Consider the following 60,088-nt stretch of genomic DNA (forward strand, 5'->3'; position numbering starts at 1 on the left):
TTTTCTTACGGGTAACAATGTCAACAAGAAAATCGTCAAATAAATAAATTTGGATACAAACTGAGTACAATGGATAGATAAATCTGACAGCCGAAGTCCATACGTGTTAAATAAATGAATCCTTTCCTATTATTTCTCCTTTTATTTTTTCCATTGTGTTACTAAAAATGAAGCTAAATTACATTTAGTCATTAAAAATGTATGTTATCTAATGTAAAGTAAGCGTACTTAAAGAGTTTAGAAAACAAAATTACGAAGCACCCATAAAATAGAGGTAGTGAGACAGGCATAGGAAACAAAACTAAAACCTTTATTTACGCAAATAAAAAAAGGTTACAGATGATCAGTAATTCGGTAGTTGAACTTTGATATAACCTAACAACTTCAGAACATAAACATTAAACAATTGTCAGGTTATGTTATTGTTGTTTTTGAATTTGAATTTTTTAGTGTTCATAAATGGAGTTTGGTTGCAGTTGAGCAGGATTTTCATATAAACATGCAACTTAAAGGATAATACCAATTTTAATTCGTATTTTGACAGTTTTGTTTGAAAGAGAATAGGAACAACTTGGAATTTTGTGTTTTGTAGTTTATACAATGACTCTCCAGGTAAATTTAATATAATTTCTAGTGTTTATTAGTCTTACTAATATTGTTTAACCCTCAAATTATTAATTAAATCTTTCTACCCAGGATTATTTCCCAGGTCCTACTCATATGCTACTGGGGTAGAGTACGATAAGCGGACCCGGTTTTTTATATCGAAGAATGTAATCATCGATACCTAATATTCGCATCTCAAATCCTAGACTATCAATCGATATAAAAGTATCTATAGTCCTCAATAAAAATCACATGTTTTAAATTAAAATATGAATTTAATATTTACAGTGATCAAACAAATTATTATAACCAAAATTAGGAAAACTGAAGACGACCATATTTGTTCCTCTCACAGTTACAGTTGTTTCTTTCCCACAAATTTCACATACGTTTTTCAGTACGATTATGTGTATTATCTGAAAGTGTTTACAGCTGTTGATATAGATTAAGTTAATTTTTCAAAATAATTAATCAGTAACGATTGGTTATATCGATGGTTACGATTCAGTAATATCATTTGCCAATTTCAATAGAAAAAAACCGGGTCCGCTTATCGTACCCTACCCTGCTACTAACCCAGTTTAGCAGTTTTTGTAAAACTGTAGTGTTTTCATTTAGTTTAATGATTGACATAATTAATGTTAAAATGTATTTTTTAAAGTTTGATCCATCACATAAATTGTACTACATTTTCTAATCATACACCATGCAGTTTTATAACAATCTGATTATTTTACCTGATTAATTTTATTTTTATACAAGGCATTTACCCAAGTAGCCTTAAAATGAACAAGATTGTGTCTATTAGCAACAAAAGTGGGACTGATGAGTTGTTATCCCAGTTTAGGCCTATTTCTGTACCTGTGTTCTCTAAATTGATTGAAATGTGTATGAAAGAACAGCTGTATTTATATTTTGTAAATAATAACTTAATTAGCAATGCTCAATATGGTTTCTTATGTGGTAAATCTACGATTAATGTTGTTGAAAATGCTGTCTATTTATTTTAGCTTCAACCATGATAGACCTTAGTAAAGCTTTTTATATGATTTGCCATAAAGTACTTTTAGATAAGTTGTTTGTGTATGGTAATAGAGGTAGAGCTAGGTATTTTGAAATCTAATTTGTTTATGATCTGTCTTTTAATATCTCACATCATGTTATTCTCTATGTTGATAACAAATCTTTGCTTGTTGAAGGTATCAATTGAACATATCACAAATGGAAGTGTTTTAGCAGTCGAAAAAGCAGCTTCCTGGTTCTTATCAAACTTTTAAAACTTAATAATAAAACTGAAAATATTATAGTTACTTTAGAAAAATTAATTATTGAAGAAAATTCTTTCAGAGTGTTGGGCTTTTATTTGGGTAAACTTAGTTGGAAATCCCAAACATATCAGGTTGTTACCAATTTCAGTAGGGTCTACTTTCTTTTATCTAAGCTTAGTCTTAGATTGGATTCTCTGTTGATGGCATATTTTGCTTTTTTTCATTCTCACCTAACGTACAGTGTTATTTTTAGGGGTAATAGCAGTGGTGCACATGAATTTTTCCTTCATTGCAAAAGAACTGTTAGGTTGATAGTTGGTTTAAAACTTTTTTCAGCGTCTATATAGTACAAAATGTTGTAATTCATAAATATGCCGGCATCAACCAGTCGATTTTTCTCATATATACATATAATTCATTTTTGTTTTGACAAATAACTTATTTAGAAAAGTTTCGAACTATGACAATTGTGATTGATTTTTATTGTTCACCGGAAAGCAGTTATTTGTCATCAGAAAAAAAAACAGATGACGCAATAGTTGGTCAGCTGCTACTTGTTGCCATTAACTACACAGTTTCGTTCATTGTGTGTTTACATTGTGCTAGTTTCGTGTGTTTATGCTGAAAACTGTTGTTCAAATTCTGCAATTGTGTTCAGTAAAACTTACAATGCATTTAACTTCTTTTTCCGTGTTTAGTGACATATATTTTATTGTTGGATTGGTGATGAACTAAAACACAAGTTCCAATCAAACTATTGATTTTAGGTGAAGTAAGGTTATAAAAGTAAGGTTATATTATAAATGTGTATATTTTTATATACTTTTTATATAATTAGTATTTTACAGTCGTCTTACAAAATCTCCATTGAGTGAAAAATCTGGTAGTTATAATATTGTTTCTAAACTTTTGGACAAACGAACAAAAATTGCTTTTTGTATGTATTTTGTATATCTTCATTCGTATCTGGTTAAATATTACTGTAACACACCATATTATGCATGATTTTTGTTCAGTTTTTCATGCTTTCATTTTAGCTAAAAAAAATTAAAAAAAATATTGTATAAATAAAATTTTAGTTCAAACTTGAAATTTATTTTTTTCATTTTTTAGTTTTTTGTTATAACCTATATTCTTTTTGCTGTAAATAAAAATAAAATTATAATATTATATGGAAAAAATACCTTGTTTTATAACACACAAACCAATTCAAATCGGTATTGGAATAGTTTATTTTAATATAGTTTTTTCCCCACACGCTTTGGAAAACAGAAGGCAATGCATTTCCGGCAATTGATGCTGACTTGGAACATTATGCTGTGGCACTCAAAAAAACAATTTGAAACCATATATTGCTTAGAATTACCCAAAATTCCTAGTCCTAATGCTTCTTAGTCTATTTTTATTTTTTGTAATGTTGTGTCTGCCAAGTCACATCTTAACTTATTTACATTCAAACACATAAACCAATATTTAAAACTTTAATTTTTTGAGGCCTTTCGATACCAAGGCTATCTTCGTTAGACACATCATAAAAGTTTGTAATGTGTCTGATGAAGATAGTCTTGCTATCGAAAGGCCTCACAAAAATAAAAGTTTTAAATATTGGTTTATGTGTTTGAATGTAAATAAGTTAACAAGTAGCCAATACAAGCTCCATCTTCAAGATTTCAACAAGTCACATCATAAAAACTGATCGAAATTGTTACTATAACAAAAAGACTAGATATTGTAATTACTTGGACATTCCTTCTGTAAGACTCAGCAATTTATAGAATAGTCATAAACTGCTTCAGATATAACTTTGTATTAAATAAATTACCTCAAAATATTAAGAATTTAAACTTACAAGGTTTTAAAAATGTAATTAGGAACTTTCTTTTACTGACTGCACCCTACACATTAGAAGTGTTTTTGGACATGTTAAACAGCTGTAATTAAGCATAATTTTCTGTATTTTGACGTAGCCTACTGCTTTTACTAGCATAATGGCAATAAATGATTTAAAGTCATAAAAAGTCCTTGTTGACTATAGCCCAAAGGCCTTGCAATGGGGGATACTATCACCCAATCAATTAAAAAATGTGTCCAATTTCATAAACTTATTTTCAACGTGTGTTTTTACTTCCTTTCCTAAAAATGCCACAGAAAATTTGTTATTCCTCCTATTTACTTTAGGGGACCGGAAAATCTTCTTCCGGTTGTTATTCTAGACAATAGACTAACACGGAATCCATACATAGAATATATTGTATTCAAAGCAACATAAGCTCTTGGTGCCCTCATAAAAGGTTCTTAGTGTAATGTATCATTTTTATCTCTATTTATAGCCAAATTTATCCCCCATACGATATATATATATATCGTATGGGGGACAAAGGCAGCTATCCATAAATAAATAAATTAAAAATTACAATTATTAAAAAGTACGTAAGAACAAAGTTCTTGAGTCATAAATTAAAAATAATATTAAGATCCCCCATCACAAAGCTAAATCCAAATTACTGAGCCAGTTTAGAGACCCATCCTCTAAACCACTCAGACCAGCCAGACCACCAGAAAACAATCGCAAAGGGCAGTCGTTTACAATGTGCTCCATTGTCTGAGAGTTTGCACCACAATCACACGTCTGGTCGTCAGTAATACCCCACTTAAATTTCCAGTGATTGCTACTCCCAACCCCAGTTCGAAAACGATTCAATAAAACCCATTCCTTTCGAGGAATTTCCAAGCCACCCGCTGCTTTCGTAGGATCGGATATCAAGAACTTGTTCCGTCCATCGAATGATTCCCAGGGGGGTGAAGTTGTTCGCGTCCGTAGCTTGCTACACGTGCTCCCTGGGTAACGCTAAACGAACAGCAATTTTTGGTAGCTGGACCGTCACTCTTGTGATCTCCCAGTTATGGCAGCTATCGAAGCCATAATAAAATCAATGGTCATGTATGCAGAGCTCTTGTGTGGTTGCCGAAAGTAGAACAAAAAAAGCAGCCAAGATGCTACAGGCTATATTGGGATACATTCTTCTGGGAGAGGAGAAGAAAAAAGGTAGTCTCGTTAATTGCAATAATTATTAATGTTATTGCAGTAATTGCAATAAAGCTCCTTAGCACAAAGGTGGTAGAGCCCATTCCTCACAATAACTAATAGCAATAATAAACAAATTTCCTAATGCTGAAATGATAATATTATAAAATGAAAACATCTTTATTCTTTCGAAAACAGTACACTACATGCATAATATAAAGTGGTAGGAATATACTCGACCATCCTGCACCGGCAGTCAAACAAAATACACTATTATCAATCACTAATTTCATGACACTAAGAATTAGTGTTAGGCCTCTGTAGTGTTATCACTTGAAATGAAATGAAATATTTCTTTATTTGAGGCGAAATTAGGGCCTCATGGCCCTTTCTTACATTTAACCTCATATACAAACTAGAACAAAATATTTTTATTTTTAAATAATAATAAAACTAAATATTGTATTGTAAACATTTTCAATATGAACAAAAAGTACAACTTTATTTAAGAATATAAAATAAAAAATGTACGTATAACGATAAAAAGGTATATAAACATATTTATAATCACATACTCACACGCAAAATAATAACATGTACTTGTATATAATGAATATAAGAGACACAACTCACACACTCACACATCTTACACTCTCTACTCGAATGCCAGTGCAACCGCAGCGAAGAGACCTATGCCGACCCCGCCCCAACCATCAAATCAAATCAAATATCCCTTTATTTCCATCAGACATGTAACATGCATTGGATTGCGTCATAAATATTAAAAAAAAAACACATGTACAGTTTGTATCTATAAAATTATTATTAATCAATTATTAATATTTATATATTATAATTAATCAATTATTAAAACTAATTAATTTTACATCATACAGACTATTTATTTCCAATAAATTCACTGAGGGTGTAGAAACATTTTTCTATTAAAAAAGCCTTTCAGTGTTCTCTTAAAGACCATTATATCATTTACATTCTTTAGGTCCACAGGAAGAGAATTATAAAAAATTACGGCATTATAAAAACAGTGATGTTTGAAAAAAGAGGTTGCATGGGGGGGAATATTTAATTTGTTGCTATTCCTGAGACAGTGTCCGGACTGCGGAATTAGTGACTCGAAAATGCCCTGGTTTTGCTTAAAAAAGACCAATGTGTGGTAAATATATATACTTGGAAAAGTAAGCAGATTGAAGTTCTTAAAGTGTGATTTGCAGGATTCTGATTGACGGATGCCAGCAATAGCTCTCACCGCTTTCTTCTGCAAAAGAAAGACATGGTTTGTTCTGCAATTTTCAAAACCCCAAATTTCAACAGCGTAAGAAAGGTAGGATAAACTAATGCAAAATATGAAGTTAGAAGCACATCGGTGCCCGTGAAAGATGAAAGTCTAACGAAGAACAAAAATACCAGCACAGACTTTTACGTGCGACATGATTTACATGAAAGGAGAAGCTAAGATTCCTATCGACAATTAGGCCTAAAAACTTGACCATTTGCTCAGAACAAACCTCTGTATCGCCAACCCAAACACTCAAAGAGTCATTGCGTCTTGATGAAATTGAAAAATCTAGCAATGTAGTTTTATCAGTATTCACGGCCAAACCATTACTCTGAAACCCACTGGACTATTGAATTACACTGAACAAACGTTATTTATCTCCATATTGAAACGACAAGACTCATCAATTACAAGTGATGTGTCGTCAGCAAACAAACACAACAAGCCCCTCGAAACACAACTGCTGAGGTCATTCACATACAAAATAAAGAGGAAGGGTCCAAGTATGGAGCCCTGTGGCACACCCGTCTTGACAATCTGCTCGTCAGAAAAAGCATCTTTTCCTAGTATTTACGTCAACGTATGGAATTTCCACAACTTGTCTACGCTGACTCAAGAAAGATGACAGCCATTGATTTGCCAAGCCACGCACACCCACTCTGTCAAGCTTTTGCAAAAGAAGTTCAATGCGAAACCATGTCAAATGCTTTTTTCTCAAATCAAAAAAGATACCAGTAGAAAACTGTCCTTCATCAAGAGCTTTAACAACTTTATCCAAGAGAGCAAACATTGCCTTCACAGTTGAGCCTCCCTTGACAAAGCCAAACTGTTTGTCAAACATAACTTTATTACTCTCCAGGAAAGCCGTTAACCTTATCAAAACTGCCTTCTCAAACACCTTAGAAAATGTCGAATCCAATCGAAATAGGCCTGAAATTATCAAGTTCCTCAACCAGGTCCCCCTTTTATGTAACGGCTTCACTATAGACAACTTTAAAATGTCAGGAAACAGGCCATTTTCAAACGAAAAATTTATCAAATGAGCAAGTGGCCTAACAAAATACTCCCTACATGATTTAAGAAGCTTCGATGATATATTGTCGAAGCCAGAAGAAGCCTTTGCTTTTAAAGATCTGATGATGTCAGATACTTCCACTTCAGAAACAGGTGAAAAGAAAAATGAAGAACCACCCCTGCACATGATTGTTGTTGAAGAAGAGACAACGATATGGAAGATGAACTTGCATTCGACACATTAATGAAGAAATCATTGAACAAGTTAGAAACGTCCTTCGGATCCCTAATAATGACTCCTTTACTATCCTTGATGGTTCGAGGGATATCTGCCAAAACTCTTGCCTTACCTCTATGCTCGTTCACTATGTCCCCACACAGTCTTAACTTTATTTGAGGAAGTCTGCAGTAAATGTTTAACTTTAGATGACTTAGCTTCCCTCACACTAGCCCTATATTGCCTCTTCAAAGAAAGGTATTGTTTTCTTCTCTCATCAGAAGAACTCAGGTCTTTAGTTTTATAATACCAATTGCGCAACCAAATCACGTAGCTCAATTTGCTCCTGGGTTAAAGACACTTTGGCATTTGGAGAACGCCCACGAATCCGAACCCTTTTCTCAGGAAAAGCCTGAATGAAATAAAACTCTATAGAGGACATAAACAAGCTCATCTTATCATCCATTGTTCAAGCTGCGTAAACATCATGCCATGTTTCCCCACCCAGAAGATGTCTAAAAATACGAACATTATCTTCTACAAATGATCGCTTAAGCATAAACTTAGGGCCAATCAGGACTAGATAAATACCTGACATGTGAGATTTGTGCATGGTGATCGGACAGTGCATTTATCACGACAGAGCAACTGAAAATGTCTTCAGAAAGATCAGTATATACGTGATCAATTAGGGGACCGGGAGTTTTTAAATTCCCTCGTAAATGAATTTTACTTTATTGCTTAAATCGTGAGATGCCATCATGGATAGAAGACTACTACTTTCATGTCAGCAACAGAGAGATTAACATTGAAATCACCCACAACAACAGTTCTAACTTCTGGATTTATAATTTTTTGGAGGCAATCGGATAAACATTCATAAAACATCTCATGTTCTTGCACTGACGCTGAAAAAGGTTTCGGCTTATAAGCGGTAACAACAAGAAGAGGAAACTGTCTGAATTGAAAAAATCGCTGCCGCAAGCTCACACCTACCCTCCTGACAAAAATCGGGAGACATCTAAAACATTGTGTTTTATTGAAGGTTTACTAAAAATGCAAACACCTCCCTTTTGATAAATTTTCCTACAGAAAGCTGTAACACCAGTGTAACCATGCAGTGACAAAACCTCAAACTCAAAATCTCTCAGGTGGTGTTCAGATAAACAAATTATATCTACATTTTCGGCGTCAATAAAAAGTTGAAAAATATCAATCTTGTTATTTATACCCTGAACATTTTGATGAAGAATCTTTACAGTATCAGGTGGGCTATCCAGGTGTCCAAGATCTGCCACTGCAGAGTCCCCGGGGGGACCACTCATAAAAAAATCTGTGCAAGGGGTCAACACCTTTTCAAACCCTCAGACCGCTGCAATGCCGCAATGAAAACAGACTCAAAAAGCGTAGCTAGATGAGTTATACCTCTCCTATTGAGGTGTCGTCCGTCTCGGGCCAGGTCACGCCTCCCTACAGAGCAGTTAGCCTCCACATAAGTGACTCCAAAAGTTACCACAACATCAGCTCAATTTGTTCATTAAAGTGAAAAAGGGCCTTGTATGAAATGTCAGTTCTAGTCAGTACACTGTTTTACAAAAACTTTGGAATTTGGAAACTGAGTCCTTACAGTGTACAGCAAATCCGCCATGCTGTGAAGTGCTTGACGTTTACCATGGCCCGCCATTGTAGCCAGGCCCCCCCCTTGTAGCCTCGTATAAGATTGTTTGTGCCTACATGTAAATAAATAACAGAGAACTGCCTGTTAACTAGCTTCAACAAGTTCTGCTTGATATAATTAATTTTAGCCCCAGGACAACACTCGACATGACCCCCTTTTTGTTGAGTACTTTTTACCTGCATGTCGTATGATTGAATCTCCAATCAATAAAACATTCTTAAAATTCAGGCTGTCGCCACTTGAAAGCTCTAAACAAGCAGAACCTGTTGAGGTTTGACCAGAAACAGAGGGGACGGGCAGTAAGGCATCCATCCATCTCCCCCCCATCCATAGACTCAGACAGTTTCAGCCATAAGAATCGGGAGAACCAACATACCACGCCCCCGACAGCACCTCCCCCTCCAGTCTTACAATTTCACTATTTAAATATTTAATGTTAGCTTCCAACACCTGTACGGTGGTCAGAAATCTGCCACGTTCTGCCTCCATGTCAGAAATCTTGACCTCCAGTTCCGAAATTACAGTGTTTGTGTTGTGAGTGACTACAGACCCAGAACACTCCTTTGACTTAGTACCACAAATACAGCCAGTTTTCTACACTATTCACTTGGTCCTCGTAAAATAACATTTTCTTGCTTACAAAGACTTAGTTTTATTTTGGAGACTTTTTATTTCAAGATCACAGTCATCTTCTATAGCATCACACTCGTTACATTTATTCCTATAACTAGAGTTGAGATCTGTAAACTGATAAATGATAAATGAATTTATTCCATCATAATAGTACATTGTACAAAACATAAGACTGACTTGGAATTAACTGACCACTTCTACAAGTAATGTGGTCAGTGGACAACAATACAAAACATGATTGTTATCTTGAGTCCAGAAAGAACAGTACAAGTTGTTATCAGCCTGGCTGCTCTCCGTGGCGTCTAAACACTAATCACCTAGATATGGTTTTCAACAGAAACTTTATCTAGTCTCTACAGTTTGTAATTAATAACAAAGACCTTCATTTTCAATTTTTAGATCCCTACAGAGCTTTTCTGTAGAGTCTAGTTTGGCCATAATGGCAGATATGTGAGGTACAAGCTTTTCAACAATGTCATTACCAAAATTGCTCCCTACTTTTTTTAAGTTCAGAGCAGAAATTAGAAGCCAGTTCAATTACTTCATCATTTAAATGGTACAAACCATCCGTGCAATTAAGCATACCACTACCTCTAGTTACTGGTGGCATGTTGTAAGTAATTAATAAAATATACGTGGTCACTAGTTAATTATACAATAATTATACATCCGCCCCAGATAGTGCTCTCTCAGCGACGCCACGAACCGAGGACGACTCTCCAAGGATGTTATACTACGAGGAAGGGAATTCCACAGACGACATGCCGTTACTACAAAAGACTTGTCATATACAGCAGTTCTGTGCAACGGCATGCGGAGCACAGACGAACCAGAACGAGTTCTATCCACACCACTTTGAGAGACAAATTGGAAATCGTTTAAGCAATAATTTGGAAAGCCAAAATTTAAAATTGAATGGACCAATGTTAAGATTTTTATTGATCTGAGTTCATTCAACTTCAAAATCTTTGAATTAATATAATAGGGTCTTATATGCTCATCTCTCCTGAGATCAAATACATATCTCATATAATAATTTTGGGTTCTCTGGAGTTTTTCACCCAAAGCCACAGTTATGTTGTTCATCACACTGTTACAGTAAGAAAAATGAGGCAGTATGAGTACTTTAACCAACAACAGTTTTATGTGAAGTGGCAAAAACCTCTGCAGTTTTTTCAGTGAATGCATTGATGCAAAAACTTTCTTACAGGTCTCTGTCACTGCATCAGTCCAGCTAAGAGTACAGTTTATTGTCAGCCCTAAGTTTCTAACTTTATCGTAATAAGGTAGTACAGTTCCATTCACAGTAACGTTACGTATAGATGTAAAATCGATCAAAGATCGAGAGCGGTAATGAGATATCACAATTGGTTTAGTTTTGTCGTGGTTTAGTTTAAGGCCGTGTTTACTAGTTCAGTCCAGTACATTTTTTATGTCAGAGTTGATCATGGTAATGCCATCATCGATTTGGTGTATGTTAACATGGAGATATATCTGGATCAGCATACATGTGGGACTTGCAGTGTACCAGTACCGTGCTCAAGTCATTAACGTACAACACAAACAAGAGAGGACCAAGTATGGAACCCTGAGGAACACCACACTCAACACTCAGCTAGTCGGATGTTATGTCACCTACTTGTACACACTGCCTTCTGCCAGACAGATAAGACCTCAGCCAATTGCAGGACATTTTCTGAAAAACCAATTATTCTCAATTTAGCCAATAGTAGTCTGTAGTTTACACAATCAAAAGCCTTTGAGAAATCAAAGAGTGTGAGTATTGTGCTTAGTTTTTGGTCCATTGCAAATTGTATATCGTCAGTGACTTTCAGTAAAGCAGTTTCAGTACTATGTCCTGTTCGAAATCCGGATTGTAAATGATTTAGAACGTTATTTCGTGTTAAATAATCAGTAATCTGGCAGTGCACAATTTTTTCAAGGCCTTTGGATAGAGCAGGCAGAATACTAATTGGTCTGAAGTCTTGGCAAGATGTTGGAACTGAGGTCTTGTTCAATTGGCGGACAATTGCAGACTTCCAAAGTGAAGGGAAAATACCCTGTCTCAGTGACATGTTGAAAATGTATGTGATTATTGGGAGGGTTGCAAAAAGAATGTTTTTTATTAATTGAATTTTTATGCCGTCAGACCCTTCAGCATTACTGCCAATACGGCGAATGGCTTTCAAAATGTCTGATTGTATTACAGGTTTGAAAGTAAATTTTTCATATTCGTGCCGATTGATAGGCATATTTAGAAGTTCTTTAGCATAATCCGTAACTTGGTTTGTATTGACAGTCTGACAACATGAAACAAAATAGTCATTAAGATCATTTAAGGGTAATTGGATCGGAGGAGAAGCACGGTCTTTGCCCAAACCAAGTTTCCTAACATTGCACCACAAATCGCTAGATGACTGTTTCTTTTCAAACAGTTTACGCGTGGTTTGTTAACAAACTACTGTGGACAATCCTAAGTGTCTGAGTGTTTGTACTGTGGAGTAATTAGTGTCTGAGTGTTTGATAAAGAAATACTCCTTTCATACACCATGTCTCCATAGTATGTAGAGATAAATGAAATACAAATAAAACTTTTCCTGTGAATATTATAATTAAAAAATTTTTAGTTTGTGTTTAATGTTGTTTACGTATGTATGTATGTATATATATATATATATATATATATATATATATATATATATATATATAAAGTACATAAAATATATTTAATGTAATATAAATATAATGTATATAATGTAATACGTTTTAACTCTTACTTTTAGTGAATTTACTCTTTAATAGCTCTTAAGAATATATATAATATGTGTTTTATTTAACTCAAATTTACATACTTTTTTGCTCAACAAGTAAGCGTTACACTGTATTTGAGTAATTTTTAACATTTATATTGTCACAAAAAAAGATTTATAATAAATAAAAATTTTTCAATTTATAAAGCTGGGTTAGACTATTTATATTTTATTTGTTACAGATTGAAGGAACAAATGATTCTAGTTGCTTGTCAAAGCTTTCAGCAGTGTCAACAGGATATTTTAATGATGAGTTTCTATGTCATTTTGTGCAAAAATGTCCACGCCGAGCTCCTTTGATACATCTGGGATATTCAGTGCGAGCAGCAATCGTCAATGCTTTAGTGGACAAATTTGTGTCTCAGTGTACAAGTCTAAAACAGGTACCTAATATTAAAATCCACTATTGTACACATATGTTTATATCAACATACTGTATATGTTCAGTTTATAGTAAATATATCCGTTAAATGAGAACAACTTTATGTATGCTATTAGACAGGTGTCTCTTGTACTCACCCTCTTCAATATTTAGTGGTTCGGATGGCTGATTCCAGCTAATGATTCCAAGAAAATGTCCTTGTATACATTATCTTTGGTCATTATGCTTTAGTGTTGAAGTAATGAACAATTCAAAGATTGAAATTAAAATGTGGCCGAGTGTACAACGTTGGTTGAGTACAAGGTACAACAATGGTACAAGGGTTGTTCAGAAAGTAATTTCTTTTCTGACTTATTGTGTCAGAAATCAGAATTCATATATTGTCATGTCTTAAAATGAAACATTGATATTTGTCACTTAAAACAATTTTTTAAATCCTAAATTGTTAACTAAATATTGAAACTGAATAAACAAATTCTTTATTATTGCAAGGTGTGATAAAGATAAAAATTGAGGATGAAAAAATTCCACAATATAGTTAGAGCTGTGGTTGTTGGATGTGAGGGAGGGATAAATACATAGTCATGTTGGCACTGTTCAGTAAATTACTGATAGTGGTGTAGTGAATGTTTATGCTCCAAATTAAGAGTTCAAAATGGGGACTGCAATAAACTCTCACAATGATTGTGAAGCTCATGTTCTTTTTGGATTTCTTTAAATGTAACATGTTGAGGTTTTATGTTAATTGTTTCCTTTATGTATAGATTTTGTTATGAATATTTTCTTATAAGAGTACTTTATTACTCTTATGTTATTTCGAGAACAGTGGCAGCTACTAGAATTAGTGACTGCTTAGAATTATGTTCTCAGGATCAACCTGTGTACTCCCCCATTGGTTCAGGTGTCATTATAAAGCTGTTGGCTACAAAACTGAGCTGCGACTGGAACCCACAGCTCGCTTAGTTTTGGGTTAACTAAAAGTCGTGACGATATAATTTTGTTTGAATAACAATGCACAAGACATAACAAAGTTGCCGTCTTACATGTAATAATCATGCTACATTGACTTTTGCACTTAAAGAATTTTCTTATAATAAAAATGAATAGCATAAATAATATATGTTTTTTACTTTTTTCAGATTGTATCCTTAGGTGCTGGTTTTGACACGTTATATTTCAAACTTAGAAAGAAAAATCCAAACATCAATATTGTCTATTTTGAATTGGATCTTCCTCGAGTAGTAAAAAAAAAGATTCTGTGTATTCAACAGTCCAAAGTGCTAAGCGATCATGTTGAGGAGTTTGTTGGTAAGATATCTTTTGGTCATAATTTAACTTTTGCTGTTGTATACAGCATTAGTTTTTCACTCCGTAGGATATAGTTTAATTTATTGATGTTGTGTCATTATACAAGTATTTGTCTATGCTTTTGGTTCTGTTGCAGAGGTTGAGCCTGCCGTAAATTAAAAATTTTAGTTTCTAGTCATAAATATGAGGTGAATTATACAGTTAGTGTTTTCAGTTTGCTGTGTTTATCATTATTTATTTATATGATGATCATAAAAAATAACAAGTAACTTTATCTATTATCTTTACATTGTTTATGTTGTTTCTTTAAAATGTCTCTCCATGTAATATTAGTTTTCTGTATTTGTGAAAGAACATTATTTTTCCAAAATAATCCCAACATGTTAATGATAGCAAAGTGAAATACATTTTGTCAACTGTATTTATGAACCTTGTACAATTTTCATAGTATTAGCTGGATACAACCAATTTAGAACTTCACCATACAGTTTGAGTATCTAATTAACAATAGTTTGTAAAATAGATATCTTGCCCCAGATATATGTTCAAATCTTTTCAGAATCTGATGATGGTTTGGTCAGTAAGCAGTATAGACTACTCGCTACGGATTTAAGAGATACTGAGGCTGTGAGAAAGCTACTGTATAAACATGATTTGGATTGGAATTTACCTACGCTATTTTTATCAGAATGTGCAATAACGTATTTGGAAGAAGAAAGGTGAATACAAGTGGTATTAATTTCATTTAATCTTAGGCCTCTTATGAGTACATATATTTGCTAGTAAATAGAATTGACATTCCAGAACATAATATTTTAAATAATACTATAAACAAGGTTTTTTTATAATTTTATTTTAATTTAGTTTAGTTCCAGTATATGATTAAATCCTGGAAAACAAAGCTCTATGCATCTGTATATGAAATGAATTAGAAGAGAGTAAACAGGTTTGTAAAATGTTGTTTCTGTTAGTGCTAATGTTTCTACTTTGTACAGCTGAGAAGCAGTAACCTAGCCAGGTGCCTCTAACCTTAAATGACTGAGGAGCTTCTTCCCCTACAGAAAATGGCTTGAAAAGATTTTTACAGTCTAAATAACATTATTATAATAACTTCACATAAAATTATGACATTTTTTTATTATTTTGGTTTGTATCCTTATTCATAAGAATACATAATGAAGTTCCCATTGAACGCCAGTACTTCCTTCCTCATATCTGAAAATTAATATTATAGAGTAATTGGTTGCTGTTGATATTGGATTCTGACCATATATTGAAATATATAATAGCATGGTCTGGACAATTTAAAGATTTTTTGACTTTTTCAACAGAACTAATAAATATTGGCTTCAAAATGTTATATCTATTTGAAGCCTTATACTTTCCTCTTTAAAGTGATATATAACACTTAATTCCTAGTATTGCTAAATGTAAAAAGGTTTTCTCTTACACATATATATTTGTTATTTTATCCATATAAAACTATCATTATAACCAATAAATCTCGATTTCAATACATTTTTATAATATTATTTAATTATTGAAATATTTACTTAAATTTGCAATACAGTTCACTCAACTTTATGTAAAAAAAGTTTTCTTGGTTTGGTATAGATAAAAACAGTCCAATAACATACAACACTAAACAATTCAGTAAAAGATTTTGTTCAATATCTTGAATGAAATAAACGATAGATAAATCACTTTCAATGTAATCAATAGTGAACTTGAGATCTTTATCATAATCTAGAACTATATCAGTGTTCAAATCTAATTCTAAAACAGCTATAATATTACTATCTTCCATATGAATAATGCTCCATCTTTGTTACTATAAGCAACCAGAAGGCAAAGAATAGCCCCAAAACATCTAAAGCTCACAGTAGATTTATTTGAAGATAACTGACACATCTCCTTTATGTGAATATTGAGTTTAGCTTCAGTTCACCTTTTGCATAGTGTAACATCTGCAATTTGACTCTGTCAAAGACTTTACTTCTGGAATCTGGAGTTGTATCTGTCTGAAGACATCCAACAAAAACTGTGATGTTGAAACAGTGCACAGAGTTCTTTTTGAGTTTCTTCTTCACCAACTATTGATTTTTGGGATAGAATTTTTAGAACTATTCATTCAATTAAGTTGATGTTTAGAGAGGGTGACTATGTTAACTAATGCCATTAAGATCTGAATATATGCTTCTCCCAGTTCCTGATGGGGCATGGCTACTTTAGGAAGTACCTTTACTGGATGGGGAAGATCGGGTCCCCTTGTATACTGTGTATACTGCCCGGGGGACTATAATGCTCATCATTTGTTCTTTGAGTGTGGGCGTTTCACTGAGCACAAAAGAACGCTAGTCTCCACTATTGGTGATGTCTCTGCAGAAACCGTAGTGGGAATAATGCTGTGAAGCGAGAACACGTGGAATGCCATTTCTGCGTTCGCCCACGTGAAACGAGAAGACGGTTGCTTTACTAACCCTTATGCTCCTGAAAAAGTAGTACTGCTCTGTAAGGGCACAAGACACATGCCCAGGCGTGAAGTAATCCTAAAAAAGGTTCCCGGCCTGGATCCCACAGCCCGAAGGAGCTTTAGTGGGTATTCCATGTGTTGGCCGAGCGAGTCCCACACTGTAGGCGTATTCCCGCTACAGAAAAAAAAGATCTGAATAAAGAAAGACTATAATTTGACATGGAATATGAATATGTTTTCCAATGTTTGTTTGTAGATAGATGTGTGATAGTAGTATTATATTATAATTATTTGACAAATTGACATTATTTAAGATGTTTTTAAAACATTGTTAATTGACTCTTTTTATTAAACTTTAAATAACGTGTTATGTCAAAAACTCTTATAATTGGGAAAAAAATACTTAGTGCTGGAGGATTTTAGTATGTAACTAATGAGGGCGCTCACTGTGAATTCATAAATGTGGCGGTTAAAGCTGAAATTGAAATGTAGTACTGATATCCTTTAAATTATTTGGTTCACATTGTATTGAATAGTAACCAGTGCCCGTTTTATCCAATAAAGGTCAACAAGACTGATCAAGCTTGCAAGTGAGTTTGAAAACGCAACATTTGTCACATACGAGCAGATCCATCCTGATGATGGATTTGGCCTGGTGATGGTTCGACACTTCGCTGCTCTCCAGAGTCCACTGATGTCAGTGAGGCTCCATCCCTCCTTGGACCACCAAAAGCAACGGTACATCGACCAAGTTAGTGATGTGACTACTGGTCACTATGTTCCATGTGCTTTCCTTTTTCCTTAGCTATCATATTTCTATTTAAAATACTTTTTATCTGTCAAAATTTGTCTTTTAAGATTTGGTACCAATACAATACAAGATCAGTTTATGAACAAAAAAGTTTGGTACATGAGATAAAATCAGTGGTAACAAATATAACCCAATTTTCACCAAATTTCGTTCTGAGAACACTAGCTTACCAAAGTATCAAAAATAAGATTTTTGCTGTAACATTTTAATAAGAAAATTAAAATGCAGGTACATAATAATATAAATTTGCTACAACTCTGCTTTAGGGATAGTAAGTATTGTTTCTAAATATTCATAATTGATTTGGTAAGTATTATTTCTAAATATTCATAATTGATTTGCTGGGGCGTCCGGAGCATTCATCATCTTCAATATCTTCACGGAAAATTTTTGAAATGTTTATACCACTTTTAAACCTTTGTTTTACTCATGATGAACTCACCATAGGCCTTTGTTAACATTTTCCAGACTTTGTTACACTTTATTTAATTTCTCACACAAATTTGATATAAATTCTTTGTTCCATTTTTTTAACAAACAAAAATTGCTTAGTTCATAAAACACGTCCAACATTAGCAACTGCCACTGAAGAAGTAAACAGCAAGTAAACACAGCTAGAAATTTTATTATACGTTGAGACCATGAGTAAAAACATAATAAAAAAAATCTTGACAACCAAACTCTCCAAACTTGTGAAACTTTAAATTCCTGTACATTTTGAACACCAAACCTTGTATACCAAACACATTTTAGTAATGCAGTTAAAGGAATGTATAATCCTCCAATAATTTTTAATTTAAACACATTCACTGCTGCCAGAAAATACGTAAAATACAAGCCCATGCTGAAAATATTTTTTTTAGGTTTTACTTACCATTATTATGTGGAGACTTCATATGCACCATCAATGATGTGTATATGTCCATATATACATATATACAGCAACAATATAGTAGCGGCACCGGAAGGTGCCGGCCGCACTCGGCAGGTCAGATGCCATTGGACACCCGACGGTGTCAGTCGCGTCCGTCACTTTCCACGCACAACACTTTTCACTGTTCAAATTGTTTACAGTATTCATTCATTTGTAACCGTCATACACACAATTATATACAATATTTACAATATTTCCACTTTTTTCCTGCCTCATTTTCTTTCCTACTCATGATACTTGTCGAAGCATCTCAGTGCACATAGGCCAGGTTCGCCAGGGCACTGGGCACAAAAGAAAAGGGTCATGGTTCTTTTCTTTGTCTTTGAGCATTCTCTGCATCGTTTTCTCTTCATCCTTTCTCCTGTGTTGTCAGGTGTGTCCATTTTTGACAATACGTGTCTGACAGTTGTTTGTTGTCTAGGCCGGAGTGGAGGTGTGATTGCGTTTGCTGCAGGCAAAAGCATGTTGATGATGGACAATCTAAAGTGGTACAGCGATCTTTTCCTTGGGTTGGTTTGTAAATAAAGTTTGAAGGAGTTCACCAACAACGTCTGAAGGAAATGGACGAAGATCTTTTTGTACCAGCGAATTGATTTGTGTTCGAAGGCATAATAGCTCATAAGCTGATCATTTCGGTCCACACCCTTCATATGGGCGTTGTACTGTATTATGGGCAGAGGCTTTTGGCGAGGTTGGTTATACCTATTCATTGAGATTGCCCAATCATTCTCAAACTCTGTGGATAGGTACAACACCTGACGCTTGTCGCACCATTTTGCTATCAAAACACCATTGGCGTACCGTTCTGCCTTTTCTCCTCTGGCAAGACGAGCTGTCTTGAGATCTAGCGGAACATGCTTTCGGTCTGAGCGCATTGTGCCGGTGCAGTAGGTTTTCTCACTCAGTAACTCGGTTGCAAGGGGGTAACTGATATAATAATTATCCATATACAATGAATGGCCCACCCCAAGCATTCCCCTCATCAAATACTTGACTACTTTGCTAGCATGACCTTTTCCTCCAAGTTCACCTCCCTTCCCAGAATACACAGTGAAAACTTACACAAAGTCCATCCGGTTCACATAACGAGTAAATCTTGATACCATATTTATGGCGCTTTCCTTGAATGTATTGTCGAAAGTGCAGACGTCCTCTCCATAGCACCATTCCTTCATCAATCGACAACTCTCGACTTGGGTAGTAGATGGTTTTCATCTTTTGATTGAAATAGTCAATCAAAAGCCTGACTTTGTAGAGGCGATCATCAGGTACAGTCTCTTCGTCACTTTCATAAAAATTTAAACATCTTAGGATCAGGAGAAATCTGTCTCTGCTCATTTGGGATCTCACGAATCCAAAATTAAACATACGATCAGTTTTCCAGTAATCGTTTAGACGATTGATTTTTACAGTTCCCATGTGAAAAGATTAGCCCGAAAAATTTTTTCAGTTCAGCCACTGTCAGTTCCTGCCAATTATTTATTCTTGATTTTATTTTGAGGTTAGGGGAAAATAATATTTCCCAGGCATTTTTGTTAGTGGCAGACACAATTTTTTCCAACAAGGTATCATCAAGTAGTAAAAAAAAACCAATCGATAGGATCGTTTGTTCCGGGGGCAGGTACAAGCAATTTGTTTTCTTTTGTGAAGGGAATTCTTCGCATACCTGCAGTACGAAGTGACCATATTGGGTCAGAAATCACTTGATCAGCTTCCTGGTCATCCGTGTCCTCATCCTCGATGTCCACAGGCGCCACCACATTGACAATAGGCGGCGCGTCAAGCTGGGCTTGGTCAATGTCACTCTCCGGGCCGGCAGACGCCACAGAATCGTCAGAACTACTTTCCACATCACTCTCACTCAAATAGTGTCTTATTTGGCTAGAACTAGGACCATCCATTGTTCACAACGAAGTTCACAGCCCCTACAACTATAACAATACACCAAACACACAGATTAGCCGATGAACTCAACCCGAACCACGTGGAACAACAAACAAGGGTACTCTACACGCGGCGCGAAATATACCTTCCTCACGCAGAAGCTGAAACAGCACTGACGTTGTGAAATCTAGAAGGTGGCGTGACACCGTCCGGTGCCGCACGCACCCGAGGACACCCGAAGCGCGGGCACCGTGCGGTGCCAGCCGCATTCAATGTGTTAATGACCAAGGCCTTTCAATATCAAAGATGCCATCATTAGATGTCAGTTCAAAGCAGCATCAAAGATGCCATTTTAAGATGTGATTTCAAACTTAAGTGGCATCTGACAATGGCACTTCTATGATTTCAAACTTAATTGACATCTGACAATGGCACTTCTATGTTGAAAAGCCTTGTACATTACATTTAAAATTATTTGATGGTTTAATATTTCTTTCACTTTAATAATTTTTTCCAAAAAAGAAGAGCTTTTCCTTCAATGAAACATTTTAGCATGTTTATATCAGACATAGGGCTGAATATCGGACTGAATTAGTAAGTTTATTATATGGCTACAAGTTATTTTTACATTATCTACAATAACCTTTCAAACATTAAACAATCTCATTATGATTTTTATAGAATTGGAAACACTGCTCAAGCACTTCAGCCTTGGAGGCTTACAAGGATTTAGTGCCGGAAGCAGAGCGTTATCGTGTGTTGTGCTTAGAACCTTTTGACGAGTGGGAGGAATTTCACCTGAAATGTGTACACTACGCAGTCACCATTGCTTCCCAAGGCTCTCTCTCCAACTGGTCACCACTGTGTCAAAAATACAACATTCCAAAAGGTAATGCTCTTAATTTAAATATTTTTTTTTATTAATCTATTAATCTTCAGTTAGTAAAAATGTACAAAATTAGCATAAGCTAGAATTATTCATGTTAGAATTCCTGGATATTACAGATACATAATTTATCATTCACAATCAAAATATTCATCTCATCATTATTGAGTTAAAAAATTGTGAGTTACATTATAACATTTTTATACTCATAAAAATACAAATTAATATTTTGAAGCTTTCTTTAAAAAAGAGTTTATTAATATTATTTACACTTATTATATTATAATTATACAATGTTTGTCTTTTTACTATTTACTTAAGTTAAACTTATGAATTATATAAAACACACACATACATACGTGTGAGTATATAAATACATCCAATAGTCATTAGTAAAATCACTCTATTCCGTAAGTGTACAAGTATAAAGAATAACACCATCTCAATAAAACTAAGTACTAATATTAATATAAACATATAATTTAAAATAGTACCATTATTTTAGTTAAATGTACTATAATAGCTTGCATCTTAACAATTTATCTTCAGTTCTTCTTTAAATTAATTAATTGGTTTTTGTATTAAAAAACTTCTTAAAGGAATACAGAGACAACTTAGTTATTTACTTCTTTTTTTAAATTTTAATAGATCAATTTCCATTGTAAATTGTGTTAATAGATTATGTATCACACCTCTGTAATATCTTTTTTTAATACAATTTGCGATAGTGTTGATCGATATGTCTATTAAAACGAGTATTATATATGTGTTTATTAGTTTTTAGTATAGAATCAAAAAATGATTTTACATAAAATATTGATTCAAATGTATGTGACTTATATACTGCCAAAATGGCAAGTTCAGAAAAAGTAAGTTTAGCAGAATCTGTATATACTCTCTAAGATTATTTCAGAACCAATAACCTATCTAAATTGCTTATGCTTGTTGCTCCATATATAACCTAAATGTGAGTGGATCAATGAGAAATATCTTAATTTTAATGTATTTAAATTACTAATTTTTGCCATTTGTTGCAATGTGTAAAGATCAGTAGAGATTTTGTTAGTATTGTGATCTACATGTTTATCTCAAGCTAAATTCATATCAATACACCCTAGAAAATTTGTGTGGTCTGTCTGTCATTTTCTAGAAAAATGTCTCAGTCCAAATTTGACCTTGATTGGTTTGTAGAAAAAGATTTATAATTAGATTTCTTTGAATTTAATAAAGATTCCATTTGTCAAAAAGCCATTAATCCTACTTAGACCAATATGTAATAAAAATTCAATACTTTCATGCCTATACATCAATACTGTGATGGTACAGATACACAGTACCATCCAACCCCTGTATCACCCCTGGCAGACATTCTATGTACATAAGAACAACAGAGGTCCCAGGATAGACTCCTGCAGATACACGTTCCGCAGTGTCTGTAGCTATGATCTATGAGCACTCATATAACGTTGTAAAGTTGTATTCATTGTAAGTCAAATTGCTTTCTCATAGTAATAAATTATAATTTGATTCCCAATTCCACAAAAGAATTCGTATTAATTCACATAGAGAGAGTAGTATACGAGGCATATCCAGAAAGTAAGTGTACTGAGAATCTCACGGCCAGAGGGATTTTTTTTTCTGACATGTTGTCTACACTGCCATATAGCATGTCCTCCCAAACCAGTTCAAGGTCAGTATGTTGAACTGTTGATGTGACTATTCGTTTCATGAAAAATGTCAATCTATTCTCATGCTAAGAGCGAAATGTGTGGCATCATCCGTTATCTCGTTTATCTCCGTTATCTCGGAAAGGGAAAACTCCGGTTGAAGTTTATAATTATGTAAAAACTGCATATGGTGATAAAGTTATGAATCATACAAGTGTGTTCAAGAGGTGTTGTGTTAGTTTAAAACCGGTTGTACGTCTGTCCATGATGATCAGAGGAGCGGAAGACCAAAAATTGAAAGTGTGCACCATTGCCAAAAAAATTGTAATGATCGCAGATCGACTGTGGATGAACTTTCTGTGGTATTTCTGTGAATCTCCAGATCTGCTAATACAAAACCATCACAGAAACCCTCAGATATTGGAAACTGTCCTCGAGGTGGGTCCCAAAACAGCTGACAGACTAACACACGTTGAATCGAGAAGAGATACATTTCTCCACTACATTGTTTAGAATTATGCAGATTTTACCTTATTATTATAAACCTATAATAAGGTAAAAAAGTAAGGGATATTGGATTGACATTTTTCACTAAACGTATTGTTGTATCAACAGGTTTGAACGTACTGACCTTGAATCTGTCTTATTGCGGAGAGAAAGAGGCTACACAGCAGGTAGCCAACATGTTGAAAAAAGAATCCCTCCGACTGTGAGAGCCTCAGTACACTTAATTTCTGGATATGCTTCGTAAACAAAAAGTAACAAATTAAAAGGTTCATTTTAATTTCAAAGACTGTACAATTTTGGAAGTGCACTAATATTTACAAATTTATCATTCAAAGTTACTATGGAGTCATGTCTAGGTGAAAATTTTATTTATTTTTGAGGTGGTGAATTGAACAATATAAGTAGTAGCTATCACTTATATAATCTTTTAAATTATTATGAGCGCTTTGATTTTTACTCATAATAGAAACATTTTTTAAGTTTTAAAAATTTATCGTAAAATTCTCCTTCCAGACTTGCCACAGAAACCAGAACTAAGATGGGAATTGGTTGAGGCAGAAAACACATCACGTTACGGACACTGTACTGTGTTGCTGAAAGATCATTTGATGCTTGTTGGTGGATTTGGAGTAAGAAGAAAAGGGGGTCATGGAAGAATGCAAGATATTGTGTGGCTCAAGTGGAATGGATCTAAGTGGGAAGTGACTCATCAAGTTGAATCGTCTGAAGTTGCATCAATGTATTCCACATGGACGCCAATGTCTGAATGTAGTTACATAGTCTATGGAGGACGAAAGTCCCCCACACTTGGCGTTAATGAGTGCCCGAAGATAGTCACCGTGCAGTCAGATTGGAAGATGAATTTTGAACCAGTCGTGGAGAAGTGTGACAGAACAGCCAGATGGCGGCACTCTTCAGTCGTCGCGAAGAAAGGGAATGTTGAGACGTTTGTTGTATTTGGAGGGAGGACTTGTAATCTAGAGGTAAGATTGTGTTTTATTGATTTCTGGAAGCACATTTTGGAATTCTATATTAGTACACTAATGTTTTATGAGGTAAACCTCATAGGTCCTAGTCTTGGCAACCCAGAGATGTAAGAAAGAGAACATTTTTTAAGCTTTGTGAATTTACTACTTTTAGCATTTTTGAATCATGTTTAGTGATTGTTCTCGGAATGTCATTCAGATTCTAGGTGACACTTGGATGGTTCAACTTCACTCGGATGTGAAGGAAAGGAGAGTATCAATCCTACCAACTGAGCAAGAACAACCATGTGCCAGGTTTTCACACAGTGCTGCAGTCCTCAGTAAGGGTTCAGGGTAAGAGATAAATAAATTTCACTATAAAGAGTTATGCATGATCTAAATTTATATTATACTAAGAATTACAAGGATATATTGTTCTAATATTGTATTTGTAGACTACACAGCATTTAAAATACTGGGGACATTGATTAAAAATTAAGTAAATATCAATTTCCATTTAAAAATATCGGCATTTATGAGTTTTCAACATTCAATATCTTGAAATCCATTAATCCTTTAACAAATTTGCAAAAATTGTGTTTTTTTGGAAATATAATGACAAAACCAAGGGTATCCTTTTTGTGTAAATTGATTAAACATGAAAGTGTTACAGCTGTATTAGTTGTTAGGTGTGTATAAAAATAATATTGTGTGTAAGTTTATTCCATTATTGTATTGTTTGGTGTTAAATTGAAGGATTATTATTTATTTCTATTTAATTAGATTTGAAATATCAATATTAATTAATATTTTACTCCTCATACTTAGAAATACAAAAAGGCTGACAGTTCTGAGAAAAATTAATGATATGTTAAGCAAAGAATGCTAAAATTCTTACCAGTACAATGAAAAAAGCTGACAGAACCATATTTTACCAAACCAAGAAATAAAAGCCTCAATATATTGTACAGGGTATAATTTTATGTGTTAAAATTTTGTGATCTCCCTATGAATGTAGTTTTACTTTTAAAAAAATCATGAATTGGTCAGGAAACGTTGAGAGAATTTTAGCCTACAGATCTAGCCAGTAGTTCATTTCATAAGCACAAGTAAACCATCATAAAGATATTAGTTGATATTGAGTTAGTTAGTGGAATGAGAATAAGTGCTTGAGATCATGTGTAATCAGTTTTTTAAAATGAAACAAACATGCTTTTATAAGATTAACATTTGAACTTGGAAAGCCCGTGGGGCAGAGCCCTAAAGCTGGATGTATTTTAAATCTACAGAAGACATCTTTCGAGTGTAAAAGCTTTTGATTGATACCAAATATGTATATAAAATATCAGTTTTAAATATAATAAATCACTGTGCAAAAATCATTAAAGTTTTTAAATAATATAGATTATTGATCAGTATGTTTCAAACAATATTTTTAAGCCCTTAGACATAACTATAGTAAAATTTAGTTCCTTTAATATATTGAATGCTGCGGGTGCAGGTTACTAGTACTCTGACTGTCCTGAAGTTGGTACATATCTTGTGTTTGCAGTGATTTTATTACTGATCACAATGGCCTGATATAGTGTAGATTATCATTACTGAAGTAGATAACATCAAATGTAAGAACAGTAATCCTCAGAGGTGCTTGACATTGCCAGTGATGTTGTATCTGTACAGGTCTGACGAGATGTGGATATCTGGAGGGCTGGGAGCCAAGGGTCCTCTGGGAGACGTCTGGTGCCTGGACCTGACTACAGAACAGTGGAAGCAGCTGGCTCCAGCCGGCACCGGTATTACACCAAGGTTTGGACACTCGTCGTCTATCGTCAGTCATTCTCTTGTCATGGTAGGGGGAGTCAACCACCAGGACAGTTGTCAACCAGGAGTTGCGGTTCTCAATCTGCAGACAGGTTGCTGTGTGGAGTATCAGCTGCCGGTAACTGCTTAGACTGTAACCTGATGTTTTACTAGAAATATTGTATTAAAAATTATAACAACCTTTGTAGTAAGAGAAAATATTGCATTCACTGTTTTACTCTAATTTATGTTTATTGAAATACCAATGTGTTACAAAATGAAACCATGAATTATGAATAACAGAAATACGTGAGAAATTGGCGGGTGAATGAAGATTATTATCCTGAAATAAGGACATAGAAAGGAGAGAAGATGTGCTGACTCCTTTTTGGTTACTTGCTGACCAATAGCTTGGTATTAATTTTTCTAAATAATACTGTGTTATTAGAAAAACATCTATTTTGCTTGTTTTTTTATATCACTGTTCTTGTTTGGTGCATAATGAAAAACTCTTGAGATGGTATAAGGATTTACTGTAAGTAGTGTTGAAGTAGGTGAAGACAAATCCGTCATCTATGTTAGTGAAATTTCCGAGAAACAAAAGCTTCACATTAGATCAGTTTAGTTGTAAGCCTATTGCTTTAACTAACCTTGTATAGATTAATTGTAACCCATTCACAACACTTTTGTTATAAATTAATTCTTCTTTAAAAATGATTCTGTTAAAATTATAGCATAATCAAGTTGGTCTTGGAAGATTTAAAATGTTTAAGTTATACATTTTGTCAGATGGGACAGTTGATGAAACTCTTTCACAAATTAAACAAATGTTTTAAATTCCATTAAACGGTTGGATAAGGCCACTTTTATTTTTATTCTATCAAACATGTAGGACTGTAACTGCACAAATGATAGTGGTGCGATAACTTTTGTACATTAGTTACTAGATATTTTCTGTATGTCTTGAAATCTAGAGAAATGAGGTAGACTCATTGGTGTTAAAATTTATTGAATTATCAGTCAGTAAAATTGTTTTATTCTTTTTTATTTAGATTTTAATTTCTTACCAAATTTAAAAGAGTTTTAAATTAATGTGAGGTAAATACATTTTTACAATGTAATAAGCAATTATGGTTCGCAAATTTTGGACAGATAACGAATAATATTTTAAAAAATGTATATAGTTGTTTTATATAACGTACAGGATTCCAATATATTCCAAACATATAGAAGAAAATAAGAATACTTTTTTTTAGAATTACAAGGAATTTTCCACCTGTGTAGGAAAATCCTCACAAGAATATTAGTTTCATTGCTACAGACGACTCAGCCTACAATTGGCTGGATAATTTCAAGATACAAATGGTCACAGGAAAAACAATGGAAAAGAGAACAGGAACGACGGATAGGCCGGTATATGATTTATTTTATGCTTTTAGATTGTGACTCTGATAAACATAACAAGAACACAGTTCACCACCACATGGGGTATAATCACAATCATAACGTAAATAAGAATAGGCTAAGCGCTCTGACATCGCAGCTGTCCGATCAGCCCTTGGCGATCTTAGCATCAACAATCCCCTTAAGTTCTCCACTCTGTAGCAAGTTGGTAGGGCTAATGTATGAAGAGTCAATTAAGTTTGCAGGACTGATGACCAATCTGCATCTGTAGTCTGAACCTAGCCTAAATGGTATTTCTAGGCTTTCAATGTTTGCACCTAACAACAATTTTCCTTTCGCCTCACTTGACTTTCTATATGCTTTGCGGATTTCTTGGTGACACCAATTTGGATGTTAATTCCAGAGAACATTGAAAAAACAAAGTAAAATAATTTTGTTTGTGCAAAATTGCAATACCTACATATATTTCTTGTTATATATAGACGTTTAACGTAAAAAAAAATTACGATGATTTGCCATTATTATTGAAAACTTTGACAGCAAATATAAAAGTCCGGAAATAAGCTGTTGGTGTGCACGTGTTAGTAAACTCTACACATTTTGATGCAATACATCTTTATACACACATCTGTGGAGTTTTGAAGTATTTGTTCAAATCCGTGGACAGTAAGTAATATGAAAAGTGCATTTCTACATTGTATTTTACAAATATTATCAACAGTTGAGTACAATATAATAGGGATATTTGCTTAACTCTTTTGTACACTACTAAAACATTTTCTGAAAACCCATGCTTATATTTTATCCTGTGAAATATACTACAATATAAATATAAAAGCAATTCTTTGAGTTTTCTTTAATTTAAAAACTTGGTATCCATAAAAGTAACTATAAACAATAGGTAGTAAGCAATGCAGTTAAAGCAATAATAGAATCTTTAATACTGTGGTTGACTTACTCTGTCCACTATCATGATAGCTCTTCACAGACTATCGCCATTTTGATTAGCACAGCAGATTAACTCAGCTTAGACTACTGTATACTGTCTCTAATTATTTATTTGCATGCTAGGTTATGCTTGGTCAAAAAGTGTAACATTGTTTTGAATTTATTAATTATTAGTAAATACCTTCTCTCTCAGTAACCGAAATAGTTTAAGGAATGCAGGACTTTATTTTTAAATGTACCATTATATAAACTTAAGAAATTATGTTAAATACCATCTCAGAATAATTGATGTATTGCTACTTTGCAGGGAATGAGTCCAGGCAAGTCCATGCTTCTGATAAACCACAGTCATATTTTATCTTCAAACAAGAAAGATATTTGGATCATTGGTGGCGGTGGAAACTGTTTCTCTTTTGGCACTTTCTTCAACTCGCACAGTGCTCTCATAAAACTAGAAGACTTGTGTTAAAGGTAATAAAGTAAATATTGGCAGAAATCAATGAAATTTATTCATATAATCCACTCTACATTCCCAAAACAGAATGTGATTTTTTATGTTTTGATATTTTTATACAAGCACAAAAATTAACCATTAAAAAAAATAGGTTATGGAATTCTTATAAATTGACTGTAAAATAATTAGAATTTTTCAGTGTCTGATTTATATTGAAGTTATTGGATTCTCAAGACTTGTAGTGTATCATGACTTACAATGTATGCCATACATTGAGGAAACCTTCAGTATTCATTCTAAAGTATAATCCTCTATCTTTGTGCGGCATCTCAGAAAATTGGTCTCTACAGTACATGGAGGATCTGAAACGAAAATAATATAATCAGTACCTAGGTAAATATATTATAATTCATGTCGTATAGCCCAAGAATTGGTTATTAAGATATTAATTAAGTAATTACCTCCGTCACACAATGTAATAGTTGATTATATTTTTGTTATGCTGACATGTTCCAAAAGTTGTTTCCTTCTTATCCTCAATCTTGAGACCAGCAACTTCCGTGGAGAAATAACAGTATTGTCAAAGAATTAAAATATAAGTATATTTAACAAAAGAAACATGAATATGCTCAATAATACTTTTACATTGATGTCATGTGGACAACTGGAGTAATGTAAACCTTATCACTGATTCTGCCTAGTTTAATTTTTATCATTGCGATCAGCTGTTCTGACTGGAGAAATGTACCAGTGTTCGAATTTACGTTTTAAATTTTAGTTTAATAAATTACATGCCCAAGATAATGCTAAAAGCTCCATGATGTGACTAATACTGAATTTTTTATTCAAAAGCTAAATGGTAATTTAATAACAACGTTTTTCATATAATTATAAAATTACATACTCAAAAATAGTGCACTTGTAACCATCTTGTATGAAGGTTGGTGTTAATAGATTTTGTGTGGTGTTTCCGATTTATGAATAATCAAAGTTGCAGTTTGGTAAGCGTCAAAAACCAGTTTTTATTTTACCAATATAAAAACTTTGAAGTTATAGTTTGTAAACAAATTGTAGAAAAAATAGCTAAATTTTAATGTAAATACTGTATTTTTAGTTATACTAGTTAGTTTGTGGTTGTCCAGACTCGGGTATGTATACTTTTTGATCCAAGAATAGAACACATCTTTATCTACAACATTTAAAATTGTATTAAGGTTTATGAAAGAACAAAACAAAACAAAAATCACATTACAAAAGTATGAGAAAAGTAGTATACAAATAAACTGCCGTATGTACAGTATGTGTAAGGGTACGGATACATAAACAGCAACGTGACAGGATGCGATGCGACACGAAATTATCAAAAATGGTTAATATATGGAATAAAATACACAAGTTGCTTGGTGTCACTTGTCTTTTATTCTAAATGTTAGTTAACATCTGTTTGATAGTCTCGTGTCGCTGTCTGTGTATTCATACCCTAACATTAATAGAATTTGTAACTACTTTTACCATTACAATGTGGTAAACGGGTTTTTGTAAACTGTTGTTATTTTTAGTGGATACAAACTGTTGAAAACAGGTTGAATGAATTTTTTCTTATATTTATCTTGGCTTTCCTAGTAATACATTGAGTGAACAGGCCCAAAACTGATTTCGTACACGTTCATGATGACGGCTAATTTCTAGACTTTTTTACATGCCATCAAAGTTGGAATGACCAGAAACGTAATCTTTTATTTTATGTTAAATATTCAAGTATAACAAGAAAATTATGTGAGCTTTGCAATTTAGCAGAAAAAAGTGATTTAAATATATGTTTTCAACGTTTATACATGTACCCCAAGGCGTGCCTAAAAAATTGATTTACCTAAAAAATGAAGCAATTGTGCACCCGATCTGGTATACGATTGTCTGTGGTATTTCTTTAAGCATGGGATTATATTTTACTAACCACAAAGATAGGCAAACAATAAAAACAAACACTCATAAGGAAATTCCTAACATCTATCCCACTGGTCACTTAACGTGCTTTATGAAAGCCTGGTGAAAGACGGCAGCTATGAAAGATTGTGTGTACCCAATGGGGTACACATCATTGTGAACGTGTTAAATCTATCCTTTTTGATTATTATGATTAAGCATTTTTTGACAAATGCTTGAATCATAGACTTAAAACAAATGCTTCTAGCCAGGTTGGATTGAATTAGTAACACTCCCAAGAAGAAAGGTCGGTCAGTCTAAGCGAGGGTAGGCTGGCCTTAGCTTTTATATTTTGACTTACTTGCTGATCAGAAAAACTTCCTCTGTTTCACAATATTTAAATTTTTTTACATCAACTTGGACTTTAAATGAATAATAAAAACTCTTATCTAAAACTTTTAAAAACTAATAAGCAAAACTGAAATTTTAATTCATCATTCTATATTATAATATATTTGTTTTATACTAATGGTGATTACTCTCTAGACACCCCCTTGAACTCAGGCTCTGGGGATTTTGCTCCCCCTACCCACACCTCCTCAGGCTGGGATATGGTAATAATCCAGCCACACATCATCTACCTTATTCTATCATTTCCATTATTAAAAGAAGTGTATTTGTTTAAAAATATTCTCCCAAGGAGTAAAATGCATGGCTTGCATTATATAAAGTCTGTGGAACCATTACAAATCATTTGTTTGAATAATTAATAGTTGGTATGTTATATTTACCGTTGTTAAAGAAGGTATCAGGTACCCCAATATCTCGATGGACAGACTCAATGGCCCGACGTAGTGCAGAAACAACAGATATAGCCAACGCTGTAGCACCCTCCCCTTGAGCTGTAACAGACAACGCAACTGATACAACACATCAGTATTTACATAGGATTAACAGTTAATTTTACATTATGGTATTAGAGTTTAGCCTTGAAAATCATGGTTGTTTACAAAATTATAGATGTTTCTGACATAAAAAAATTATTAATAGTAAAGTACTTGTAACTGAAAATCTCAATTATTTTCCTAGTGATGCAACAGTTATTGGATTGTATGGAGAGTTAATTTGTTCAAAAACACATTTTTATGATACTTGATTTTTATTTTGAGTAACCAAAAGATATTCTACATTTTGTATGTGTTAATAATAACTGTCTGTATCTTTTAAAAAACAGTTATGCTAGAGTTGGTAAATGTTTAGTGTGTTTATGTTGGAAACGAACAAGAATGCCAGCCAAACGTTTCTACATTACAAGTTCTACAAGTTAAAGAGTTCATATTCAGGTCGTGAATTGTGTTACACACTTAGAAATTGTGGATATAATATTCAGACACAGTCATTGTACATTGTACATAATGTTCGAGAACGTGATCTGCCTTTTTTGTGAATTACATTGTGACGTTTTAAAACATACTTTAGACAAGTCCTGAGATGATCCCTGGCCCAGTACTCGGTGCTGCTGTGTATTGTAGTGGTATCACCTTATTTTGTAGGCACTTAAGTCAATAATTATGTCTGCAACATTAGTGCCCACAATTTAGTTAGGTAGTCTCAAGAAAGTTGATTAGCGGCTTGAATTTACCAGTACACAAAGAGACCAGAAGTGCAAAAACTCATGGCAGGGGACCAAGGAGGTGTTGACATCTAGTAGAAAATATCAGAACTACTTGCACAATGCACAGTTGTCATAGTAATGCTTCTTGTCTAATATTATATTATATTATAAAATGATGAAGGTCTAGGATGTTGGTTAGGTTACGAACCCACTGTTGGTCACCATATATTGTTATTCAGGTTATGTTGTATGAAGAGCCCTAGATTGTTGTTTCGTATGAAGTATTTTATTTTGCAGGGGTCAATGTTGCCCAAACTTTGTGTACCACGTGAATTAGGTCAGATCTAAAATTTGGTGTATCGGATGTGGATCATGTCTTCCATCTAATAGTTCCACAGGTTCGTCATCAAGTGCGGAAAGTCGTGAAGCAAGTTCAAATTTAGGTCACAAGTTGATTATGTCATACGAAGATATTCAAATGTAATTTTAATAATTATAATATGTAGCTCATTTTAAAAACTACCCACGTGGTCTTGTGTAAGTGATTTAAAATGTTCATTAGTCAATGTAGGCCTAGCTCAGTCTCAATGTAGTACTCGTACTAATTATTTTGCATTAGTAGAATCTTATATTCATTATGGTCTACTAGTCTGGGGAGGAACCTCAACACACAATATCAACCGGATTCTACTTCTACAGAAGAAGGCTGTCAGAGCATTGGCGAACCTTGAACCACGTCAAACCTGTTGTCAGGCGTTCCAAGACCTAGAGATCATGACAGTCGTATCTCTTTACACACAAGAAAGTATCCTCTATGTGGACAAACTTACACCACCAAAAAACAGAGACTTCCACTCCTACCACACTTGTCATGGCTCAAGATATAACTTGCTAGTCCATCGCACCACCCTATCAGAGAAAAAAACCATCTATGCCGGCTGCAGATTTCAAAACCATCAAACCCAACCATAAACCAACCATCATGCAGATTTTTTTTTTATCTGCATTCATGAAGGACTTCACAGGAGATCGGCTAAGACGATAATTGAAGACATGGCTAGTGAGAAGACCATTCTACAGCACAAGCGAATTCTTCAAAAACAACGGAGAACCCCTACAATCTGACTAAAGCTGAAATGATTTCTGTTTATTGACAATATTGTAATTCTTGATGAATGTACAATAAAAATTCATCAGCTCCGATGTTCATGTGCAGGCTAAGCTCCGATGTTTTTATCAAATTTTAACTAGTTTCTATACAAATATTTGAATTTAATTAGTAAGTTGACCCTTTAAAAGTGCATTTGATAAGCAGGAAGGACTAATTTCGTGAGTTTGTTTATTTTCCTGTAATCTTGGATGTTTCAAGGTTAAACGTGAAACTTGCAATAATCCCACGCTAAATGGCCTTCGGAGTTACATACTGCATGAACGATAAATATAAATATACGATCTCTCTTATCAGCGTTCGGAGCGCTATCAGTTGTGTAACTGATTGACAGTACAAGGGTCCTCAGATCGAATCCACCTGGCTGCAGATATATTTTTATCACTTAGTTTGTTAATTACATATTTTCAACAGGAACCAATAACTAAGTTTTTTTAATACTTTTAATCAAAACTTTATTTTATCACAATTGTGGCTGTGGTTTTTATTTATCTGTGTTATTGTGCTATTTATTGCTGTTTTAGTTATTAACTATTTATTGTTGTTTTACTTATTAACTTGTTATTGCTGCTTTTAACTATTTATTCCTGTTTTTATGTATTAAATATTTATTACTGTTATTATTTATTAATCAACTGAGTTAAGAATTTTACATAAATCAGCATAAACTTTACTATTGAAAAAACGAAAAATGGTAAACCACATATTTTGTACAATAACAATAAATTTAGAGAAACTTATCACTCAAAAAAACGGAGATATTACCTGGAGATGTCTGGGACGTAATTGTAAGGCAAAGGTAAAAACAAATTTGGAAAAAGCCCAAATATTGTCCACAAATGATAACCATGATGGCCCACATCCTGTGACTATGAGGTCTCTGGTGCTGACACCTCAACAGAAGCGCGCCGACACGCCCGCCCGGACACCCGCGGCTGAGAGCGCCAGCACTACCGCGTCCGACACTCCGACCTCCGTTACGCCGGACCTTCCAGGGCCGTCTCCGAAGGATAACAATCCTAAATCTGAAGTGTTAACTAACACAGCAACCTCACTGACAACGCCAGACATAGACAGCATTCTAAAGAACGAAAACTTAGCCCTGAAAAATGAGATATCGCAGCTGAAAACAAAAATGAAATCCATACTCGACCATGCAATACAAAACGATATGCGACTATCCCAGTACACGAGTGAAGTGTTTCCTCTGCACTCGACTCCTCCACCTCGAACAAAGACATCGGAACCTGCTATAACCACCGTTGAACATCGAACCACCCAAACTGAGATCATGACACGTGTAGCTGATGACAAGACGCCGGCTAAGGAAACTATTAAAATGCTGGAGGAAGAAGTAACGAGGTTGAAGCGACCTTGTGAAAGGTGCATCATCCTCAAGGAAGAAGCATCCAATATGATATCGGCAATCGAGGCTCTTGAAGAACAGCTAAAACTGTACAAAACCCCCACCATATTGACCAAACCAAGCCCCACCTTGTCGAATATCCATACACCTCCCATAACAAACCCTCCAGAGCCACTAACTGATGAGGAGACTGTTCTCAGGGAGAATAAATCTGTGTCCTCTCAGGAAAAAATAAGTAACAACAAAAAACGAAGAAAGAAAAATAAGAAAAAACATGAATATAGTAAACATGTGACAGCTGAAAAACAAAGCCCAATACAAATCCCTTTCCATGGAGTCACCATATTGGGTGATAGTCACACCCGACATATCGCCGGTCTTGTCGGTAAGCTCACAGGTCCAGGGAACGAAGTGAGTGGTGTCTGTAAACCCGGAGCCTGATGCACATCGTCTCGCCATCGAACATCCCACCATCTGCGAACCACTGCTATGTCCTCATAGCGGGCACCAATGATGTTGCAGCGGGGAAGGAGGAGATAATTTACAAATACATGGAGGGAATCCTTCAACAACTTAGCTCATCCTCCAAAGTGCTAATAGCTACCCTTCCCCACCGCCATGACCTAGCTCCTGACAACGCAACAAACAGGACGATCAGGATGGTGAATGGCTACATAACGGAACTCTGCAATCGGCATAAGGATGTAAGGATACTGGAGGTGAACTGCATCCGACGTCCTAACTTTACTGCCCACGGCATGCACCTGAGAATGTGCGGCAAGAGGGTTCTGGCACGACTGATTGCGGGGAGACTGGCCGACTTTGGTTCCTGTGAGAACTATCAACAACTGAACTCGGCGGCACCTTCTCCAGCGGCAGTGCAGCCTGTGGAGCCGATGACTGTTGTGGCCACTCCCTCGAGACCAGTTCCTCTGCCTGAGACGCCAGGACCACCTCCTTCGAGACTCGCGCTGGTGTCAACTCCAGCATGCGCGATGACACGTACTTGCAACAAGACCTATGCCGAGGCCGTCACCAGCTGTTCACCTGCCACTTCATCTCCTGTGAATTCTGATAAAGCTGATTGTGTTTTTTTAGGGACCCCACAGACGGCTGACGAGCAAAATTGACTGACGCTACCCAACAAATACAGACGAATTCCAAATTTCTCAATCAGGTTCAAATCCGACTGCTTCACCAAAATGCCCAATCTGCCACTAACAAGCTTGACGAAATTCAGTTAATGTGTGAAGAAACGAAAACAGATGTACTTGTTGTAACTGAGAACGGTTTTAATGACAAGAACATAGACCAATGCCAAATTCCAAATTTCACATTGGCTAATTCATATTGCCGACAACTTTCCAAAGGAGGAGGAGTCGCCATTTTTGTAAAAAAAATTATTCTTTTTCTCCCTTTTCACTTGTCAAAACTATAGAAAAAGACTTTGATGCAGTTGGGATAAAATTCAATTCGAACAGATCAAAATTTACCGTCATCGGAATCTACAGGTCTCCCAATGGCAATGAGGAAAATTTCTTCACAAATTTTGAAGCCCTACTGATGGATTTAACTAACCATGAACAGGGTTATATCCTAATGGGCGATTTTAACATTAATGCGATGGACACTAATCACCCTTCCACCAAACGATTTGTCGACTTGTTAAGATCATTCGACCTTGAGTTGTTGGTCAAAACGCCAACGCGTGTGACACAGTCTACACAGTTGACAATCGACAATATCATATCTAATCTCCCAAGTGTCGCAGTGTCCGTGGTCAATACAGCTATCTCGGACCACTACGGCCAAGAGGCTATTATTAGTGGAGTAAAAATCGAGAGGGAGCCCAAAATCACTAAAACAATAAGAGACAAGGCCAGGAAACATCGCTCTCCTCAACACTTCCCTTTCCAAAGAAGATTGGAAATTCCAAGAATCAAGTCTTTCGGTAGAACAGCATTTTAAAATGTTTAGTGATACACTAAACTTTCATGTTAACATGTACTGTCCTCTCAAAACCATACAAGTTTGTCCCAAAACGGTAAACAACAAATGGATCACTAAAGGAATTTTAATTTCTAGAGAAAAACTAAAGTTTTTCTCAGAAATTCAGAAAACATCACACAATGAAGAATTCAAACGGTTTTTTTTCGAAATTACAAACTAATTTACAGAAAAGTGATCCAGGCGGCAAAGGCATATGATGTTTCTAAATCAATTATATTTTCAAAAAATATTTCTAAAACTGCTTGGAACATCATCAACAATAAAAACAAATCATGCAACAATCAAATCAAATTAAAAAATGGTGACAGACTTGTGGAGGACGCGGTTGAGGTTGCGAATAGGCTTAACAGATTCTTTGGATCTGTTGCTTATGAGCAAGGCCCTTGTCCATCACTGCCACAAGGAATCCCAAGACGAAGACAGTGTCCAGTAGCCTCCATGGCACTGGCACCTGTCGTTGGGGAAGAGCTTGAAAAAATAATTCAGCAGCTCCCAACCAAAAAATCAAATGATTTAAATTTAATGTAGATGTGGTTAATAAAAACATGTTCAAAGCATATTGTGAAACCATTAACCCAATTAGTAAATTTCTCTTTTGAACAAAGAGTTTTCCCCTCAATCCTAAAAACCGCGAAAGTGACCCCGATTTTTAAGAAAGATGATCCCCACTCCCCACACAATTACCGGCCTCTCTCAATTTTGCCAGTTTTGAGCAAAATATTCGAAAAACTTTTCTTGGTAAGAATGCTTCAATTTTTAAATAAGCACAACCAGATATCTGAAGACCAGTTTGGCTTCAGGAAGGGTAAGTCGACAATAGACGCAGTTGTACGTCTAGTCGATATGGTTGTAGAGGGGCTAGAACGTCGGGATCTCACATTGAGTGTGTTCCTAGACTTATCGAAAGCATTCGACTGCGTTGACCATGTTACAATGCTTGACAAACTTGAATCTCATGGCATCCGAGGCGTGCCTCTCCAGTGGCTCAGGTCATTTTTAAGCCACAGAACCCAAATTGTCCAGATCGCAAACAAATTATCTGAACCAATTCACCTGAGCTATGGTGTCCCACAGGGCTCAATTCTCAGTCCAATTCTCTTCCTGATCTATGTCAATGACGTAGGTTCATCACTTCTGCACGGAAAACTTGTGCAGTTTGCTGATGACACGACTCTCTGTTTCACTAGCAAATCAAAATTGAATCTGGAACAGCAGAGTTTTGTTGAGATCAACAACTGCGTCCAACATTTCAACATCCTTAATCTTAAGACAAATTCTGCAAAATCTAATTTTCTAAATTTTGCTTTGCGATCAGTAGACAGGCATGACGAGCCAGCTGTTATGTTGGCTGACACAATGCTGGAAGAAGTCTACTGCTCGAAATTCCTGGGAATATACCTAGATCGAGGGTTGACTTGGAATAATCACATCGATCACGTTTGCTCCAAATTGGCTTCAGGCATTTATGTTTTGAGGTCTCTAGCCAAATACTGCCCTATTCAGGTTCTAATGATGGCGTATTTTGGCTTGATTTACCCCCATCTCACTTACGGGTTGGTGTTGTGGGGAGCTTGTGCAAACAATCAATTTATGAGAGTGTTCAAGCTGCAAAAACAAGCGATCCGCATTATCGCTCTGCTGAAATTTAGAGAGTCGTGCAAGGAAGCCTTCAAAAATTTACAACTGTTGACGCTGCCCAGTCTCTACATCTTGGAAACAACTCTGTTTTGTATGTCTAAATGTACCATGACGAATGGCCGGGACATACATGCTTATGAGACTAGAGGCAGAGATAACTACCGAACTGGTAGACACAGAACGGTGGTTTATGAACGCTTGCCTTCACAGGCAGGTGTTCATTTCGTCAACAAATTACCAAATTCAATAAAAAACGCTCCAACGCCCAAGGTATTAAAAACTCGTTTGAAACGCTTTTTAGTGTCACAAGCATTTTATAATGTAGACGAGTTTTTAGCATTTGATTGGGAGACCACCAATTAAAAAGACTGACTGAATCCGTCGCTGGAAGTGGGAATCATTGGCGAATGAATGGATGTATGTAAATTTGTAAATTGTATGTCTGAATGAGATCTATTGTGGGGTGTATGGCAAAATTCTAGCAAGTAAAAAGTTGACTTTTGCCATGCATTATAGAATGTTCCGGCAATAAAAATCTGATTTGATTTGATTTGAAAATATTTTGACTTTGACTTGTACAGTATGCGCGCTGAAGGTTTGGCACTGACGTTGCCCTACTAACCAAATAAAAACATTGACTCTCCAATGATCCGTCACAGACGGCAATGTTTAATTCTCGCTCGACAATCAACTTATGGTTAGACCAACTTCCTGTACAAATAAAATTCTGAAACTTCACAGATCTATTTTCCTGTTTATGCCAATGCTAATGGATGTATTAAGTTTCATTGTCTTATTACTTTTCTTCAATAAAATATATTTTAAAAATAACTGTGCCAAAATTGTGGTACAAAAAAGTTTGTATGTGAGGATTGTTTTGATTATTTGGTCAGGAAACATTCACCAGTGGGAAATTTTTTTTGAACTTAAGTTAATTTTAGATTTAACTTTTTTCAGATACATAGTTTAGGTTAGCCGTAACTTAGTCTGAAGTGGAATGTATCACCGACACACCGCTGCCCTACAGTTTATGGCCCATTCACGTAAATGCAACACGGCAGTAACATTTGAAAGTTTAACATTGAATCACTTTGCAATAGTTTATTTCTGAAAAAAAACAAAAAAAAAAAAACACTTTAGGCCATAGTGGTGATCTGTGATAAACTAAAAGTTTTAATGAAATTATGTTGAATTTAATTGTATTATATTCGAATAGAAAGTGTTTTGGGGTGTATTGTTTATAAACTAATTTTATGACAGAAGAATGAATGTTGTATAAAGAATCCTGTTTATGAAAAACTTAATTATTAATTATGTGGCATGACAATAAATTATGTTTTTAGCATTTCTACGAATACACTATACATAGAGGCATTGGTTATATATGGATTAAACCGTATTACATTGTAGCATTCAATTCAAAATTCGAATACTACCTTAGCAATACATTGTATATTAATTGACTTTCTGACAGATAAGAAATAAAATGTCATAAATCTATTAGTGATTAAAAATCGTAAAATTACTAAACGTCTAACAATACAAATTAAGAATTTAAATTCTCAACGCATAAATGTAGAATCCGTTATTTTAAAATCGGCGTGGTGAACAGTATTTTCCCTATATTTTACTTTGTTTATAAAGCTGTTCTTACTTTTTTTTTTTTTTTTTTAAAAAAAAAGGAGAGACCGATCCCCTTTTAAGCCTTATTTTGTCCGTCCTCATGGGCCACTGCCAGTGCGAGGATCTTATCAAACAGAATAAGGGGGAGAGTCGATACAGTACAAGGTCAATGGTACTGATAAAAAGTGCAACGGTCACAGACCGCTAACTCTAACTTAGACTCAAAGTCCAACGTCTTAGACCACTTGACTATCGGCACTCCCAAATCCCCCCTACCTATAATAACCTATAATAGAGTTGCCAATGGCGAGTTCATTGCTCGCTGGTATTCTGTTCATTGTTGCTGCCGTCTGATGAGTCATTCAAACTAATAATAAATCTCTCTGTTGTGTCATAAATTAAATGTTCCTTTTCATAATATTCATCTTCAAATTTTACAACTTTCTTACACACCTTTCCCCAGTCTTCTTTTGTTATTGAGTCTATCTTCTCTTTGCATAACGCTATGGTATTTTTAATGTTATTTACAACATTTTTTGACCTACATAATTTTTTATTATTCCCCGAATATTCTCAATCGGATTTAGATCTGGATGGTACGGAGGAAGGCGACGAACGCTGTGTCCATGGTTTTCTAACAAATCGTCAAATGCAAATCTTTTAAATACATCCTTATGTTGTTTTACTAAACTGTACAGTTCGGGCTTAAGTGACATTGTATCATACTGCAGTCCATGATCTTGTAGCCACTTGATCATTTCTGCTTTTTTGGAACCTGAATTAGGTGCTTTATTAACTTGGACGTTATGATAGGCGGCATTATCAATAATTATTAGAGAGTTAACTGGTAAGTGTGGAATGAGCTGAGTTCTTGTCCATGTCATGAAGTTCGCATGGTTCATCTGATAATCTCCTTCGCTCGTTCCCGCTTTCCAGATTAAGCAAGTTCCAGGAATAAACCCCATTTCACCCCCTGCGTGCAGTATTATGGCCCTTAAAACCTTGAAGACTGGCGTCACTCCATCCCTTTTCAGACACATGAGATGATAATATATTCGATTCATCAATGTAAACTATAGGAGAGTTCTCTGCTCCCGCTTGTTTTATACTTCGTAAATAGTTTATACGTTTCATTCTTATGTCTTCAGCTTCAATCAAAATTTGCCTATTATTTTTTTCCACCGAAATCCTAATGATTCTAATATTTTTCTGAGGCTAGTTAAACCCCCTTCATAGTTAATTTTTTCATTAAACTTGTTTTTTAACAATTGAAGAGTTGGCAGGCAACTATCAGTTTTATAAAATTCATGGACGGTTCTTCGAACAACACATTTATCAAAGTCGTCTAGTTCTACTATTTTCTTTTTTCTTTTGTATTTTTATGGGTAGTGAACGAACACTCCCCTTCAGTGGAAGAATCCATAATTTTTTTTTTCACAGCGAATTTCCTTAATCAGTGTCTTTAAAACACCACAAGCCGCGGCAGATCCTTCTAAACATTTATTTATAGGGATTCGTTCATTATTAGATAGTTTCGACTCATTTGCCATGAACTCACTAACCCTCCATATAATTTCTCGAGCCTGGCTTCTCGTAGTTTTTCCTCGAGCCACTTTGGAAACATATCGGGCCATTATACCGACTGAGATGATGAATCAAAACAAAACTACTAAAACTTGTAATATAACCTTAATAGCAAGGATAATATTGGATAATTTGTAACGCCCTACAACTACCAAAATTCACTAACCTCACTACTAACTAAACTAAAGAATTGTGTATAACGCACTTAAACCACTTGTCCACTTCTAACAACAGTGAATACTCGACTGTGAGGGAGAACAGGGACAATAAATATTCAGACTGCAGCGGGCCTAACATTGGCGGATGTCTGCAGAACAGTTGTTATATCGGGCAATCCACCCGTCCCCCGCCGTAGTCCGCTCGGTTGACTCGGAGCCGAACCTTCAGCGGGGCGTCCCCCCCCCCCACCCCCCCCCCCCCCCACCCCCCCCCCCCCCCACCCCCCCCCCCCCCCACCCCCCCCCCCCCCCACCCCCCCCCCCCCCCACCCCCCCCATAATTGTACTATTTTAAGAATATAAATCTTATAAAAAGTGAATCACTAAAATGAATGGTTGCTAAGCGCTAATCTCGTAAACGACTGGATCAATCCGGCTCATCATTTGTACTCATTACGCTCAGTCTCTATTAATATTATCATGAAATACTCATTTAGTGTGTCAACGTTACAAAGTAGTCAAATGACAAAAATAATGGTTGAATAAAATCACTAGATCCAGCAGACTAATTAAACTTGAGTAAAAGTAAGTAAACTCATTAAGCAAATATTGGTGTTTTGTAATTTATTTAAAATGCTACTTACCTTATAGGTTCTAACATAGTAAGATTTATCCAAAGGCTTCAGTATAATTTGGGTGATCAGTTTCTTGTACATGTTTATTTCCAGATATTCAGGGAACGAAGTCAATTTATTTACTCCATCTTCATATCCTGCAACATTTTCTAATTAGATAATTTGCAATTAGCTATTAAGAAAAGATTTCTAAAATGTAATCTCAATCTATATTTTCACAAACAAAAATTGTAGACATAGTAATTCAAGACCAGATAATTTTATTGAAAGAAACAAATTATTACAATCTTAATTTTTAAACCTATGCGGCCGTCGCCAACACTATCTTATTTTTGGGCATCACCACATCAAAAATACATAAAATGAAAACGATATTTACAGCGGTTCGAAATGTGAAGAACTAGTTAGAGACCATTGAATGACACGGTTCAACTTGTACGCCTGGAGCCGAAGAGGTTCATGTAATATGGGTTCAGTATACACTAGTGAAAGAAACCGTTTACTATGGTACGAGACATATCATTTTGTAGCAAATGAACTGTTGTATAGTGCTGTAGGCCTGAGATACATTGTAACTGCAAGTAAGTATTGTAGATTATATTTTTTATCCATAATACTAGTATTACAATTTTTTGTCACCCTCTTTACGATATTAGACAATAATAAAGCCAAAGGGCCAGGCTTTCAATGATATATCTACAACTACAAAAGGTCGTAGAGATCTTTAGCATTTAAACCTCCAGGTATGGAAAAATCTGCCAACATAGGTTATGCTTATGAATTGTATAACATTCCAAGAATAATAAGAGAAAACTTAAAAATAATGAATAAAATAAGGCAATTCCAACATATAACAGGATTAGGTTTCAGTATTGTTGATCATTAGATATGTTTGCAAAAATTATGTGTGATAACTCTATGGGTTGAACATATAATATACTGGTTGTTCAGTAAAGGTGTTCCAATACTTTGAGATTTTGTTTCTACACATAAAAATGAGCAAAAAAGTTCATACGAAGATATGTCCTAAAACATTTAGTTTTCCGTCTATCTGTATATGTATGTGTTTTTTATTTAAAAAATTATATTTTTCGAACCAGTTAAGATAAAGTTATGAAACTTAAGAATTTGTAGACCTTTTTGAGAATAAAATTTTAACAAAATCCTTTAACTGGTCTCAAACTGACGTCTGTTTAAAATGTTTAAAGTCAAATAAACAAAAAAACCGGTATAGTTATAAAAATGCATAGGATACCTACTACTTTTATACAAATTCCAACGGTACTCTTTTCAAAGAAATCCGGCAACGCATAAAAGCTAGCAGGACCACTTTATATGTATGCTTTATAAAAAAAACACATACATACAGATAAACAGAAAACTAAAGTTTTAGGATATATCTTCATATGACCTTTTTGCTCATTTTTTGTATTAAGAACAAAATCCCAAAGTATTGGACAAATTTTACTGAAGACCCTGTAGAAACATTTGTGTAGAATATCCACAACTAGGCCTATGTTATTTTATTATTATATACTCAAGCTGCACCCAATGTTGTAAAACTAATTGAGGAAGGCATCTGTACGTCCCTGGTAACTACGGACAGCATGTGTTTTTAGTTAGGTTTTGGAAAAGTCTGTAACAATTCTGTCTTCCTTTCAAACAACTAATTCACTTTCTACAAAGAACTGGATAGTACTGCATCTAGATTGAACGAAGCATTGAACATTCAAAATAATGTCTGCGGCTGCTTGCTAGTAAACCTGTCTGCTGTCTGACAGAGCACATTGATTCAAAATAATGTCTGCGGCCCGCATGCAAGCAAGACTGTCTGCTGTCCTGACAGAGCATATTGATTCAAAATAATGTCTGCGCCCGCATGCAAGCAAAGGACTGTCTGCTGTCTGACAGAGCATATTGATTCAAAATAATGTCTGCGCCCGCATTGCAAGCAAGACTGTCTGCTGTCTGAACAGAGCACATTGATTCAAAATAATGTCTGCGCCCGCATGCAAGCAAGATTTTCTGCTGTCTGACAGAGCACAATTGGGTTCAAAATAATGTCTGCGCCCGCATGCAAAAGCAAGACTGTCTGCTGTCTGACAGAGCACATTGATTCAAAATAATGTCTGCGCCCGCATGCAAGCAAGACTGTCTGCTGTCTGACAGAGCATGCATATTGATTCTGCGTCTGCTTGCAAGTAAGGATGTCTGCTGTGTGACAGAGCATATTGCATGATAGAAAAGTTCATTTGGGTTAGTAGAACAATTTAGAACAAACTGCATGTTCAACACAATTTCAGATCTACAAGCAAACATATGGCGTGTTTGCGTTTGTACAAATAGGCCTAAGGCTTTATATACAAAATCGCTTACCTATCATCAATCGAGCACCCACAGTTTCGTGTATTAGAACAGGTCTGAGGGAAATCTTGGGGCCTTGTGTTTAGTTGATAGATTGCCAGCAAAAGTGCCAACCTGAAAAAGTAAAACGTTTGAGATTAGTAGAACAGTTAAGTAGTGTAGTCCAGTAGAAACTAAAACAACATTTATTTACTGAACAATTACAATTATAAATCTGTTAATGCAAAATCACATGTCACATATCTTCCCATACAATTGTACCTTTTTGAAAATGTATAAATCAAAATGAAATTCTTTAAAAAAAATGTTCTGGAAACATTGTTAAAAATAATTTTATAAAAATTTTGTTTAAAAAAATTTTTAAAAATAATTCCCCCTTTAAAAATTTTTAAACAAGCAAAAAACTCCCCCTGAAAAAATTTTTGTCTAAACATTTAAAAAAATTTTCCCCCCTGAAAAACCTCTTTTAAAAAAAAAATAAGCCCCCCCCTTGAAATTTCGGCAAGAATTGCAAATAGTTCTATTTTTGGACTTTCGGGGAAACAAAAAAAGTTTTTTAAGAAAATTTTTGAAAAATTTAAAAATTTCTCCCCGGATGCCATTTGAAAAACGGTGTTGCCAAACCTTGGGTTCAAAAATTCCTGGGCCCCCTCAGTTTTGGTCGGCTAAATTTGGGGAGGGTTAATAAGTCCCCAAACAAAGGTTTCCAAACCGAAAAAGTAAAATTTAAGTTTTAGCTTTTTTAATTTGGTCGGAAAATTTTCTGGGAAACAAAATTTTTTAAAAAAAGTTTTTTAAAAAATTTTTTAAAAAAATTTTAAAAAAAAAAAAAATAGTTTGTTTATTAAATTTGAAAACTTAAACTACATTAACAAATTTTTTTATTTTAAAATTTTTAAAAAAATCTTTTAAAAATTGTAAAAAAATTTTTAAAAAGGGGAAAAAATTAAATTTTGGAGAAAGGGAACTTAATTGGTTGGGGTCAAAAAAAACAGTGTAAAAAATTCTTTACATTGGAATTGGGAAGATAAAACTTATTGTATTTTGGAAATTTTTTCCTTTTCAATGATTTTTGGGGAACCCAAAAAAAAAAAATATTTTGTGAAAAAATTGGGTTTTAAACCCCAGTTTTATTTAAAAAATTAATTTCTTTTCTATTTTGTTAAAAATTTGTATTAAAAAAAATTTAAAAATTTTACACCAAAAAAATTAAAAGAATTAAAAAGTTGTTTTTATAAAAAAAACATTGGTTTTTGGGCGTTAAAAAAAGAATTTGAAAAATAAATTTTTTTAAAAAAAATTAAATTTCCTATTTTGTTAAATTATGAAAAATTCCCGTAAATTTCACCCCAACTTCAAAAAAAAGATTTTTTGAGAATGGGTTTAATTTTCAAAATTCAGGGTTTTTTTTTATAAAAATTTTCCAAAAAAAAAAGGGGTTCCTTTTAAGAATGTTTTTTTCCCTGGAAAACAGGCCAACTTAAAAATTGTTTCTTCATTTTTTAAAACCAAGAGTTCCCTTTTGGTCAGGTGGTTTTGGCATTGTTTTTGGAAAACCGGGGCATTTTGTTGGGGTCATTGCCCAAAATCCATTTTGCGGGGTTAAAAAAGTAAAAAATTTAATTATTAAAGTTTTTTTTTTTGGGTTTAAAAAAAAATATCTAATTTAAATTTACTTTATAAAACTTAAATTAAAAATTTTGGGTTTTAAATTTTCAACTTTCGGAAAAAAAAATTTGGTAAATGTTAAAAATTTATGTTCTTAAGGTACAAAAAATTAAAAATTTTTTTTTAAAATTTTAAGGTTTTATTAAAAAAAATTTTAAAAAAAACGGCAAGAAAATTTTAAAATTTTCTTTTAAGAAATGAAGAACCAAAAAACTAATATTTTAAAAAATTTATACTTTAAAAAAATTTTAACAAATTATTTTCTTTGGGGAGTTTTTTTCCAAATTTTTTTTAAATTTTAAAAAAAATTAATCAGTTTTCGGGGAAAAAAAAAAAGGCCAAAAAATTTAACTTTTTTGTTTCTTTTTTGGATTTGAATTTTTAAATTTTAAAAAATTTAAAAAAATTTGTTTGGTTACCTACCTTTTTTTCCCAACCAAAAACTTTTTTAAAGTTTATTTGAAAAAACCTGTTTTAAATTTTTTGAAAATTTTTTTTTTTTTTAAAGGGTATTTAATAATTTCTTTAAGAAAATTACTTTATTCCCTTTGTTTTTTTTTAAAAAAAAGTTTTTTTTAAACTTTAAGTTTTTTTCTTTTTTGGGTTTTATTCTTTTTAATTTTTAATTTCAAAATAAAAAAAGGGTAATTTATTTAGGGTTTTCTGGTCAAAAAAATTCCGATGTTTTTAAATTTGGGAAATCTTTCATTAATATTTAAAAAATTTAGAGCCCTGGGATTTCCCTTTTTTTCGTTCAAAAAATTTCAAAAATTAATGCTTTTTTTCCCGGGCCAAAAATTTGAAAATTTTTCAAGAAAATTGTCAATTTTTTGAAAGTTTTGGGGTGAAACAATTTTTTCAAAACCCCGGGCATTTTTTGATTTAAAAATATTATTAGGTGATTATTTTGGTTTTTTATTTATTTTAAAAAACTTGGGGCTTGAAAAAAATTTTAAGAAAAAAAACAAGGGATGAAATTAAAAAACTAATAGAGTCTTAATTTCAAAAATTAAATTTTGACTTGCAAATTAATTTAAAAAAACCCTTTTTTTTTTTTAAACCCAAGATTTAAATTAAAAGGGTTAAAAAACTTGCAATTGGGATTTTAAAATTTTTTTTAAAAATTTATAAAAAGTTTTATTTTTCCTTTTGGGGGGAAAAATTTTTTTGGGCAAAATCCAAAGGAAATGTCTGGGGAAAAAATGAAGCCCGATGCATGGTTTTCGAAAAAATTCGGTAGCCCATTTCGTTTTTCCAAAAAAAGGTTTTTTCTTTTTTTTCTGTTTCTTTTTTTAAATAAGTTTTTTTTAAAGGAAATCTTAAAAAGAAAATTAAAAAAAAAAGAAAATTTTTATATTAAATTTAAAATTTTTACTTTACAAAAAAAAAGGGGGGAAAATTTTTCCCAGTTTTTTTCTTTAAAAAAATTTTTAACCCCCAAAAGATCAAATTAAAAAAATTTTTTTTTTCTTGAAATTTTTTTTAATAAATTAATAGGGGAATATTATTTCTAAAAATTGTAAAAATTGGTTGGGGGGTTTTCCCATTTTCAAATTTGATTTAAAAAAGTTAAAACAAAAATTAAAAATTTTTAAATTAAACTTTTTAAAAAAAGAAAAAAAGCCATTTATTTTTTTCTTTATGAAAAATCTTTTTTAAAAAAAACCCCATTGTTAAAATTTTATTAAAACCACGTTTTTAGTTTTCAGTTGGCAAATAAAAGTTATTAAAATTTAAATTAAAAAAATTGTCTTTTTCGGGAAGGGGTTTAAATTTAAATTCAGTAAAAAAAGGGCAGCTTTAAATAAAGATTTTCAAACCCCAAACTTTGGAAAAAAAGGGGGGATTTTAGTTTTCCCCTTTGTTTAGGGGAAAAATTTTTTTCCCCCAAAAAAAAGGTTTATTTAAAAAATTTTTTTTTTTTAAAACATTTTTAAATAAAAAAAGTTTTTTTAAAAAAGGAAAAAGTTTTTTTTTTTAAAAATTTTTGGGAAAATTTCCTTAAAAAAAATTTTAAATAACTTTAAAAAGGGTAAATTTTAAAATAAAACCAAAATTTTTAAATTTTTTCCCCCAAAAAAAATTTAAAAAAATAAATAAAAAAAACTAATTTTAAAAATAATTTTTCTTTTATTTTTACTTCTAATTAATAAACCCCGTTTAAAAAAAGTTTTGTTTAAAATCGGGATAAATAAATTTTAGTTTTGAAAAAGTAAAAAAAGAAACCCACCCGTTTTCAAAAGTTTGGAAAAAGCCGGCCTTTCGCTTTAAACAAATGTTTTTTAAACTTTTTTAAAATTTTTAAAAAGGGTGGGGGAAACCCCATGGCGGCCCGGACACTTAAAGTGCCGTGTGGTAGCCTTTAGGGTTTTCCCCTTTCACTTGGTATCAAAACGTTTTCCCGGGAACGAGCCCCAAAAAAACCCCAAGGGTTTTTAAGGTTTTTAAATTAGGAAGATATCTTTTTTCCCGATACCAATTTTTAAAATTAAAACTTAAAAAATGTAGTTTTTAAATAGTATATTTATTTGTTTTTTTATTTTGAATAAAGAACCAAAAAAAAATTTTTAAAAGCCAAAGTGGTTTTGAAAAAAATTTTTGCGTTTAAAAGGGGCAATTTTAAAAAAAGAGGTTTAACTTTCTTCTTTTCATTGAAAAAAAAAATCTTTTTGGCCCATATATCTAAAATTTGGTTTTCCCTTTTCTAAAAGGGGTGAAAGGAATTTTTTTACAAATTGGGTAAATTAAACAAAAAATTAATTTTTAGTTAAAAATAAAAATTTTTTTTAAAAAAGAATAAAAAAAAAAGAGTTTTTTACTTAAAAAAAACCCATATTTTGTTTTTTTATAAAAAATGAAAAAAATTTTAAAAGAACATTTAAAACTAATCCCAAAAAAAAAACCGTCACAAATTTTTACAAATTTTTTGTTCCTTTTTAAAACTTTTAAAATTTAAAATATTTTTTAAGGGTTTTTCTAAAAATTTTGAATTTTAAAAAAAAAATTCCCTTGCTAATTTTAAAAAAAATCCCCAACTTTTTTTAAATTTTTATTGTAAAAAATTTAAAAAAAAAAAGGGGAAAAAAAAAAAAAAAACAAGGGTTGTGTGTTATAAAAATTTAAGAAAATTAAAACAAAAAAATTTTCAAAATAAAAAAACCCCAATTTTTTTTGTACTTTTTTGGTCTCCCCAAATTTGAAAAAGTAAACTTTATTTTGGGGAGTGTTAGAAAAATTTTAAATATTTGAAATTTTTCCCCGGTGGAAAAAAAATAAAAAAAAAACTTTTTTTAATTTTTTGGGTTAAAATTTTTTTTTTTTGGATTTTTTCGCTTAAAATAAAAAATAAAAGAAGAATTTTTGCTTTTAAAATAATACATTTTTACTTTCAAAAAATTTTTGCAATGAAAAAAATTTGATGTTAAAAAATAAAAATTAAAGAAAATAATCCAAATTCAAGTAAAGTTTTAGTTTCTAATGACTTACAGTACCTCAAGAAACATTCTGAATCCAAAAAATTTGGGAAAAATTTTTTTGGGGGTTTCCCAAAGTTGTTTTTCCAAAAAACTCTATTTTTTCACGTTTTTTTCTTTAGAAACGAAAAAATAAAAGAAAAAATTTTTTAGTTTTTTTAAAAAAAAAGGAAAAAAGCTCGATTTCAATTATTTCAAATGTCAAAGAAAAAAAAACTGTAATTTCTTTAAAATAAATTAAAAAATTTTTTCCTTTTTTTAGTTATATTGGGGTTTTAGTTTCAGTTTTTTTTAAAACCGAAAAATTTTTTTTCCCCCAAATTTTACCGGGATAAAACCCCAATTTTTGTTTTTATTTCCCTTTTTTCTTTCCTTTTTAATCAGGGTTAAATTTTTTTTTATGAAAAGGGTAAATTTGTGGTTAATTTAAAATTTAAATTCACTTTAAAAAAAATTTTAAATGGAAATTCTTTTAGTTTGATTTTACAAATTCCAAAAAAATTAAAATTTTTAAAAAACCTATTTGGAAAAAAAGTTTTTTGAAAATTTTTTTATTTATAAAATTTTAAAAAAAGAACAAAAACAAAAATTTTAAATGGAAATTTTAAAAAAAAAAACTTTAAAAAAAAAAAAATTTGAAAACCCCTTGTTTTTAAAAGAAAGAAATAGGTTATTGTTGAAAAGGCACAAAAACTTGCAAGGGGGGAGGCCGTGGGTACAATTTTTTAAAGTTAAAATGGAACAGCCGGGGGGGACAGGGGGTAACCGGGGGCGGAAGGTCTTGGTGGGGGTTTTGAAGTCAAGGCCGACCTGGGGAAAAAATTTTTCTGTTTACTGCTAATTTCTTCGTTCAGAATTTGGGGTTCAAAGAAAAAAGGTGAAATATTATTCAAAAGAAAAGGGGGTTTTAAAAAGACAAAGGGGGTCCACCCCTTTTAAAAAAAAAAGAAGAATTTTACTTTTTATCCTAAAATTTCCAAATTGAATGTAATTTTTTTCCCTTTTCCCCAAGGGTTAGGAACTTCCTTGAAATTAAAAAAAAAAATTTAAAAAAAATTAAAAATATTTCTATTATTAAAATTATATTTACCCCCCCCCCCCCCCCCCCTTTTTTAAAAATTTATTTTGTAAAAAAAAATTGTTTTTTCCCCAAAAACCCGCGTTTGGGTTTTAGTTTTTTAATTTTTAAATTTTTTTTTTTTTAATTTTTTATAAAAAATTTAAATTAAAAAATTCTTTTTTTTAAAAAATACAAATATAAAAAAAAAATTTTATTTTTAAAAAAATTTAAAAAACCCCCTAAAAAATTTTTTTTATATTTTATAAAAAAAACTTCTATTAATTTTCTTTTTATTTTAAAATTTAAAATAAGAAAAAGAAAAATTTTTAAACATTAAAATTTTTTTATAAATTTTTTGTAGGGCGCTTTTTAAAATTTGGGGAAAATTTTTCCACGTTTCCCCCAATTTCCCTTTAACAGTTTTTTTGGAAAAAACATTTAGTTTCTTAAAACCAAATTTTTTTCCCGGATAATTTCCCAACTAAATTAAACGTTTTAAAAGAAAAAAATTTTGGGGGGAATTTTGAGGTATTTAAAAAGTTTTAAAAATTTTTTTTGGGGGATTTTTTTAATATTTTTTTTAAAACCAACTTACTTTTTTAATTTTTCCCCCAGCTTGTTAAAAATTAGGTTAAAATTTTCAAAAAAAATTTTCCCTTTAAAAAAAAAAAAATAAATTTTTCTTTTGGGTTTTTTTATGCTTTAAAATTTTATTTTTTAAACATTTAATTTTTTATTCGAATTCAAGAAAAATTTTCTTTTTTTCGAAAAAAAAAAAAAGGATTTTTTTTAAATCATCAATTTAATTGAAGGTTTTTTTAATTCAAAAGGGTGTTTTAGGATTTTAATTTCAAAAAAAGGGATTAAATTTTTTTAAAAAAAAAATAAAAAAAAAAAATTTTTAAAAAAAACGCTTAAAAATTTAAACCAAAAGATGTAAGGCGTGCCTAAATTTTTTTAAAAGAAAATAAAATGCAAACCACAGCCCCCCCGAACATTACTTGGTGCCTTTTGGGTTTGGCAACAAATCGGATGTATTTTCTGTTTACTCCGACCCCCATGGGGGGACATTTTTGGGAAAAAATTTTTAAAAGGCGAAAAAATTTTTTCCCCCCAAACAACCCTTGGGTTAAATTTTAATTAAAAATTTTTTTTTTTTAAAGGGGTTTTTTAAAAAAGGGAAATAAAAAATTTTTTAATTAATTTTAATTAATGTTGGTTGTTTGTTTTTGGGTTTACCTGTTTAAATCCGGTAATTGGGGTGGCTGGCTTTTTTTTGTTTTTTTAAAGTTTTAAAATTTTTTTTTGTTTTTTTTTTTTTTTTTTTTTTTTTGAAAAAAAAAAATTTTCCCTTTTTTGGGCTTTTTTTGGAAATTTACCCCCTTTTTTGCAATTTTTGGCAGTTTTGCTACGGGGGTTTTCCCCTTGTCTTGTTTTATGAAAAAAAATTTGCCTAAAGGGGGTTTTTTGGAAAAAAAACTTGGGGTTTTTTTTGGCCCCTTTGGGGGGTTTTGTTTGTTTTTTTTTTTTTTTAAAATAATGTTTTTTTGTGTGTTTTATTTTTTGATTTTTTTTTATTTTTTTTTTGATGGTTTGTTTGCATTTTTGTTTTTGTTTCCCGGGGTTCCTCTTGCCCAAAATCAGGCGACAGGGGGGAGTTGGATCATGTGTAAAAAACTGGGGGGGCTCGGTTTTGGGGGGGAATGTGTGTGGGGCGGGTCGGGGGGGGGGGGGGGGACCCGGTGGGGGGTCTCGGGGGCCCGGGGGGGGGGTGGGGGGGGGGGGGTTGGAGGCGGGGTGGAGGGCCCCCTTGGTCAGCGGGGGGAAGACGTGTTGGTAGGGGGGTGTCGCTCTTGGGGAACCGGGAGGGTAGGGGCGGGGGTTTTGTCAGTACTTATGTGTTGGCCCAAAATAACACATAATTAACCAGCTGAGTACATTCGTACATCGCAACACCCCTTATTGTGAAGCGATTCTCTTCATACGTGTGTGTTGTGGTTATAAAGACACCATAATACTCGTAGTTTTATAAACTACATAATGTATTTAATCCACCAAAATTTCATATACAATTCACTAAATGTATGACTAACTGAATATCAAAATAACCTCTATTGGTTAAGGTATTGAGTTATATGTAATGCTTCATAGTCCAGTTGTAAGAAAATTTACTATTTATGACAATTTAAAACTTCTTACATTAAACATTTTTCAAAATTATATGAGAAATAAGTTATTCAGAAGAAAGATACTTGAAACGTTGGACAAAATCTGATTGACTTATTTCAGCTTCCAGCGTAGTTTTTCATGCTTTTACAATTATGAACCTTGTTTTGTTTTTAAAATGTATAATTTTATATTAAATATTAATATTATACAAATAATAATAAATGAACCATACAATATGAATATTAATATACTATTTAAATACCTTTTTGTATTTTTCCATTCAAAGAGAAGGTTACGTAGTTATCTGCGTCGTACCTAAATATGAAATAAGAGATTCATTTTAAAAATAGTTTGATTAACGAAATAATAATTATGTTTAGTCATGTATCACTAAAAAATAAAAATATAGTTATCTGTGTCGTACCTACTTATAAAATAAGAGAGTATCTTTATTTAAAAAAGGGTTTCATGAAAGACATAAAAACTATTTTTAGCCATATTTATAAAAAGTTAAAATGACGTAGGTAGTACCTAATAAGAGAATGCCTTTATTTAAATAAATTGTTTCATGAAAGACATAACAATTATGTTTAGTAATGGATCATTAAAAAACTAAATTTTTTTACTATTGATACTTTTTTTCTAATATAAATTTTATCACTTTGACTAAAAAGCTTTTAAGGCACTAAAATGTATGTTCTCACTCTCTGAAAAAATTCTCTGCATAACATGTCTTTGATCCAGTAAAATTAGTTATACGTTCATATATTATATGAATTAGTTATATGAAACAATTTAACAATAGGAAAACATACGTTTGTAATTAAAAAAATAGTGTAAAATAATTTAAAAAATCATACGGAATGTGTAACGACTTTAAGTGGAGGTGATAAAAATAAGGTTAATCTTAATATTCTATGAGCTCAAGCTATAAGACTGTAGGCCTAAGTTATTACAGCATTACTGTGGTGAATCTTCTGTTATCGTCAACAATGAACTTTGAAGCAAATATAACAAAACTAACAAGAACAACATTTGAGAAACACCTTAGTATATAAGAACCAGTAAAACAGGCAAACTTTAGCCTATATATGAATGGACCTTTACCTGCTCATGTTTGAATGGAAGGTATTTGATCAGCAGTTAGATGCTGTTATTAATGGATCATAATTTTTAAAACACACACGTGAAGATTTGCTATATAAATAACACCTCTAAAAGTAAAATAAAGAATGATAAAACACTCGGTGGAAGGGCTCAGATGGAGAGAGAGACTGGTATTAAACACGTTCATACAACTGGAGGCGTTGACCTATTATCGTATGGAGACGAAGACAGGTGCTTCCCCGCAGTCTCAAATATTGTTTCTAGTTGTATGAAATAAGGAATATGGTAACTTTTGCGTATAGCAGATAACGATCTTAACAACCACAGATAATAGTAATATTTATAATGGTTGTACATTACACCGCAGTTTCCTCCTTCTGCATTGTTTGTTACACCTGTCATGTTTGTGAGAAATCTTCTGTAACTACATCACGATAGGACAAAATACTACTATTTGCCTAACACGTTATCGATGAAAACATAGGGAACAACAGAACATTTTAGAGGTTATGAAATAAATACAAAGACATGGAAACCATTTCAAATTTTGAACATCTTATACTAAATAGGCGAGGTAATTTATAAATCAGTTTATAGAAAATAAAAAAATGCGTTATAAAAAAAGAATGAAAATTATATGTCATAACTGCGGATTCCTAAAACTATTTGGATGCTATGTTAAAAGGCCTAGAAAGAAAAAATAGTTTTGAATAAAACTCTATTTAAGAAACTCAATTTTAAGCTTCATTTTACATAGCATATCAGGGTGATCGACCTACAGTCTGAAAGTACTTATTCTAAAACTTTATAAAACGTCTTCCGCTGAATTTCGAGATAAATTCTGAAGAATAATCTTGTGTTATAGAGTGCATGATTCTGGATTGGCTGACCTATACTCGAGAAATAAATATTTTCCAGGATAAAGGATTGCACTAATCGACGTTCTGTTTTTTTTTTACTAATTAAGAGTACTCCAGAGACAAAATATTAAGGAATTTAAATTCGAAAGTCCAAAACCCATATTTTAAAGCTTAAAGCAACAAACAAGCTTAAACTGCCAACGTATTAGCTACACCTAATAGTTACATCAACACCGCAGGAATTAAAATTGACAAGCACTATTGTGATTTTCCTCACGGTAACGCTATAATGTACATGTGTTGATAATGAAATGGAAAATGTAAAATATGAATACGTATGCTTATCCGCGCTTTCCTGTTACTAAAATGGCCACGCATACGTCAAGTGTTACAATTTTCCAATTTATTAAAATTTGGAAGGACTCGACTATTGTGTGCATTCATCTCTGTGATAACTATTGTGTAGGACCGGAACGTGTAGTTTCCTGTATGAGTGATATAGGCTACTATTCATAGAAACTTGACATTTGGTACATATGTCGCTATTTATGGAGATAAAAAAGTCAAATTAAAGTTTAAAAGAAATTTTTACATTGGTGTTTTGGGTAATTATAACGGCAAGGAGCATAACGAAAATAATCTAATTTGTAAACAGACTGTTTATACTATGAAAGTAGTCATAATGTCAATTTAAGTAAATTACCAACATGAGCTTACTTTATTAGATTGGTTGATTTATTAAAAAATAAAACATTTTTATTTGGTTATGTTCTGACGGGGCCTTTGTTGTGTTGGTAAGTATGAGTCGTAGATTAACTTTTCTTTAGATTTTTTATAATATACTATCATACCAATAGATTTCTGAAGCCAAATAAATTTTCCTAAATGTTTAGGTTAAATCTTTACACCGAATTTCCTGATTTTCCATTTTTGCAATGTAAGAACATTTTCAGTTACTGCTATCTTTTCAGAATAGTTCAGATTTCTTTTTTCATATATTTGTATTCTTGTTATTAGGGCATAAACAATTATACAACTTGCTCTACTAATGCATCTCAAATTTTAAGATTTTGCACCAATCTGGCGGGACGTCCTAATGAAGACGTGAAGAGTTTCTGAGGGTCTGAAGATTAGCTTTTTATCTTATACTTTGAAGTTCAGCATTTCCACAATTACAAGTTCATCCATTAGAAGCTTATAAAGCTGTCATGGAACTTCATTTTTTTTCAAAAATATTATTATAAGAGAGCGAAGTTCTAGTTTTAATAAGTGGCCTCATGTAAGAAAAATGTAAAATAACACACATGTAAAAACAAATTCTAATTATGAGATCATTAGCCAGCAGAGAGCACAGAACAGGGAATCTGCAGAGCATTAATTTCCCAGTAACGTATAAATCTGTTTATGCTTTGATATTTCTATACTCAGAATGTTACTTTGATTTTGCTTTCTTTGTTTGCTTGATAGGGAAGAATAATTTGATTTATGTACGCATTTCATGCAACGGTTTATTTGTTAACAAATTTGAAATTATTAACAATAATTGTGTTTACTATGGCACAATTTGACAATGTTGCCGTTTATAACTTAGAAATCGCTGACAATATTTACAAAGACATTTAAAAAACTAAAACCTAATTAAAATAAAACAATAATAGACCTCGAGGATAGGAAAGGAAGGAAGGTGCCAGTTTCCTATAAATAAAAATTTTAATTAATTTACTTTTTAAAATAATATTGTATTATTAATGTACATGTTAAAGTTAACTTTATAATAAATAATTATAAACTAACGGATTTCTGTAGTAAAAGTAGGATACATACTTTTCTTTATGCACTAGCAAAATTAATTCACCTGATTTGTAATGACAATTAAGTGTCATGTAAAAAAACTTATATTGTGCTTTGTTTACAAACTATTATGGACAAATACGGGTGTTAATTATTATAAATAAATGTTAATTATGTTACTAAGAGGTTGAAGTACGTCACACCATTTGTCGTAACAGGCTTCGTCGAGGTTACATGCAGAATTTCAAATGTAGTTCAGAAATAGCGAAATGAGTTCAATGTTTTTTCTTCAAAGTAGCTGTGACTCATGCGGATTCGAAAATATCTCCCCCTCGTGCTTTCAATGTCCGGAAACCGGTGACATCCTTGACTATAGCCCCAGTGACCGAGGAAGAGGTGGCGTGTGTAGTAGTTCGGGGACTGAAACCCACAATGTCATGTAACATCAACGGAATGTTAATGTGGATGTTAAAACGCTGTTTCAGCAGTTAATAACACCACTAACACAATTGGTCAACTATTCATTGCAAACTGGAATCTTCCCATTAAAATTGAAAACAGCAAAAATCATTCCAACTTTCAAAAAGGACGATCCCTTCCTCACCAGCAACTACCGTCCGATTTCCATTCTTCCAGACTTGAGCAAAGTCTTTAAGAAAATCTTTCTTGAACAACTCAACTGTTTTCTGGAAAATTTTGAAATTCTCAGTTTGCGTTCAGAGAAAAAAAGTGTACAGCAGATGCTGTAACAAACCTCATTGAGCAAGTTGTCGATGGACTGGAGAGGCGGGAACATGTGCTAAGCGTGTTTCTCGACCTCTCCAAAGCATTCGACTGTGTGCATCACGGAACATTGCTGCACAAGTTGGAAAGGTGCGGAGTACGAGGTCTGCTTTTAAAATGGGTCAAGTCTTATCTTTGTAACCGAGAGCAGTGTGTGCAGATTTCTTATACCGTATCCTTAAAAGTAAAGATTACCCATAGAGTCCCACAGGGATCTATCCTCGGTCCAATTCTCTTTTTGATATAGCCTACGTAAATGATCTTAACCAATCAATCCAAAATGGAAAGGTGGTTCAGTACGCGGATTAAACTCTCTGCGACAAGGCCAGAACAGTTTAGGACCTGGAAACAATCACGTTTTCTGAACTGAATTCCTGCATTAAATTGTGTCTTAAATAAACCTGAAAACAAACGAATCAAAATCAAAATTCATACAATTTGCATTGAGGAATCAATTTCTGAAACAAAACCATCAGTGTTTGTAGACGACGTTCCACTCCAGGAAACACAATCCACAAAATTCCTTGAAATGTACTTAGATTGGGGTCTGACTTGGGATAATCATATCGACCATGCATGTGCAAAAATTGCATCCGGTATTTTGGCTCTTCGCAACTTGGCACAGTATTCCTCCATCGGAGTATTGAAGACGGTCTATTTTGGCCTAATCTATCCTCATCTAGGGTATGGAATTAAACTCTGGGGTAGCTGTGCAAAACACAGTTGGAACGGGTCTTTAGACTCCACAAAAGAGCCGTGAGAGTGATTTTGGGTTTGAGAGTCAGAGGTCCGTGCAGAGATGCTTTTATGGGGCTGGGGTTACTGACTGCCCTGTCTCTATATTCTCTTAGGCTAAATGTGTTAATAGGTCACACGTTTAAATCTCTTATGGGTTAAGTTGTCCACAAATTGAATTTGTTTACAAAGTTATTTATTCTTCTATTTTCAGATTGGTATCATGGTTACCCATAAGACCAATGTAAACAGATTCGTTAACGCTCACCCAAATCTTGTGGAGTTTACATGCACCGTCATAGAATTTAGTGTTCCTCATATAGAAATGAAGCTTCATGCAGAATTTTAAGTCTATAGATCAGTTTGTTAGAGATATCGTGCAGACAGACAGACAAAAATAAAACTTTTTCCAGCACCAAGTGATAGGCTTTGCTCAAGCTCAGCCAATAACATGTACCGTTATTCTTTGGGTCTATATGTAAGATGTTACTAAATTCTAGGAATGACAAAAGTTTACTTTTACTGTCTTCAGATAACCTGTTATGGCTGTAACAAAATTGTTATGGAATAATAACAAATGTTACAAAAGAAAATCAATTGCATTATTTTACTATAGGTGAAGTGATATATCAGCTGGGAAGGCATTTGGGTAGTCAGTAAGTATATAAACAATCAGTAAGTATATAAGATTTGACTATTAATTAGAGCTCTCAGGCATCCACAGCTGTCTTCTACATTTTGTAGCTTTCACGTTGAGCGGTATTTTATACAGTTGCGGTAAATTGTAACCTTACATTTAGATGCCAGGTGAAATTCCCCATGTTCTCAGAATTTTCACAAAGCTTACCACTGATTTACAATCTAGAACGATATAATGTTTAAAAAAGGAAAATGTTATCATGATCTTTCACTGTACATAATTTACAACAAGAAACATATTCCCAGTTGAGGTTCTTGTAATAATTAAAAATCTAGATAATACGGAAGCTGCCCAACAACTTATTTTTTTACCTCACCAATCAGCACGACAGACAATGAATCTAGGTCAGATGATTTATGCCAGAAAAAAGGCAGATCCAGCTTTAGGCACTGCCAACATTGAAGTTTCGGTTTCCCCTATAGAAAGCAGGAATGTACACACTACAATATCGTCCATTCTGGCTGAACCTAGTACTTGTCTGTTGCTCACTTAAAAAAAACATCAAAAAGCAACTCTACATAATTAAAATTGTATCAATATAAAATTTTGAGCAATAACAATATTATTGCTCAAAACACAGCACAATACAGTACGTTGGTACTGTCAATACAGGTAGCAGCGGGAAGTAGGAAGTACCAGAAAGTCTTGTCTGGGGGAACGTTGTCTGTCGGTCAAGGACAAGCAATC

The 60,088-nt window shown here is 33.2% G+C and overlaps 1 protein-coding gene and 1 long non-coding RNA gene across 2 annotated transcripts; one reads left to right on the forward strand and one right to left on the reverse strand.

Moving 5' to 3' along the window:
* Nucleotides 1-343: 343 nt before the first annotated feature.
* Nucleotides 344-29,013, forward strand: LOC124364529 (tRNA wybutosine-synthesizing protein 4-like). The gene is made up of 10 exons (XM_046820087.1): nucleotides 344-612; nucleotides 12,731-12,931; nucleotides 14,070-14,238; nucleotides 14,798-14,957; nucleotides 17,276-17,462; nucleotides 21,022-21,229; nucleotides 23,914-24,383; nucleotides 24,586-24,719; nucleotides 26,046-26,304; nucleotides 28,825-29,013. Exons 1-10 carry the CDS (start codon nucleotides 601-603, stop codon nucleotides 28,984-28,986), a joined length of 1,962 nt encoding a protein of 653 aa, XP_046676043.1. The 5' UTR covers nucleotides 344-600; the 3' UTR covers nucleotides 28,987-29,013.
* Nucleotides 29,004-31,796, reverse strand: LOC124364530. Its single transcript, XR_006922623.1, has 2 exons — nucleotides 31,686-31,796; nucleotides 29,004-29,333 (listed from the first exon to the last, which is right to left on the reverse strand). It is a non-coding gene; the product is annotated as an uncharacterized LOC124364530 (long non-coding RNA).
* Nucleotides 31,797-60,088: the final 28,292 nt, after the last annotated feature.

This window comes from Homalodisca vitripennis, chromosome 6 (assembly GCF_021130785.1).
Source record: "Homalodisca vitripennis isolate AUS2020 chromosome 6, UT_GWSS_2.1, whole genome shotgun sequence".
In the NCBI taxonomy this organism is placed as follows: Eukaryota; Metazoa; Arthropoda; class Insecta; order Hemiptera; family Cicadellidae; genus Homalodisca; species Homalodisca vitripennis.

Coding starts and splice junctions, on each gene's coding strand:
- LOC124364529 (XM_046820087.1), top strand. Junction 14,958..17,275: donor ACGTATTTGGAAGAAGAAAG/GTGAATACAAGT, acceptor TATCCAATAAAG/GTCAACAAGACTGATCAAGC. Junction 24,720..26,045: donor GTCCTCAGTAAGGGTTCAGG/GTAAGAGATAAA, acceptor GTATCTGTACAG/GTCTGACGAGATGTGGATAT.